General features: G+C 45.6%; 1 protein-coding gene and 2 long non-coding RNA genes across 3 annotated transcripts; all 3 read left to right on the top strand.

Annotated features, from left to right (window-relative positions):
• Positions 1–25,360: 25,360 nt before the first annotated feature.
• LOC122937937 lies at positions 25,361–26,071 on the top strand. Its single transcript, XR_006389954.1, has 4 exons — positions 25,361–25,400; positions 25,487–25,561; positions 25,690–25,773; positions 26,048–26,071. It is a non-coding gene; the product is annotated as an uncharacterized LOC122937937 (long non-coding RNA).
• Positions 26,072–26,413: 342 nt separating this feature from the next.
• LOC122937874 (izumo sperm-egg fusion protein 1-like) lies at positions 26,414–28,978 on the top strand. Its single transcript, XM_044293069.1, has 8 exons — positions 26,414–26,477; positions 26,565–26,648; positions 26,850–26,897; positions 27,218–27,292; positions 27,464–27,564; positions 27,859–28,000; positions 28,373–28,550; positions 28,845–28,978. The coding sequence occupies exons 1-8, from the start codon at positions 26,420–26,422 to the stop codon at positions 28,903–28,905; spliced, it is 747 nt and encodes a 248-aa protein (XP_044149004.1). The 5' UTR covers positions 26,414–26,419; the 3' UTR covers positions 28,906–28,978.
• A 19,259-nt stretch (positions 28,979–48,237) lies between these two features.
• On the top strand, positions 48,238–61,048 carry LOC122937839. The gene is made up of 2 exons (XR_006389933.1): positions 48,238–48,312; positions 60,689–61,048. It is a non-coding gene; the product is annotated as an uncharacterized LOC122937839 (long non-coding RNA).
• Positions 61,049–72,089: the final 11,041 nt, after the last annotated feature.

The following is a 72,089-nucleotide window of genomic DNA, read 5'->3' as shown; positions in this document are numbered from 1 at the left end:
TCTGGGGTCCACAGCACAGCTGTGTGACCCTAGACCCCCCAGGGTGCTGCCACTTGCCCCCCCCCCCACCTTTTTTGGGGTGCATTTCTTTTTTTCCTTTTATACGCTGACTGTGGCCGGCACTTGGTGTCCAGCCACTGTTAGCGCATTGCACCGCTGATCAACTTCGGACGGTCGATCAGCGGTTTAGAAATATTTTTTTCTCCACATTTTTTGCCCTTTTTTTTAGTTAGTTTATTTATTTTTTTCTGTTAGTTTTAGGGTGAGTTCGTGAACACCCAGTGCCCCCACACACACGCACACCAAATAAAGAGTTACACAAACGCACATATACACGCAGACACACACTCCCCTATGGCCCGCCGGACGTTCGCGGCCGAGGAGGCATACGCCCAGCTGGCCTCCGACTACGAGAGTCCCAGTGAGGACGAGGATGACCCCACATTCCTGTTGTCATCCGCATCCTCCTCATCATCTAGCGATGATGATGAGCCCCCAATGCGGCGGAGACGCCGCCAGGCGGAGCAAGGGGACCGCCATGTTAGGGACCCTGTGGCCCACACTAGTACGAACAGCTCTGGGGCTCTTACTGGTTTCCCGGCCCACCAGTTAAATGCACCGGAGCACCCTGCCGGTGAACTAGTCTGGTGTAGCCCAGAGCGATACGAGCCCGTGATTCCTGATTTTGTAGGTCAATCAGGAATCCAGATTTCCACAGTGGGCTACACTGAATATGACTTTTTTTGTCATTTTTTCAGTGACCCACTGGTAAATCTGATGGTGGAGCAGACGAATCTGTACGCCCAACAGTTCGTCGCTCAACACCTGGGCTCCTTTTTGGCCAGGCCCGGTGGCTGGACGCCGGTCAGTGCAGCCGAAATGAGGACATTTTGGGGCCTCGTGCTGCATATGGGTCTGGTCAAGAAACCCAGTGTCAGGCTGTACTGGAGTGGGGACGTCCTATACCAGGCCCCACTTTACAGTACAGCCATGACACGCTCCCGGTTTGAGGCCATCCGGAAATGTCTGCATTATTCCGATAATGCAGCATGTCCCCCCCCGAGGTGATCCTGCCCATGACTGTCTGTATAAGATACGGCCGGTCATCGATCACTTTGGGGCCAAATTCATGGAGGCCTATGTACCTGGAAGGGAGGTCGCGGTTGATGAGTCTCTCATTGCGTTCAAGGGGAGACTCATTTTCCGCCAGTATGTGCCCTCCAAGCGGGCGAGGTATGGCGTGAAGCTATACAAAATTTGTGAGAGTACCTCAGGGTACACTTACAAATTTCGTGTATACGAGGGGCGAGATTCCCGGATTCAACCCCCAGAATATCCCCCCACTCTGGGTGTTACCGGGAAACTTGTGTGGGACCTTATGTACCCACTGCTGGATAAGGGTTACCACCTTAACGTGGATAACTTTTATACCTGTATCCCCTTGTTCCAGTCCCTTGCCGCCAGATCCACGTCCGCTTGTGGGACCGTGCGGAAAAAATCAACGCGGCCTCCCTGCCCACCCCCTCCAGGTACCTATCCCCAGGGGTGAGACCCGTGCCCTTACCACTGGAAACCTGTTGCTGGTCAGGTATAAGGACAAGAGGGATGTCCTTATGCTGTCCACAATTCATGGTAACGGCATCACCCCTGTCCCTGTGCGAGGTACCGCGGCAACGGTCCTCAAGCCCGATTGTATCGTCGACTACAATCGGTATATGGGAGGAGTTGATCTCTCTGATCAAGTCCTCAGGCCATATAACGACATGCGCAAAACCCAGGCATGGTACAAAAAAGTTGCAGTCTACTTGGTACAGGTTGCCATGTACAAATCTTTTGTACTATCCCGAAGCGCTGGCAGCACAGGGACATTCCTCCAGTTCTATGAGGCAGTCCTCAAGGCCCTGATCTTTTCAGACCGGGAAAGAGCACGCCGGAGTACCTCGGGAACTGTAGGTGCCCGGATCGTCCCTGGCCAACACTTTCCAGGTGTGGTCCCCCATACTGGAAAGAAGGGAAGAACCCCAAAAAAGTGCAGAGTGTGTCACAAGAGGGGGATTCGGAAGGACACGACTACTCAGTGTGACACGTGCCCCGATCATCCGGGCCTCCGCATTGACGGTTGCTTCAGGGAATATCACACTTCCATGGAGTACTAAATTTATATCCCAATTTAGCAATGACATCGGATAAAAAAAACTGGTTCTCAGACTTGAGACACCCAAAAAAACTAAAATAATTTATTAAAAGTAGACATATTAGGTATCGCTGCGTTGGTAATAATCTCCTCTATAAAAATACCCCATGACCTAATCCCCCAGATTAACACTGTCCAGAAAAAAAAAAAAAAAAGGTTCAAAAAAAGTTTTTTTTGTCACCTTACATAATAAAAAGTTTAATAGCAAGCGATCAAAAAGTCATATAGCCCCCAAAATAGTGCCAATAAAACCGTCGTCTCATCCCGCAAAAAATGAGCCCCCACATGAGATAATTGGATAACATATTTTTTTTTAAATGACCCTTAGACTTTAGAGATACCCAAAAAAAATTGTATCAAAAAAGATAATTTTGTCTAAAACCTAAATAATTGTAAAAAAAGTAGACTTATTGGGTATTGCCGCATCCGTAAGAATCTCCTCTATAAAAATACCCCATGACCCCACCCCCCAGATTAACACGGTCAAAAATAAAAATAAAAAAATATGTGCAAAAAAAGATTTTTTTTTGGCACCTTACATAATAAAAAGTTTAATAGCAAGCGATCAAAAAGTCATATAGCCCCCAAAATAGTGCCAATAAAACCATCCGCTCATCCCGCAAAAAATGAGCCCCCCATGAGATAATTGGATAAAAACAAATTTAAAAAAATGACCCTTAGACTTTAGAGATGCCCAAAAAAAATTTGTATCAAAAAAGATAATATAGTCAAAAACCTAAATAATTGTGAACAAAAAGTAGACTTATTAGGTATTGCCGCGTCCGTAAGAATCTCCTCTATAAAAATATGCCATGACCTAACCCCCCAGATTAACTCGGTTAAAAAAAATAAATAAAACAAACGGTGCCAAAACCGCTATTTTTGGCACTTTTCCATTTCAATCCGTTTTTTCCGGTAACAAAACAAGGGTTAACAACCAAACAAAACTTAATATTTATGACCCTGATACTGCAGTTTACAGAAACACCACATTTGTGGTCGTATTCTGCTGTATCAGTAAAAGGGAGGCCGCAAAAGGAAAGGACCGACATGGTTTCTGGAAGGCCAATTTTGATGGCCTTTTTTATTGACACCGTGTCCCTTTTGAAGCCCCCCTGATGCACCCTAGAGTAAAAACTCCCTAAAAGTGACCCCATCTAAGAAACTACACCCCTCAAGGTATTCAAAACTGATTATACAAACTTTATTAACCCTTTAGATGTTCCTCAACAGTTAATGGCAAATTGAGATGAAATTTCAGAATTTCAATTTTTGGTAACTTTGACTCACAAAAATGTAATATAGAGCAACCAAAAATCATATTTACCCTAAAAATAGTCCCCCAAAAAATGCCACCTTATCCCGTAGTTTCCAAAATGGGGTCAGTTTTAGGGAGTTTCTACTCCAGGGGTGCATCAGAGGGGTTGAAACAGGACACGGTGTAAATAAACCGGTCCATAAAAATCAGCCCTCCAAAAACCAAACAGGCGCACCTTTCACTCTACGCCCCGCTGTGTGGCCGTAAAGTAGTTTACTGCCACATATTGGGTGTTTCTGTAAGAGTCAGGGCAATAAAGATACAGTATTGTTTGGCTGTTAACCCTTGCGTTGTTGGTGGAAAAAATTGGTTAAAATGAAAAATTAGACAAAAAAAATGAAATTCTCAAATTTCATCCCCATTTGCCAATAACTCTCGTGCAACACCTAAAGGCTTAATGACATATGTAAAATCAGTTTTGAATACCTTGAGGGGTGTAGTTTCTTAGGTGGGGTCACTTTTAGGGAGTTTCTACTCTAGGGGTGCATCAGGGGGCTTCAAATGGGACATGGTGTAAATAAACCAGTCCATAAAAATCAGCCCTCCAAAAACCAAACGGCGCACCTTTCACTCTACGCCCCATTTGCAAATAACTCTTGTGCAACACCTAAAGGGTTAACAACGTATGTAAAATTAGTTTTGAATACCTTGAGGGGTGTAGTTTCTTAGATGCGGTCATTTTTGGGTGGTTTCTATTATGTAAACCTCGCAAAGTGACTTCAGACCTGAACTGGTCCCTAAAAATTTAGTTTTTGTAAATTGCTGAAAAATTTCAAGATTTGCTTCTAAACTTCTAAACCTTATAACTTCCCCAAAAAATAAAATATCATTCCCAAAATAATTCAAACATAAAGTAGACATATGGGGAATGTAAAGTCATCACAATTTTTGGGGGTATTACTACTGTATGTATTACAAAAGTAAAGAAACTGAAACTTTGAAATTTGCAAATTGCAAAATTTGCTAAATTATTTTTTTGTCTTCATTTTACCAGTGTCATGAAGTACAATATGTGACGAAAAAACAATCTCAGAACGGCCTGGATAAGTCAAAGCGTTTTAAAGTTATCAGCACTTAAAGTGAGTCTGGTCAGATTTGCAAAAAATGGCCTGGTCCTAAGGTGTAAAAAGGCTGTGTCCTTAAGGGGTTAAACAATTGTCCACTCCAATGTTGCTTATTAGCTTAGAAGTCCTTGTGTAGGACATTTCATTCAATATAGCAAAGTTTTTGAGCTAGGTGGAGCGCTTAGCAGCGTGTGTGCAGTGTGTGAATGTGTCTTGACAGCTACTGACGTAGTGTCAGACAAGTGTGCTGTGTTGTGAACGTTTGTGTGTAGGAGCACAGTTAACTATTCAATTTATTCAGTTTTTGCAGGCAACTACAGGTAGTTTGCTTACATTAGTCTATCCACACATTGCCCCCTATGTTCAAACTCTTCAGATATAGTTGTGGTGAGTAGGAGATAGTGCACATCTCCCTCACCTTGGCAGCAACTAAGTCGTCAACATTTTGGGGTGGAAACAAAGTGTTTTCATTGTTTGTTATGGCTCACAGCCGTTTTATCATTATGTTGAATTAAAAGTGAAGTTTTAATACACTCTAGACCTGGGTCAAGATAGCGCCGGCCCTGACCCATGGCCTAGACCTATCATAAGGCAGACTAAACCTGGTGCCGCAGAAGGAGTGGGCGCCGCCGCGCCAAAAATTAACCTTCTTTGTTTTTTGTTACCTTAATTAAATTAAAAATTATCATAATCACCTATTGTTTTTCGAGCAGGGAGGCGTGACTGGCCTGTGGCGCCGTGGTGGACAGCAGCAGCAGCAAGGAACTGTCTGGAGCCAGGGCTGCTGTGTGAGCTGGCCTGTAAAAGCTGCCTCACCTGGCCGGCCGAGTACAGACTGAGCTGAGGAGTTGACTTGGGCCGACTGGAGTGGCGACAGCGACTGACTGCAGAGCTGAGGACCCTATAGTAGGTACTGGTAGGAGACTGATCAGCCTCTGCTGCTGCCTCTGCCTGCATTAATTAATGAATGATGATTGGGGGGGAGACTTTATCAGAGGGGGAGAAATGATGGAGGACAAAATGTCTGTGCCATGGAGCCTGGAGGGGAAGAAAAGAAGGGAGGGGGGGGTGACATGATGAGGGACAATGTTGGAGTCTGTGCCATGGGGGAGGGAGGGTGACATGATGAACGGACAATGATGAAGGGACAATGTTGGAGTGTGTGCCATGGGGTGGTGACATCATGTCACCCACTCCCCCCCCCCCCCCCGCCCTCCATGGCACAGACTCCAACATTGTCCCTCATCATGTCACTGACATGATGAGGGACAATGTTGGAGTCTGTGCCATGGAAGGGGTTGGTGACATTATGAGGGACAATGTTGGAGTCTGTGCCATGGGGGGGAGGGTGACATGATGAGGGGACAATGATGAAGGGACAATATTGGAGTCTGTGCCATGTGGGGGTGACCTGTCACCCCCCTCCATGGCAAAGACCCCAACATTGTCCCTCATCATGTCACCCCCCCTTCCATGGCACAGACTCCAACATTGTCCCTTCATCATGTCACCCCCCGCCCCCTTCCATGGCACAGACTCCAACATTGTCCCCCATCATGTCACTGACATGATGGGGGCCAATGTTGGAGTCTGTGCCATAGAGGGGAAGAAATGTGCCAATGTGACATAATAGGGGGTCATGATGTGACATGGAGGGGGGAGAAATGTGACATGGAGGGGGGAGAAATGTGACATGGAGGGATTGACATGAAAAGGGGTAATATGAAAAGGGGTGATATGAAAAGGGGGGGGGTGGACATAAAATTGTGGAATTTCACAATTTGTTTCTTATATCGCAATCATATATTGAAATCATAAAATTTACCTCCCTAATCGCAATTGCACTTTTTCCCCAAATCATGCAGCCCCAGTTTATATGGGGGCACTGTATATTTTTGGGCACTATATGGGGGCTGGGGGCACTGTATATATGGGGGCACAGAATATAATATATGGTGACACAGATCTGATAAATATGACTTTGCTTCAGTTCTGTTCAGGCTCGGCTGAGGACTGCAGACTAAGGAGCAACAGAGGAGAGAAGCGTGTGAGGGTCAGTGGCTGCATCGCGGTGTATGGTGAGTCACTGTAGTCAGGATGCTACATGGCAATGTAAGGTTATATGACATCCTATGATTATTTTTTACAGTTTATTCCTCTCTCCATGTGTCACAGTTATTCGTGTCTCTTCAAAAGATATTTTGATTCTATCTGTTCCTAGGAAAGCTGGATTACAACCTATATAGCTATCACTATGTGTTCATTCAGCTTTCCCAGACTCCTGAATGGCAGATCAGCAGCCATGCACCATGAGGGACAATCCCAATTGGTAGTTGGCGGAATGCGGGACAGTGAGGTCCCCTAAGTGCTATAGGCCATCCAAAGTACTTTTTAGATGAAGGACACAGCGTTTGGACAATGTGGCATTAATCTGTTTCAGATGTGAGTTGTTAAAAACAACATTAATAGCCGCTGCTCACCACGAGGTAAGTAGTCCCTTAGGTGGGGCTGCAGTGCATGTCGTCGCGCTGCCTACGCTCTCCTCCTAGCCTCTCATGCCTTATTGACACTCTGAGTGATGTGCTTTGCATGAAGTTCCCGACACTCAGAGTGTCAATCAAGATGGAGAATCTAGGAGAAGAGCGGAGGCAGTGTGACTAAATGCACTGCAGCCCCACCTAAGGGACTACTTACCTTGCGATGAGCATCAGCTATTAAAGTTGTTTTTAACAACTTACGACATCCAGAGAAGCTTATGGGCACAGCGCACAAATGATCTAAAAGGTACTGGAAAGGACCAATAGCACGTAGGGGACCTTATAGGTTCTCTTTAAAAACAGGCTGAGGAGATAGCAGTCACCAGTACCAAATTATGGGTCGCCAAGGTGACCTGGTGCCTGACATTTGTTGTGGCCTGCAGTGACGTGTGCCCATAGCAATAGACAGTACAGTACACACTACCATTCAGTACTGTATATTGCTATGGGCACCTGTAAGATGGTAGCATGTACTGTATATTGTTATGGCTTATAAGAGTAGTACCATCCTAGAGGTGGCCATAGCAATATATAGTATTCTACCCTCATATAGGTACCTGTAGCAATATACTACCATCCGATATGTACCTGTAGCAATATACTACCGTCGTAGATGTACCTGTAGCAATATACTACCGTCGTAGATGTGCAGTACGCAGCCCTGCAGGGTATTGCGATGGTGAGGTCACGGTTACTTAGGCAAACGAGGGTTGCTCTGGGTTACTCACAGTTTCTTGAAAGACCCTGGGCAGGCGTACAGCAGTGATGGAGAGGCTGGCACAGGGGACCTCTGGGGCACTCTCTGTGTATAGGGACCTGGCCTGATGGTAGATGAGGTGCCCTGGATGTTGCAGGTGTTTAATGTGCCGGTGGCAAGATCCCTTTAAGATTCGTGATGCCAGTGCCGGTAACGGTGGAACACAGTTTTATGATAGGAATAATTGAGGAACACGATGTTGTGGTGAACCAAAACTTCCTTTTACTGGAAAACAGTCAACTATTTACAGTCTGGGTTCAGTTCCACATGCAATCAGGTTGCCACAGGCAGGCTTTCACAAATGGCAGGCACAATGTTCTTGCAAGATACTCAGAGGGTTAAAACACTTACAGACCAGGCTGCACTTTTCCTCAGGATCCTGTCTGTCTTTATACCAAGGCCCGTATGCCCTATTGATGGCTTTATTCTTGGTTAGGGAAACTTCCTCAGGTATATATATATATCCTTGCTTTAGGTAAAATCCTTCTGCCCTTCAGCCCTCAGGTTGGCTGGAAACACTTTGGCTCTGCTCTGCTCTGCTTATGGGAATCAGGTTTCTCTCAGGAGGCAACTTCTTCTCCTGGTGGCAACTAGAAGCCTGGGCTGTCTAGCTGCATGTCAGGAGGTGGCTGTCACGGCTGAGGATGGGGAAAACCGTCAGCCGTGCGATGATGAAAGATGGTCGCTGCTTGACCAGGACGACAGGATTAGGGAGCAGGTCACCTCCTAAAGCATCCCTAACCTGACCCTAACTCCTAGCTGCATGGGCCGACCTTTAAGGTAGGAGGACCCATGCTCAGGAACCTCGGATCCCTAACTCACCCTCCGACCGGTCCCTGGACTAGGAGTCAGGGTAAGACAACCTGTTCCTTCTGGACACGGAGGAACAGGAGTCTCACTGGCCAAGCTGCAAGGAAGGGAGAACAAATACAACTTATGGCAATGGCAGGAGCTTGCCACAAACATAACACTCCTGCCACAGACACAAAGCCTGGAACCCATGTGGAAGTACTGCTATCCACAAACAAAAGAACACAGCACACAGGAACACAGGACCATAAGGTGCGATAAAGAAGCAAAAAACCAAACACATCTTCTAGACACCAAACGACATTATTTTTTGCTATGACCAGAAGGATTGCCCCCACTGGCAGTTGGTGAGTAACCAGGAGGATGTCTCCAGCAAGCATGGCTGAAGCACCCTCTCTGACTACTGCCTACAACTGAGGCTTTATAGAGCCAAGAGGCCACACCCAACAGTCAGACACACCCCGTGACTCACACACAGAAAGGGAGTTAACCCTTCCAATACCAACAGAAGGGAAAACACAACTCAAAGGGGAAGTGTCCAAACAACGAACACACTGTGGGTGGCAACCGTGTCCTGGGAGTCAGCCCGAAGGCCAGGACACTGACACCACATGTACACTATACAACCAAACGTTGCCACGGACAGCCACAGTGAAGGAAAGATGTCAGTGCACACCAAACATAAAACAGAGTGCACACAGACATACAGAAGTGCATACATACACGCATACAACGCCAAGGAAACCGCACACATACCTATTGTCCGCGGCAACCGCACTTGAGGCAAACAACTAAATGCCTCCATCTGCTGTTGACACTACAACCCAAACCGCGGGCAACTGTATGCGGCTCCCAAGGAGTCACGGCCATAAACATGGTCGTGACACTCCCACCCCTCAAAGCCCCCCCCACCAAAAAAAAGAAAACTAGTGAGGGACTCACACAAGGGGATGGAAGAAGGGAACGTCCACTCTCAGGAAATGGTTCCCAGAAAGTCGCTGCCAGCTGCATCCTCTCCCAGCACACACTCAGCCAGTCCAACGAGACCTGCAGCCCGACACAGCGACACGGGAAGAGAACCACTGAGAATGGACGAGGGGACTCTCCATTCACGTCCCCACTCCAGTCGATGCCAGCAGACACTCCTAACAAGCACGCAGCCGGACCACTAACGGAATGCTGCCAGCAAACGACCAGAGATGGGAACATGGAGAGGGACGAGGGATCACCAACACGGACACGGAAGGTAAGGTGGCGGGGAATAAGCCACCAACCGTGCCGTTAACGGTGATCCCCCCGGAACGCTCTCCCTCCGGAAAACGCGCATGCAGGCCCCAAGGGGATGGCACTGCATGCTGCACCCTCTTTCGAAGGTGTGCAAACCGCACACCAAACAAACACAAGTGCAAGATAAAATTCAGGGGACGCCAAGACAGGACACGGTGAAGGGATGGCGGGGAAACGCCACTCACCGAGCCGTCAGCGACGAAACCCCCACAACGCTCTCCCTCCGGAGAACGCGCATGCACCCCATCCGCGGATGGTGGCACATGCTTCACCCTCTTTCGAGGGATCACCAAACGAGGTATTGTATTTGCTATGACCAGAAGGATGACCCCCACTTGCAGTTGGTGAGTAACCGGGAGGATGTCTCCAACAAGCATGGCTGAAGCACCCCTCTGACTACTGCCTACAACTGAGGCTTTATAGAGCCAAGAGGCCACACCCAACAGTCAGACACACCCCGTGACTCACACACACGGAAAGGGAGTTAACCAGTGGCGTACCGGGGGGGGGGCGGGGGGGGCGGCCCGTCCCGGGTGCCACTCACAAGGGGGGTGCCATGACGGAGTCACCCCTCCATCCACTGCTGCGTAGTGGCTGTAGCGCCCTGCGACGGGGAGGAGCACTGCGGGATGTGGCAGTCACTCAGGCGGACGTTCTCCCGTCTGTTCTCCGGCTTCTGTGAGTCTTGTCCTCGCTGCGTACCGGCTTTCTTAATATAGCCAGCCAATAGCAGAGGCGGAATGCTCCGGGAAGCTGCGCTGATTGGTGGAGGTAGGAGAAGGGGCGGGGTCGCCTCCGGCAGCCGCTGACAGGGTGTTACAGGCTGGAGCTTGGGAATGGAGGGGGAGGAGGTGGCGGGGGCGGGGCCGAGAAGGGGATCGACCATTCACTACAGGAGAAGGGGGTCATTCACTACAAGAGTAGGTGGATAGTGACTACAGAAGGAGGGATCATTTACTACAGGAGGAGGGGGTCATTCACTACAGGAGGAGGGGGTCATTCACTACAGGAGGAGGGGGTCATTTACGGAAGGATCCATTACCAGCGGTCGGACGGAGCCTGAGGCATCATCAAAATGTGAGTAAATAATTGTGTAATTAAGGGGTGTGTGTGTGCGTAATTAAGTGGGGGTTTGTAATTAAGGGGGGGGGTGTAATTAAGGGATGTGTGTGTGTAATTAAGGGAGGGGTAAGGTGGGGAGGGAGGGGGTGTAATTAAGGGGGGGGGAGTGTGTAATTAAGGGGGGTGTAATTAAGGGAGGAGGTGTAATTAAGGGGAGAAGAGAGGGGGTGTAATTAAGGGGGTGTGCATGTAATTAAGGGGGGTGTAATTAAGGTGGGGAGGGAGGTGGTGTTATTAAGGGAGGGGTGTAATTAAGGTGGGGAGGGAGGGGGTGTAATTTGTAATAAATATTATTGAAAACTTTCTTGGGCGGGCGGGTGCCAAACAAAGGGTTCGCCCCGGGTGCCAAATGCTCTAGGTACGCCCCTGGAGTTAACCCTTCCAATACCAACAGAAGGGAAAACACAACTCAAAGGGGAAGTGTCCAAACAACGAACACACTGTGGCTGTTGCCACAGGCAACGACATGGGTGGCAACCGTGTCCTAGAAGTCAGCCCGAAGGCCAGGACACTGCCACCACATGTACACTATACAACCAAACGTTGCCACGGACAGCCACAGTGAAGTAAAGATGTCAGTGCACACCAAACATAAAACAGAGTGCACACAGACATACAAAAGTGCATACATACACGCATACAACTCCAAGGAAACCGCACACATACCTATTGTCCGCGGCAACCGCACTTGAGGCAAACAACATTATGCCTCCAGCTGCGGTTGACACTACAACCCAAACCGCGGGCAACTGTATGCGGCTCCCAAGGAGTCACGGCCATAAACATGGTCGTGACAGTGGCCCTCAGCTCCTCTCTGGCTAAAGTGCACACTCTATTCTGTCTCTACACAGACTCCTGACTCTACACCCCTTTCCCTGAACAGGACCTTACTATTTATATTAGGGGCTCCCTAGCTCCCTCTACTGTCTAGGAGGAGGAACTACACCCTAACAGGCCTGATACACAGATACATAGGGAAAATGCACATAAAACATAGCAATAGACATTAAAATGTAATGTAAAATACAATGCCACTGTTCCTTGAGAGTTGGAGAACAACGTGGCCCAATTGACCCTTGTGTAGTGCCCACATTTACCTAGTGGGACACTACATACCCCGTTGCTTTGATGTTGCCCGTCCTCGGCGCAACACAAGGGGCCCTGCCCAGATGAGACTGCAACCTGAAAGACAAAAAGAATGCAAAGCAGGCACACACATCTACATTTGCAATACACGTATCAGACAGTTCCACTGGCAAAGGAAACAAGTCCGGTGAAAAGGGGCGTCATTCTCTTCATACAGGATAGAACAGGGAACATGGGCGCTGACCTGGTGCAGCGTATCAGGGATAACCAGGATAGTCTATAATAAAATACAGTAGTCCCATAAAACAGCATCTCAGAGGCCCACATAAATTAGGGTCATCTCTGGGCACATTCCTTGAAGTTTAGTATTGCATACATAAAAGTCACAGCACATAAAGTCCACATCTCAGGGGCTATTTTCCCTGGCATATAAAATAGTGCTATAATATCCCTATTCAACCTGAAAAGGGGGTTAAAAAGGGTTAAAGTGCAAGAAAAACAAACAGGCACAACTACGCTTTAGAATACTTGACGCAGGCAGGGGGTCCTGTAAACTAGATGGCAGCAGAGCAAGTATCATACTCAGTGTTTTTTTAGCTACCACTAGGCCGTGGTTAACTGGCAGCAGCTCTTAGGGCCAAAACAAAGGACTCCTGTCCTGTCACAGTTCAATTCACTGTAAGGGTCCTCCAGCAATAACAAACATGGCCTAGCAGGTCTACTCACAGGTATGTGTCGAATCCGCTATGGTCATCATTGGTGGCACATCCTGATTCTGTTTGAAGCCTTGGCCTGACACGAGGATCCATGTATGGCTGGGCCCACAAAATGGTGTTTGCTGGTGATTGAATCATGAAATGGGCCTCTCACTGGTATATGCCCCATGGGTCTGGGGGTCAACACTGCAGGAGGCCTTAATGCTTCAGGAGGCTCCCTGAACCTGGGTGGTGCTGGCTGCAAACGACAGACCCGACTCCTTGAGTAACCGAGTCTCTCTAGTGCCGCAACGGCGGTCTCAGCAACAGAGGTCGTCCAGCTGGCAGGGACAGGAACCCTGATTACAGGCTCAGGAACCTCTGAGTTCTCTGGTGGATCCACTTTATCCGGTGGCGTAGGCGCCGCTCTGGATGCAACCATCCGGTGCAGGCTATGAAGGTGGATTTCCAATCTTGCAATTTGTTCCTCCAATCTCTTGGGCGCTGCGTCGCTGCAGGAATCCGTCACAGTTGCAGCAGGCTCAGGTAGGGAATCCAAACTTTCTGGCGCAATCGCCACGGACTCTGGCGCCGCGTCCGAACCCTTTCCTCTCCGTATGGTATCAAGCACTGCATGGAACTTTTCTAGGTTCTCCATATCTTTCAGAGTCTTTTCCCGACGGGGCAGCTCAGGTGAGGGGTAAGGGCTCACCCACTTCTCGAGTACCGTGGGTTGCCAAAAAACATTGGGGCCGGTTAAGGAACCCCTTTCTTTGTAAGTGTTATGCGCCGGTTCCATCTGGCGTTCCGGCTCTCGTTCCAGACTCGTAGGCTCATCGGGCTCCTCCCAATCTTCTAGTCCCGGCTTGGGACGGGCTGTGTTCAGGCAGGTAGCTGCGCTTGACAGACCTCCGGTTTACAAACAAGTCTCTGCCAGTGGAATAGTCCTTTATAAAGCCGAAGCCTCGGCTCTTGTCAAATGCGACCACTACCCCCATCCTCATTTCCAGGCGGGTTTGCGTATTAGCGTGGCGCTCGTAGACGGCTTTTTGGCCAGTTCTTCGAAGTAGATCTTTTTGCGCGTGGTCTTTTGTATGGCCGCATCTCGAATCTCAGCCATTAGCGCAGACCATTGCGCCGTGGGTCGAGCAACGTCCTTCCATGAGCCAAAGTATGGCTCAGGCTGCGATCCTTGTGGCAGGCAGGGTGGCCTCTCCAGTCCCGAAGTATAGGCCGGTGGAGCCTCTTCTTGCTCTGACAGGGTAGGTTTCATCATTTGGACAGCAGTGCGGCCATTAACTCAGAGCAGTCCTCACTCTTCAGCATGCTCGATCCTTCTCTGGAGAGCGACAGGGCGGTACACATTATTTCAGACAAGACCTCCCACTCTTCTGGGAGGCCGCCCCCCAGGTACTCCAACATGGGGGAGGTGGAGTCCATAAGGCTTGACATGCAAATTTGCAGACAAGGCGGTGGCGCGGACATACAGTCTTTCCCGCTCTTCTAGCAGAAGGCGCCAATTTTTCCCGCCAATAAGATGGCGCAGCAGTAAATTCAGTCCACTTAGGCGGCCATTTTTTAGTATAAGGCTATCAATTCACTGACAGCAAGCGTTGACTTAAATAAGCGGCAAACAGTCCACAAAATAAAAAAATTCACACCGCAAATCTTCACAGTTCCTTGGCCCAACAATTTTAAATAAATGGATGGGGTATTTATCACTTTATAGCAAATAATGGCACACAGTTCAGATTCCACAATGGCACAGGAATATTTGCATCCTGTTTGTGACGTCAAAATATGCAGTACGCAGCCCTGCAGTGTATTGCGATGGTTAGGTCACGGTTACGGCAAACGAGGGTTGCTCTGGGTTACTCACAGTTTCTTGAAAGACCCTGGGCAGGCGTACTGGCACAGGGGACCTCTGGGGCACTCTCTGTGTATAGGGACCTGGCCTGATGGTAGATGAGGTGCCCTGGATGTTGCAGGTGTTTAATTTGCCACTGGCATGATCCATTTAAGATTCGTGATGCCAGTGCCGGTAACGGTAGCACACAGATTTATGATAGGAATAATTGAGGAACACGATATTGTGGTGAACCAAAACTTCCTTTTACTGGAAAACAGTCAACTATTTACAGTCTGGGTTCAGTTCCACATGCAATCAGGTTGTCACAGGCAGGCTTTCACAAATGGCAGGCACAATGTTCTTGCAAGATACTCAGAGGGTTAAAACACTTACAGACCAGGCTGCACTTTTCCTCAGAATCCTGTCTGTCTTTATCCCAAGGCCCGTATGCCCTATTGATGGCTTTTTCCTTGGTTAGGGAAACTTCCACAGGTATATATATATATATATATATATATATATAAATATATATGCTTGCTTTAGGTAAAATCCTTCTGCCCTTCAGCCCTCAGGTTTGCTGAAAACACTTTGGCTCTGCTCTGCTCTGGTTATAGGAACTTCAGGTTTCTCTCAGGAGGCAACTTCTACTGGTGGCAACTAGAAGCCTGGGCTGTCTAGCTGCATGTCAGGAGGTGGCCCTCAGCTCCTCTCTGGCTAAAGTGCACACTTTATTCTGTCTCCACATAGACTCCTGACTCTACACCCCTTTCCCTGAACAGGACCTGACTATTTATATTAGGGGTTCCCTAGCTCCCTCTACTGTCTAGGAGGAGGAACTACACCCTAACAGGCCTGATACGCAGATACATAGGGAAAATACACATAAAACATAGCAATAGACATTAAAATGTAATGTAAAATACAATGCCACTGTTCCTCAGGAGTTGGAGAACAACGTGGCCCAATTGACCCTTGTGTAGTGCCCACATTTACCTAGTGGGACACTACAGATGTACCTGTAGCAATATACTACTGTCCCATAAAGTGGGGAGACCAAGTATTTCATATACTGCTCATGCAGGTTTTCCTATTTACAAAGCATGTATAGGTCTGTAATTTTTATCATAGGTACATCTAATGGTGTCTGATGTGGACAGTCACAGATTCACAGTATATGATATATGGTAACAGAATGTAACATATGGGAGAACAGTATACAATTCTAATATGGAAGCACAGTGTATAATTAATTCAATACAACACAATATAAAGCTGTGGCACTCCATATGTTGACAAATAATTTCTTTCTTCTTTGTTATGCAAAGGTTACATATAATGGGGGTCATTACGAACTACACAGGGGCAATACAAGACAACGGCCGTTTTGTGCTACAGCACGCTTCTTCTGGCCTCTTTTGCTTTATAATAAGTTTATTTGTGGGCCACATTATGTTTTCAATTTTTGGAGTATGGTGTCTATCATAAGGAATATCTGGGGTGGCAACGTTTTAGGGGCTATGGTATGTGTCGGTATTGCATTCAGAAGGTGCAGTATGTGGCATTATTATATTCAGAGGGTACAGTATGAAGCTGGTAGAAGTCATGCTGGTCTGGACCAGATGAAGAAAAAAAATAAAGACTACAGGGAAGATGTGACTGCTAAGTTACTGATATCATCTTGTATTATGCCTGACTATGCAGTGCTGTAGTCACACTTCTCTAATTATGATTAGTAATGTAAAACTCCAACTCCCAGCATACCCTTATCACAGCTTAATTCATACTGGGAACTGTAGGTTCACATGGTCAAAACTTATTTAGTGCTTTCCCCTTACTTGGCAATTGGTGTATTTGATTATCATAGTAGATATGATTTTCGCCAACACGCTATACAGCGGGGGTTAGTAAGGAGCCTGTTTATAAAAATTCCACAAATATTTTATTATTCATATAGCTGGAAAACTATGATCAAAATGCCGATTTATTCAAAGAAAATAAATTATCAGGAGCGAGTTTCAGAAAAAGGCGAGCAGAAATAGAAAAAGCTAGAAAGCAGATGTCTAGAGATTTAAAGAAGTACCTGACCTCTCACAAAACCAGAAAGGAAGATGCTCCTGCATCAGAACCAGTTTCAAATGTGGAAGATGATCCAGTTCACGTAGCTATGGATAAGGAATCTATAACATCACACCAACAGCCCGTCATAGCTCAAGAGGCTGCTAATGTGGATGGTGCAAGCACGGAGGAAAGACAAGAAGAATTAGGTGATGGTCAACCTTCTATGTCATCATATATACCATCCCCTCACCTTGAAAAGACTACTGATACAGAAGGATCAAGTGATGTAGAAATGATGCAAGAGGAACAGTGTTCTACTTTTGGAGACTCTTGATTTGTCTGATCCAGCTAATTGGCCCGCCGTTCTAACCACCTCACTAAGGGATGCTATTGTCAGGAAAGGTCCGGAAAAGCAAAAAGCTGATTTTGTTTTTCCAAAAGATGCATCTAACAGACGTTTCACTAAAGAAAATTATAAGAGACAATTGCCAAATGGAGAAGAAACCTACAGAAACTGTCTGGCTTATTCTGTTAAGCTGGACAAAGTGTTTTGTTTTTGTTGTAAGCTATTTGCAACTAAAATAACAACACATTTGACAAGCGCAGGCTATAGTGATTGGAGGAACTTGTTTCAAAATCTTCATATTCATGAAAGGTCCAATTCTCACCTTGTTGCTGTAAGAGACTGGAATGAATTATCTAGAAGATTTGGAACAGGAAAAACAATAGATGCTGCATCCCAGAGATTTTTGACAACAGAAACACAACACTGGCAAAATGTTGTCAAGAGGCTTGTAGCCATTGTAACGTATCTTGTTTGCCAGTGCTTGGCTTTTAGAGGTAACAAAGATACATTACATAGTGAAAATAATGGAAATTTTCTGCAACTTGTAGAAATGCTTGCACATTTGATACGGTTATGCAGGAACATCTGAAGCGTATCAAAAATAAGGACATTTTCCATCATTATTTGGGGAAGGACATTCAAAATGAACTAATTGGCCTTATAGGCAAAGAAATTACAAAACAGATTCTGCACGCACTGAAAGCGGCAAAATATTATTCTATTATACTTGATTGCACCCCAGACATTTCACTTATTGAACAAATGACTATAATTGTTCGATTTGTGTCCATCAAAGAAGGGGGTCTGCTACTGCTGAACCAGAGGGGTGAATAGAAGAAAGATTTCTTGGCTTTCTCCAAATCCAAAACTCTACTCGAGAAGGTCTGACGAGGCAATTTTGAGTGAATTAGAAAAACCTTGGTGATATGAGAGGACAAGGCTATGATAATGGTTCCAACATGAAGGGCAAACACCATGGTGTTCAGAAGAGGATCCTTGATTTAAACTCGCGTGCCTTTATGTTCCCTGCAGCGCTCACACTTTAAATCTTGTGGTGAATGATGCAGAGCCATGTCATGCAGGGATGGAGCAATCTTCTTTTCTGTTGTGCGGAAAATATGTTTTTTTTGTCAGGATCCACACTTCGTTGGTATGTCTTGAAGAAGTATATTGGGAGACGTGAAACCTTTGTCTGACACCAGATGGTCTTCCAGAATAGATGCTGTTCGACCATTTAGGTTTCAGGTTGGAGAAATATATGATGCCTTGTCTGATATTTTAAGGGCTAGCTCACAGACAGCAATGGCACAATCTGAGGCCGAATCCCTGGCAAAAGAACTAAACAACTTTACATTTTTGTGTTTCATTGTAATGTGGTACAAGATTCAAAATAGAATTAACTTTGTCAGCAAGCTGCTTCAAAGTAAAAGTATGTACCTTCCAGATGTAATTGATATGTTGGAATCTACAACAACTTTTTTGAAGAATTATCGTTCAGATAAAGGATTTGAAGATTTGCTGGAAGAGGCTAAAGAGCTAGCCACAGAAATGAAGATTGAGCCTGTGTTTCCCGCTTTAGTCCGGCAAATAAAGAAAAAAAGGATGTTTTCTTATGAAGCGCAAGATGATCCACTTAATGATCCAGCAAAATTGTTGAGTGCTTTTTTAGCATTTTGGATGTTTGCATTAATTCTCTTGATGAGCGATTTGAGCAAATTATGCATCACAGCAGGCACTTTCAGTTACTTTACGATATCCTAAAACTTAAAAACGTACCATATGAAACAGTTATGAAGTATTGTTTGGATTTGCAAAGAAACATATACCGTATGCACAGGAGGTGGGAGCGGTAGGTGCACTGCAGGGTTTTGCGAGGCTGGCATTCAGGTGATTGGAGTGGGGTCTGGGTGGGATGCTGGTGTTAGGGGGTGTTCTGGAAGGGGGGGCGCCAAAATGTAGTTTCGCTTGTGTTGGCAAAAATCCTTGCACAGGCCCTCTAGGTAATTCTTGGCATTAATATATATGTATATACAAAAACCTTTACCCAGGTTAGGTCCCCTCCCCCTTTTTTGTAAATCTCCACAAACTAGATCTTTTGAAAGGGGAATTTAGACCTTTAGCATTTAAGGAAGATATTTTTAAAGCCATATTTGAGGTGTGAAGTTATGCTTGCGTTCATTTAAGTAGGTTTGTAAAGTGGACCAGGATGGTGATATCTGGGTGGTTCCTAGACTTACATTTAGTAACTTATCTTTGATGAATGTAATAGACATATTGCCCTCACAACATATACAAACAGTAACGCATGAACCATAGGGTGATGGAGATTTTAAAATTCCCAAATAATCGCCAATCTCCTTCACATCTGCCATGTGTAGGGTCGGAGGAGTTGTGTAGGAGGGTGGCAAACAGTAGTCAAGAAGAATTAAAGAGCTAAAATAACAAGTCAATGTTGGGGTGGTTTTTAGGAAGATGTGACTAATCAGATTCAGCTAGCTCCGCCTAGCCAACCGCCATATATTAAGGTAATCTAGTTCAACTTCTTAGTAAGGGTTGAGGTCCGCCATAGTTGATAAGAGATAGAGATATGGAGGAAGATGAAGTAAGCACAAACGTGTGTGCTTATAGGTGGTGAGAGAGGAGGGAGTACCTCATAGAACTGTAAGAAGTTCTGTCTTTATCTCTTCACTACAGTCCATTCTCGCATCAGGGTTGGAGGTTTCTGCTTCTCTGATGATCTTTCTCCCTCTGGTGACAGATGAGGAAACAATTTCTTCAGCACTTCTGCAGCTTGTGAGGGAGATAATAGCACGTGGTTAGAGTTTTTTCTGCTGACAATAAGTTTGACAGGGAATCCCCATCGGTATGAGATGATGTTTTCTCTCAATATGGCGGTGTATTTTGCGAACTCTCTCCTTCTCGCCAATGTTGCAGGGGAGAGGGCAGCAAAGGGGGAATTTGTTTAAACCTCTCTGGTTTATCTTTCTTGCGGCCAGCTTCTCTCAACAGATTATTTTTAAAGTGAAAAAAGTGTAATCTCACTAGCACGTCTCTTGGTGTGCTTGCAGGCAGGGATCTGGGTTTAGGAACTCGATGTGCTCTGTCAATTAGGAGGTCTCTCTCAGTGGTATCAGGAAGAATCAATGTGAATAAATCTGTCAGGAACTCTTGAAGCAACTCATTTGTGACAGTTTCAGGGATGTTCCTGAGCCTAATATTGTTCCTTCTGGAACGATCTTCCAAGTCAGCCAGTTTTAATTTTATGGCTGCTACATCATCTTGTGTTTCATTGTAAGAGTCAACCAAGAGTTTGTGAGCTTCTTTAAAGTCCTCCATTTTTTCTTCTAAATGGGCAGTGCGGTCCCCAATAGCTGTTATGTCAGCTCTAATAGTGTTCAGGGCCGACTATATTTCTAGGTGTATAGAGCTTTTTTAATCTGCCATTAGTTGTTGCTTGGAAGTTAGGGTGATAATGTTACCCCTTTCTAGTTTAATGCTGCTGTCTGATATAGCTCCAGGGGAAGAGCTCTGAGGTGACCCCACCTTTAGGTGTGTTGGATTTACTTGCCGGCAAAGAATGTTCAGGGGATCTTGCAGTCATGTGCTGCCTTGTGGAGCGCTTCTGTTGTGATTCCAGCGCTTCTGCCGGCTCTTCATGTGAAGATCGGGCGCCATCTTGGATCCGCGCCGGGGAGAAGAAGGAGGTGAGTTTCGGCAGTGAACCCGGTGTTTTCTTGGAACGGGTTATTCTGGAGGCTCCTGGGGTGGCAGGTGAACTGTGGGGTTCTTTTAGGCTGGGTTAGGAGGCAGGAGGACGCTGTATGTAGCGGTGAGTTGCTGCGGCTGCCGGAGCTCTGCATCAGGCCACGCCCCCATCCAAAAGTTTTAACAATTAACATATTTCATATTGTCGTATCCATAGCGACCTGCACTATAAAAATAACACCTGATCTACCCCATCATACAAGACCATGGGCAGAAAAATAAACAAAAATATTGCTTTCAGAAAATGGCGACACAAAATGATTTTTTTTTCAAAATGCTTTGTGTAGGGGCTCATGCACATGGCCATTGTCGTTTTTCGCTGTCTGCAAATTGCAGATTCACATAACATGGATACCGAACATGTGCGTTATGTATTTTGCAGAACAGAACATCCTGCCCTTTATAGAACTGTCCTATCCTTGTCTGTAAAAAGGACAAGAATAGGACATGTTCTATTTCTTTTGCAGGTGCCACGGAATGGACAAGTAAATGTGCTGTCTCCAATGTGGATCGGATGTGGACAAAAACACGGTCATGTGCATGAGCCCTAAAACTGGTGAAACGTTAAAAAAAATTTGGTATATCTGTAATCGTATTAACTGGCATAATAACATGTCATTTTTCCCGCATAGTGTACGCTACAAAAACAAAACCCAAATGTAACGGCAGAGTTGCTGCCTTTTCTTTATTCTGTTTCCTGAAAAGCGGAAAAAAAAAGTGATAAACTCATATGTACCCCAATATAGAACTTATGAAAGAGGCAACTCATCCGACAAAAAATAAGCCGTCGCACAGCTCAGTTGAGAGAAAAATAAATGCATAGTTCTCAGAGAATAGCTGTACTGGTGCCTCAGTGGCTGTTCAAAGCAACATGGCACCCATAAATCAATACATCAAAATCTGCACTGCAAAAGCCAAAAGATGTTTTTTTCTTTTTGAACCCTGCAGCTTACCCAAACAGTTTAGGTCCATATTTATGGCATTTCCGTATCCAGTAGAATCTGCCTAACAATTTAAAGGACGTCATGTTTCTCATACAGCACAAGTTGGGCACAGCATATTGGGCACTGAAATGCCTTATCTGTGGAAAATGTGCAATTTTCATTTTGCACAGTCCCTTGCTCAATAATTTGTACAAAACACCCGTGGGGTAAAAATGCTCACTCCACCCTATGATAAATAACTTGATGGGTGTAGATTTCAAAATTGGGCCATTTACGGTATAGGGGTTTCCTTTTTAGTGGTATATCAGGGTATCTGCAAGTGTGATGTGGCCAAATGGCGCTCCTTCCCTTCTGAGCAGGGTTGCCAACCAGAATTTTTCTTTTTTCTGGACAACTTATCCCAAAATCATAGACAGCCAAAGTTTTTTACTGGCAAATTAGAAAACCATAATGAATAATAACTATTATAAGTAATTTAGGTCTATAGCTCAATATACTGATCATAACTCATTACCAGCATTTACTGTGAGCTGTACAATGATAACTAACACCAAAATAATCTAGTCAAGTACCACCAGCCTCAAAAAAATCATGGACAAATCTACTTTTTTTCACAGACACAGCAAAAAAGCCATCTATTTTTACAGACTGTCCAGAAGTTTCTGGATGGTTGGCAATCCTGCTTCTGAGCCCTGTCATGTTCCCATGCACCAAGTTAAGAGTTAGTGCCCACATTTATGGCATTTAGTTAGCCAGTAAAACCTTAACTTTCCAGTTTTAAAAGGCCCAAGAAGGGACAATATTGGGTGCATACACAGCGCGCAACAGCAATTTCTTTTACACTAAGTCATGTTTTTAAATCTGCTTAATGTTTATCTTTAGACTCAGATAGAATAATGTCCCCTTAGTGCACCCACACAGTAGAATGCCCCCTTAGTTACCCCACACAATAGAATTCCCCATTACTGCCCCCACATAGTATAAAATCCCCATAGTGCCCCCACATAGTAGATTCGCCCTTAGTGCACCCACACAGTAGAATGCCTTAGTGTCCCCTTACAGTTGTTTTGCTCCCTTACTACCACCACACAGTAGAATTCCTTTATCGACTCTACACAATAGATTGCCCCATTATTGCCCCCTTAGATTAGATTGCCCATTTTAGTGTCCTCATATAGTAGAATGCCAATGTAGTGCCCCCAGACAGTCAAATGCCTCTTTTAGTGCCCCGTAAAAGTAGAATGCCCCCTTAGTGTCCCCAAAAGTAGTTGTGCCTCCACACAGTAAAATGCCCTATTAGCACCCCACTCAGTAGTTATGCCCCCTTATGCTTTAATAAACAAGTGACCCTAGATCCCGCTTTAGATCAGACACTAGATCTGGGTGTCCTGACAGAATGAGCATAATCAGGCTACAGAAAAATGGCTACTGAAGCTTCACTAACCGTCACCACCTGGTGTTCCCTCTTGTGCTTAGTGCACCACTTAAATGTGATTGGATGCTTTTCTGATGTCAATAACAAGTGTCTTAACACATCTGTGGTCGCTGCCTCACGGAAGATGCTCACGGTAATGAACCGGATTGTGTAAAATTGCAGAAGGAGGTGGGCCAGGAGAGCCAAGACTAATGAGGATCACACTTAGAGATCCTGGCCCACCTCCTTCTGTACAAGAATCAATTCCAGGGCATAATGGCTAAATGTGACCCCCCCCCCCAACAACTTCCCTGCAGCCAACCTCCCACGGCTAATCAAGACCGCCACCATCTCAGTAGTTATGCCTTCTTAGTGCCCCCAAACAGTAATTATGCCCACTTACTCCATCCTCACAGTAGTGATCCCCCTTAATGTCCCCACACAGTAGTACTCTCCCTAATATAAGTGAAGGCCCCCAGTGTAAATAAAAAATAATCAGTAATACTCACCTAGTCCCGGTGAACAGACCACATCCTGATCTCTCCAGCTGGCACAGTGCATTGACATCATCACACCTGCTGGGATGAGTAGATGAGGAAAGGGCAGGAGATTATGGTCAGCCCAAGGGTGGACTGGGAACTTAAAGTGGCCCTGGAAAATAAAACTAAAAGTGGCCCCATGTTGTAGTTAGGCTGTTTATAAGAAAAAAAAGCCATGTGAATAGCCCCATAGACTGCAATGGCTCTGTAAGGAGAATGATCACTGTATCATATGTGCCTTTACATAGGACTGCAGGTCATGCTACTACATTATCTGCACTCTGTTCATGAAGCAACATGACATATCATATTTGTCAATCATGTAGCTTCATGAGCAGACTGTAGATAATATAGTATCATGACCTGCAGTCCTATTTAAAACCACAGTCATCATTCTCTGCACAGACAATGTAAATGTTACCTGCAGTCCTGTTACACCACAGATAACACTGGGACTACAGGGGCAAGGTGCCAGGGCCTGAGGGCCACAGAAAAGGAAGAGGAGGCCCAGAGCCGGCAACAGTGTGAATACTGTCTCAGGGCAGCTCCGGCTTCATAGTCTTGGAGCCATAAACCATTCATTGGGGCAGCCGCAGACTAGTACCTCCTGTCCTGTAGAGCAGTTTCTATCCATATATGTGCTTTTAGTGAGTGGAGAGGAGAAGAGGTAGAGGCGCAGCACCAGTATAGACTGGCTCACTGCAGCAGGCAGCTCCGGTGCTCTGCTTCCACCTTCCACCTAAAACCTCTTTGTTGTGATGTCATGCGAGACATGTTCAGAAGACTGTGCCCGCCCAGGTGCCTCCTACAGACTCGGCACCCGGGGCATATGCACCCACTTGCAACAGCCCTCCCCCCTTTCTCCAGCTCTGCCCCTGGGTACATCATTCTGGGAACCTTGTTTGATATGTATATTCTGTAAAGAATGTCATTATATGTATTATTTGTGATATTTAAAAAAAGTTTTTTTTGTGAACATACTTATTTACTCCTTCTAACAACTCATGTTCCAGAGAATCATTAGCATATGATTATGTCATAATTACATTTTCCACGAATGCAATGGCTTATTTGTTTTGGAGCCTAATTTGCATATTCATACGGTGGTTACATTTTCCACCAATCCAATCGTTTTTGTTCCAGAGCCTTATTTGCATATTCATGTGATGATGTCATAATCCCATTTTCCACCAATCCAATTGCTTGTTTCAGAGCCTCATTTGCATATTCTGATGATGTCATAAAGACAAATGTCTCTTAACCGGCACCGATGCTATAACCTGTGCAGTGCTGTTGTCTTCTCAGTGGGACATAGTTCTGCTCTCTTGCGTCCTTAGCGATTATTTGCTACAGGAAGCGATTTTACGAAAAATGACTGGTTCTATCCAGACCATGTGGCTTCTACTGGTCGTAACATCTGTCTTCATCGGACTGTCTCTCTGTTGCATACCATGCGACTCCAGAGGGAAAATGGCTATGGAAGAATTCAACACCTTTATCAAAAGCCAAGTCGATGACATTGACTCCATAGAAGCCTATGTGAACATCAAGCGGTTTGCCAAAGTCACCGAGAAAAAAGTCCTGGACTACCTTGAGGATGAAGTCGGCATACTGGGTAATTATATTATTACTATTATCTCTATTTCATATAATCTACAGATAGATAGATAGATAATGATTGTACCATTATTTTCCTTCCAGATAAATATGCTATATCCGAAATTGCGTCTGAATATAAAAAATCTGTGGACGTCATCCAGGATATAGGTTTTAAGGGTAAGTACAATATCTTATACGTAGGTGTAAATTCTACTTCTCTTATTAATAGGAATTAGTGTGTTGGGGGCTCAGACTGATAGATGAGGGGATCGGACTCTCATTCTTCTCCTCTTTATATATCTTAGAGGTCCAGCTTCTTCACATCATTGGACTCCATTTCCAGCGACTCAAAGAAAAGCTCAAGGTTATCGTCCAGGACTCAAAACAACGTAAGTGGAATCCTCTTCTGTCTACCATTGTACTTATCTTCTACGTGTCTGGTAGGTTGTCAGAGAGGATGTTTTCTGCTCGTTTACCTTTCCCTACAGCCTAGTGACAGGAGGGAGCGATTGGAATAAAATGTTCTATACTGGGTAATTGCTATGCGTGCAGTTTTCTTTTGTATTGTTGCAGTGTTATAGATAGAGCCCTGATATACAGGGGATTTCTGTTCTCTATTGTTTTCTATCAGTAATTCTGCATTTCTTTATTTCTCACTTTTAGGGAGGTGTCCAAATAAACAAGGTGAGTTCTTCTAGATATAACATGTGCTATAATATGACATATAAATGCATTACACACACAGGCCTCTTGTAGTAATAGTAATGTAGACCCAAACTAGAGATCCCCACAGCCACCAGTCAGATCACTGCTGTTATCTCCTACCCTGTACAGGACATATAAAAGCTGACATCTGATTGGCTGCCAGGGATGTTTGCACTAGGAGCTGCTGCGCTCTATAGAGGCCTGGAACGTTCTGGGGTGGCTCAGAGATTTCTGTCAATGGAAATCTAGAAAACAAAGTGACGAACACATAGGCACTGACATCATGTAATAATAAGGAGACCCAGAGATTAGAGGTTTCTGAGTCTGACAATGAGAACGGTCAGTAATGTCTTCTTTCTTCTCCATTCCTCAGGTGCAGACAGCTGTGGTAAGTACATTTTATACCAGATTCAGCTTCTTGTCATTATTATTATCTATAAGATTGGAAGGTTATAACACAAGTGCATTTCCCCAGGATTAATGGTGCAAACCTACACCAACTGTAAGACCTGCTCCGAGGAGAAGGTTGTCTGCGCCGGGGGCCCTCCAAAAAATCAAGGTACAGTATAAGATTTCTATTATAGGCCAGAGAAACTAGAATTACAGTATAATAATGCATGCCAATGGACCTTTCCCACTAGTCTGTGTAAACTATGTGTAAACTGTTGGTACTGTGCCTATTATACAGAGGTGAGCAGCACTACATAGGCACTTTACACAGCACTCGCTGACTATTATATGATGTCTCCTCTTTTCACAGACTACTTGGAGAGATGCAGCTGCCTATGCACCTCCAACAGATGTTTCGGTAAAGTAGAAGTTTCTATTCTTACATCTACATTCATATAGTACATTATTAAATATATAGGACCCCAAATCCTTACCGTACACTAAATATACCAGTCACTGGTATGCACCAGACTTTCCAAAGCAGGAGGATATTTAAATTAATATGATTCAGTCCACAAGCAGTCTAGAAGGGTGATTTGTGGCAGCCTGTACAGTATACTGTCCATGTGCAGGTGACAGAGGGGTGATAGATACCAGCACATGATTATCATATTTATTCTAATATTATAAGTGTCTTTAATGCTCGGCTCACATTTCATTTCTTTCTTCTTTTCTCAGATCTGAAAACTGGACGGTCCTGCTCTCCATGTAAAGATCACAAGTCTCACCTGGCAGAGACTGTAAACTGTGGAGGTGAGGAGATAGCGGATTATAACCAGTTGCTATCAGTCTCCTCTATGATGGCCGTATTTCCTATTAGGTCTTATAGAAGGAGACGTGTTATTGAGACAACCCCTAAATGCAGGACAGAATATCTACACAATTACTTCTATAATATCTTCTTTCATTTTCCTGTTTTTCTAGAGATAAATATAAAAATCCCAGAATATGAAGAACTAATTCTGGACTGTACTTTTGAATGGTACGCGAGGCTGGAGGAAACCTATAACAACGTGTTCACCCTGGTAAGTACAATGCAGATTTCCAAGAAAATAAGGGTAAAATTGGGAGATTGTTCAGTTTGAGTTTTACGACCATCATGTTAAGGCAGCGCTTCCCAAACGTATTCCTTTGCAGAAAGTCCTTTCACCCAATATCATCACCAGGCTGCTTAATATGGTCTAAAATCCGACTTTCTGTCATGTCAGCAAATTATCATCAGTAATTTTTAATGATATGGCTATGATAAATTACAAATATTGTATTATAAATAGTTGTGATATCTGAGGCTTTAATAATTCTCCATATTTTTTCTATAGCATCGTGAACACAATCCCAAAATCACCCGGGAGCCCTATCTAGTGATCAAGGGCGTACAGATGGGGGACTCCGGACGGTACACGTGTACCACCATCCTGGACTCTGAGGTGCCAGTGAGTAAGATCACCTATAACGTGGCAGGTAAGGACATATTATTACTGGCACTATGCTGAGTGGTAATATTAGTATACACAGGATTCATATCTACTTGTGGGTGATAATTAGTGAGAAAGGATCTAAGTCTTAACATCTGAATTGTCACCTATAATGTGGGGTATTTTACATTAGTATTTGTAAGGAAAAGACCTATAATGGAAAGATTTTAGCCATTTCTGCCATTTCTGTATTTTGAAGCCACTTTTGGCTTTGACAGTACTTCTGAGCCTCCATGATGCAGACGATTCTGATATTCTGACATATATTTCATGTTATTTCATGTATAAGATACACTACAATGTCATTATCGTTCTCTTCATGGAATTAACTATTAATGTAATTGTTTTCTTCATTTAGTTATCAGCGGATCGGAACAGGCGACAAAAAAATACCATCCTCGCCCTACACTTCCTGATGTGCTTGACATCACAGCGCCTGAGCCGCCACTTCTAGAGGAGCTACGGAACAACAATGCTTCCCTCATAGCAATATCTGTGGCCGGCTCCGTCACCATCATGCTGATCGCTGGCATATGGTAGGTAGCATTTATAAGATACTCTGTGGAACAGGCGTATTATTTTAGATAAATGTTACACATTACACAGTGTAAACTTAGTCCAGGCAGTCACTAGATGCTCCAGATTTATCACAATACTGAACGCTTCATGATAATTTTGGTGCATATTACAAGGCCAGACATGTTATAATGTCAGTGGACTGATAAGCAGCTAATGTAAGAAAAAACATTGGAGGATCTGTGCACACATTTCACTCAGAGCTGACATGTAAGTAGCGAATATCAAATAACTGATAGATTTTCTTTTTTCAGCATCTGCATGTTCTGGAGGAAAATGAAATCTAGAGAGCCTCTGGAAAAAGAGCCAGTGTGAAGGCGAACCGTCAAGCACCATCCTGTACTGCCACCTGCCAGGAAAAAAAAAAAAACTGAAAATTTTAACCTTTCCCCAAAAACAAAAAAAAAAAAAAAAAAAAAACAAAAACAAACTTCCCTTCCCCATTTCTCCCTTCCCTTTCTCTCCCTTATCCCCCTCCATAAAAAAATAAAATAAAAAATGTTTCCCAAAAAATTAATAATGATCTTCCCTTCCCCTTTTCTTCCCTCCCCTTTTCCCCTAAAAAAAATAAATAAAAAATAAAAATATAAAAAATCTTGACTGCAGCATTTCATTTCCCATTCCTTACCTGCCTATATATCAGATAAGAACTACAGAGACTATATCGGAGAAAGACCAGGAGGATGGAGTCTCTTCTTGCTGTTCTTGTCACCAGCGCCAGTTTCAAGATCTATAGTCATATAACTTATGGTTTGACTGAGCGGAAATATGTCTTTATTAGAAAAACTCTTTAAGGGCTCATAGACATGAACGTATTTTTTGTCCGTATCGGTTCATTTTTTTTTTGTGGCCCTAATGCAGAACCATTCATTTCAATGGGCCTTAAAAAACTAAAACTAAATGACTGTGTGCATTCAGTATTTAAATGTCCGCAAGTCCATTCCACAAGGACAGGCATTGTTACAATGGCGGACAAGGACATGCATTGTTACAATGAATTCTCAAAAAATGCGGATGTCACACAGGTGTCATTGTTTTTTTTTGCGTACTCCTCTGTGTTTTGCAGATCACAAAATACATACGATCGTGTGCATGAGCCCTAAATCTAGATGACTAACTTTAAGCTCCTGGGCTCCAATGTAAAATACTTAACAGGGCCTTGAACTATCATGTGTGGTTTACAGCACTGGTCTACTCATATGGGACATGTGGACCTTTTCAGATTAAAGGGCCTAGTGTGTGACCTTTGCTGGAGGAAAAAGGTGGAGCCCCCATCTTCTGTCTAACAATTCAGATTGGCTGACACCACCATGTATGAACCATGCACAGCTCCTGGACCCATTACATACCCTCTCTTCCAAATTCTTTGGCATGAGTTTTTATAAACAATGCTGTGTGACGGGCACTACTTACTTGGTGGTTACTTTGTGCCATGGGTTTGCTATCTCTCCTTTTTTTCACTCTTGCTCTGTCCTTCTGGAACTGCCATCTTCTCCTTCCCTCCTCTTACTTCTGGAGGACTAGAGATCCTCTTTGGCAGCTGCTTCATCCTCCAACTGCTTTCTAATTCAAATAGCAGCAAAGGGGCAGCAAAATCTAAAATTGTTTGAGCAGGAGGAGCCCGCTGCACGTGGCCTTCCATTCAGTACATTCTAGGGACCTGCTGGATATGATACCTGCATGGGAAAGGGAAGGAGAAGGGAGGATATCACTGAGCGCTGGGTTGCCTGGCATCCCCTGCAAGGCATAGAGTAAAACAGTGGTGGGCTGGATACAGCAGGGGCAGGCTAGAAAGTCCAGTAGCAGCAGTCGAGGCCTGTAATAAATAGTCTGGAGAGCACCCGACAGGATAGGGAAGGTGATGAGGGACTGTTGGTCCCCTCTTCCCTCTCCTTAATTTCCCTGGTTGGAGGAGTATAGGCCGGGTAGTGTTTGGTAGGGAGGATAGGAAGGGGTTAATGGAAGTGGGAGGTGGAGTGTTAGGAAAGTGGGAGAGACGGTGGGAGGAGGTTTAGGGGAGGTATATATAGGGGAGTGTAGGGGAGAGGACTTCCTCTTGACAGGGTAAGCGAGTTGGTGAGTACTTACCGCTGGCTTGACTCTAGAGATGTCCGCAGGTGACGATGCGCTGCACGCTTCTCTCCTGGCGCGTTTACAGGCGGAGGGGGAAGGATGGCTGCGATCCTTTTTGCGCAGCTTCGATCCTTCCCCTGCCTCCGTCCCTCATGTGTCTGCCCCGTTTCTTCCGCCTGGTATGCCGCTTGGTGAGTTCCCACCTCCTGAGGTGCCTCGAGGTCCGCGGCGCTCGGCCCGTAATCGCCGCCCCCCGGCTAGGCTGCGGCCTGTGTTTCCCTCCCCTATGGTTGCGGCGGCTTCTCCCTCCCCCTGTGTGCCGGCATTGGGGTCGGGACCGGAAGTAGGTCGCGTCTTGGCCCCTCCCCTTCCGGTTTCTCCCGCGGCGGGCTCTGGTGTCCCGGCGTGGCAGGCGAGTGGTGCCAGTTTCATGGGGGCTCGTCAATCTAGCGATGGGGCGCCGGATGACTGCCCCATCACTCCTCCACCTTTCCAAGTGGTCCCTCCATCCTATTTTTGCCCCCCTTTGGCAGCATTAGTTGGCCCACCTCCCTCTGTGGGGGTTGACATGTCGGGGGGGAGGGCCCCCCTTACTGGGGGTCCATCTTTAATGTGTGGGACTGCAGTTTTGGAGCCTGGTCCTCAACCCCCCCTTACATCAGTACCTCCCACTACTTTCCCAGCGGCACCGGCAGTGGATACGGGCAGGCACAGGGAGCGATCTTTGTCCCCCACTTCCTCCAGAGAAGGCAGGAGGCGGGGGGGGGCGCAGCCGCCGCAGACGTCGTTCCAGTCGGCATTCCAGGTCCTCCCGGTACAGCAGGTGGTCCAGATCCTCCAGGTGGCGTTCCCCATCCTCCTCAGAGGGGTCTTCGGGCGTATCGGAGGAGTCTGTCAGGACACCGCGTTCCGGGCGTGGACGACTGGCGGTTGGTGAAGTTTCCAGGGTCCCGAGCCTGGCTTCGGTGGCAGTACACAGGGAGGCTGTGCCTGTACCTGCGGGGGGTCCGGCGGCAGGTACCGGTTCCTGGTGAGTACCAATATGTGGGGGCGTGGGGAGCGGGTGGGTGTAATACGGGTTTAGAGTCTTTATTGAAGTCTTTGTTAGATAGGTTGCCCGTGGTTTCACCTGTTCCTCTTGCGGGTCCGATTGAGGGTGGGGCGTAGGTTCCGGGGGTGGCGCCTCCGCAGGTGGCGAAGGCCTCTGTGGTGTTAGCAGGTATCCATAAGGATTCATGTTTTTGTGGGGTCAGTCCTTTGGGGGCTCATTTGGAGGAGTCAGTTAGGGAGAAGATTTGGTCTCACCAATATGTGGACATATGGTCTTTGGTGTCGGTTGATCAGCATGGTGTGGATAAGGAGAGGCGCTTTGTGGACAAGCCTTATGATAAGCGGATGAAGGTTGCACGAACGATGAATAATTGGTTGCAGGCGTTTGCGGTGTTGGGGTGTGTTATGGGCCAGAAGCATCCGGAGCGGTGCGCGGAGTTGTTTATTTACATGGATACGGTGTATAGTGCGTATAAGGCGCATGGGGGTAGTGCTTGGTGGAAGTACGATGAGGAATTTCGTAGACGGTTGGCGCTTCAGCCGGAGCTGGGGTGGGGGGTGAAGGCCACGGATGTTTGGCTCCGTTTGATGACGGCGCCTCGCCCCCCTTCCTTTCCAGGGGCGGCCACTGGTGCTGGGGCCTCAAACGGTACCCCAATAGGAGGGCGGCGGACGTTTTGCGGAAGGGGTTTTCGGAGGGTTTTTTCATACCTTTTGTCCTTAATAGATCCCTGGTTCTTTCGGACAATCTTAAATCGGCGAGGGAGTTTCCGGAGGCCCTTAGGGAGAAGCTGCAGAAGGAGGTGGCAGCGGGCAGGATTAGGGGCCCCTTTGTTCACCCCCCTTTTTCAAATCTGAGGGTTTCCCCGTGGGGTGTTGTTCCCAAAAAAGAGCCGGGCAAATTTCGCCTGATACATCACTTGTCTCATCCGAAGGGCGCATCTGTGAATGATGCTATCCTTCAGGAGGAGGCATCTGTGTCGTATGTATCTTTTGATCGGGCGGTGTCGCTAGTGCGTGAGGCGGGAAGGGGGGCCCTCTTAGCTAAGTCGGACGTGGAATCTGCGTTCAGGCTTTTGCCTATCCATCCAGATTGTTTTCATTTGCTTGGGGGTTGTTTTGAGGGGTTTTTCTATTACGATACCTGTTTGCCCATGGGGTGCTCCATTTCGTGCCACTATTTCGAGTTGTTTAGTACATTCTTGGAGTGGGTGGTGCGTGTGGAGTCTGGTTGTTCGTCAGTTATTCATTATCTCGGTGATTTCTTGTTTGTCGCACCGGGGGGCGATGGAGCTTGTCAGTCTCTCTTGTCTTCCTTTTTGTCCTTGATGGAGCGTTTTGGGGTTCCCATATCGGCTGAAAAGACGGAAGGTCCGGTGACGCGGTTGTCTTTTTTTAATTCCGTGGCTATGGTTTTTCGTTTGCCTCAAGACAAGTTAGTCGGGCTTAAGGCTTTGATTGAGGGGTTTTTGGTGGTCCGGAAGGTGACTCTTAGGCAGTTGCAGTCGTTGCGGGGTTTGTTGTGTTTTGCGTGTCGGGTTATGCCGATGGGGCGGGTTTTTTCGCGTCGATTGTCGTTGGCATCGAGAGGGGTGGTTTCTCCTCGGCATCAGATACGTCTGACGGCGTCTCTCAAGGCTGATTTGAGGGTGTGGCGCGAGTTTTTGAGTTCTTACAATGGCCATACTTGTTATATTTCCCAAGAAATATCTAGTTGTGAGTTAGAGTTGTGGTCTGATGCGGCTGGTTCCTGTGGATTTGGTACGGTGTTGGGTAAGGAATGGTGCGCGTCCCCGTGGCCGGAGGAATGGAGGGCTAAGGGTTTGGTGAGTAACCTGACATTGTTGGAATTGTTCCCCATTGTGGTGGCGGTGGAGATTTGGGGTGATAGGTTGGAGAATCGGCATGTGTGCTTTTGGTCGGATAACCTGGGTACGGTTCAGTGTATTAACAGGTTGTCGTCCTCGTCGCTGCCGGTCTTAGCGTTACTTCGGCATTTGGTACTTCGGTGCTTGGAACGTAACATTTATTTCAGGGCCCGCCACGTTCCGGGGGTGGATAACAGGATTGCTGATGCTCTCTCTCGGTTTCGTTGGCAGGTTTTTCGGGATCTTCATCCGGAGGCGGAGATGGATGGATTGGCTTGCCCGGATTTCCTGTGGCGGCTGGTTCTCAACAATTGATGACGCTGGTCAGCTCTTCGGTGACTCCAGCCACTTGGCGGGCGCATGGTAAGGCCTGGGCTGAGTGGTTGGTGGTGAGAGGTGATAGGGACGTGGCATCCAAGGATGACGCGCGTTTGGAGGTTACAGTGGAGTGGTTGTTTGGGTTGCGCGGCCGAGGGGTGTCTGCTCCGGTGGCACGGCGTAAGTTGGCAGGGGTGGCTTTTTATTTTAAGTTATGCGGGTGGCCGGATGTTACGAAGACGTTTTTGATCCGTCAGGCTATGAAGGGGTGGCAGAAGGAATATGTGGGGCGCGATAGTAGGCGGCCGATGTCATTCAGTTTGCTGGGTAGGTTGGTGGCTGTGTGTCGGGTTGTGTGTTCTTCAGAATTCGAGCGGGCGTTAGTTGCGGCTTGTTTTGGGGTTGCCTTTTTTGCGGCTTTGCGAGTGGGGGAACTGGTGGCGCCTTCGGCCTCTCGTACTGGGGGTTTGTTGGTGTCAGATGTGATTCTTAATAATAATGCGTTGCGTATTCGTGTTCGTTGTTCCAAGACTGATCAGCTTGGCAAGGGGGTGTGGTTGCCCATTCTTCCGGTGGTGAGTGGGGCGTGCCCGGTGCGGTTGGTGGCGGAGTATAGGTCACTGAGGGTTAGTGGGGGGAATTTTTTCGCGCATGCGGATGGGTCCCCCTTGACTAAATTCCAGTTCGCATCGGTGTTGCGTAAATGTTTGGCGGAGTTGGGTTTCGATCCGGGCGAGTTCGGTACCCATTCCTTTAGGATAGGCGCGGCAACGGAAGCAGCTAGGGCGTGTTTGCCGGAGTCGGAGGTCATGCGTATTGGGCGTTGGCGGTCTGCCTGTTTTGCGCGGTATGTGCGACCAGAGTTATTGGTGGATTAATAACACACATAAATAAAAAAATAAAATAAAATGGCGAGTTTGAGTAAGTTGCTTGTGGTGTTTTACTAATTCTTTTTTCTTTTCAGGAATCGCCCGTCCGGTGGTCTGGTGGGGCATTCATACATCTTCTGGGCGGCGCAGAGGGCCGAATGCAGGCCGGGAGGTCGCAGCCTGGGATTCAGGGAAGTGGAGGTTCATTGGAGGGGGCTTCGGGGGTTGAAATGGTCTCAGGTGTTGCCGGAGGTGGTGGAGATTGGGCGTGGATCGGTGGGCCGGTGATTCTGGTCCTGCATGCAGGTGGGAATGACCTGTGTTCCCAGAGGATGTTGGAGTTAATGGCCTTGATGAGGTCTGACCTGGAGCGTTTCCCTGCCTTTTTCCCGGAACTGGTGGTGGTATGGTCAGAGGTGGTGCCGAGAGTGGTTTGGCGTGGCGCCAGGGATGGGGAGGCTATGGAACGGTGTAGGACATGGATGTCAAACTCATGGCCCTCCAGATGTTGCAAAACTACAACTCCCATCATTCCCTGATAGCTGTAGTATGCCCAGGCATGATGGGAGTTGTAGTTTGGCAACAGCTGGAGGGCCACGAGTTTGACATCCCTGGTGTAGGAGAACGTTAAATTCCCGGATGTCTCGCTTTGTGCGCTCCAAGGGGGTGGTGGTTCGTCATTGGCAGTTAGAGGGCGATAATAGATCTTTGATGAGGCCGGACGGGGTGCACCTCACGGAGATTGGGCTGGATATATTTTGGTCCGGTTTACAGGATGGCATCGAACAAGCTTTTAGTTTGCTGGGTGGTGGTTGGAGCCCCGTTTGAGATACGGTCCTCCTCCATGGCGGCATTTGGAAAGCAAGTCGTGGTGAAGAGTGACTGGCGTACGTACGCCCTGGGGATCCAGGGTGGTACACCGCATAGGAGGAATGGTCTGTGGAGGAGGTGGTGTTTTGTTACCATTTTTGTTAAAGAAAAATTTTTGCTGTGGCCGATCATCACCCAGTAAAGGATTGGTTAAAGAGCTTAGGTGTCGGAGTTTTTATTTGAATGAGTTAAAAGGGGGGGGGGGGGTCCGGTGGTCCCTGCTCCTCCCTCTCTCCCTCATTCATTTCCCTGCCCTATCCCTAGGTTAGTACCAGCAGTCTGTAATGGCAGAGATGGCCATACTGTATACATTTCTTCTAGTACCAGTCATATCATATTTACTGACAATTCCCATGTATATACAGCTATAGCACCTGTTATATCACCATACTTACCCATCCATTTATGGCCTGGGTCAGCCCGATTTGCCAGGACTTCAGGGACAGTCCAGTCAAATTTTAGGACAGTGGCAACTATGTATCATGCATCGCTACAGTTATAGTCATAGTATCAGTCATATCCCATATTTACAGGTTAATGGCTGTGTACACTTTTTGTATTATTGTATTGTGCTTATTTTGAGCTAAAAATTATTTTTTTAAATTGGTCTTTAATAAAAATGTTGAGCCTTTTTACCTGCATAGCTTTGAGTTCTACTACCTGAAAGAAATGATCTTTAATTACTCTCTGCTCTGTCAGGCAGGGAGCTGACAGGCTCCTTATCTTTGACCTTATAAACACTCATTAAAGCTTAGTTCTTATCTTACTGATAAGAATGTGTCTTTAATAGGAGTGAATGATCTTTTGGTAATTTAGAGATAAGGGTTATTAGATGATCTGCACAAAATGAAAATTAAAGTACCATTAACACTGCTAGAAAACAGTGAACTCTTTGTGACAGAACTGCTCAATATTTTAAATAGTGATAGACGAACATTGGGTGGGACGTTTCACGAAACACGCGTTCACGATCAAATGTTCGCGCCGGGCCCCATTCACTTTAATGGCAGGCGAACCTGAAAAACCTTCAGGTCATATTTGTGCCATAGGCATGCGCAGGGGGTGTGCCTGGGCACACCCTAATCAGGCCTCAAAATTGAGGTTCTGTCGCCTCTATGCTGATTCCTGTTTTAACTGTTACACTGGCCGCCGCCTCCACCCTGTAAATTACAATACCTGGCTGCGGGCTGCCGGCGGGCGGCAGCTAGTAATTCACATAGGGGGGCGGACCCGGCGGAGGCAGAGCCGTGTTCTGTTAAGGCCCAGGCTTGGAGTGGTCCCGTCTGGGCGGCAGAGTTGAAGTTACGCTGCTTGTCCCGCATGCCTGCTAGTGAGGTGAGGACAGCGGCGTGATAGTGTTGGAAGGGTACTTGGTGTGACAGGCGCAGCACTATGAAGTGCCTTTTGCGCTGTGGCATTAGAATAATTTTTGGTATCTCTGACTTTTAGTCTAACCAGACTGTCTATTACTCTATAATTCCTCTAGCGCCGTTCTATGGAATTAGTAGGTTTAAAGAGCACACCAAATGCTTGAAATAACTTCTTTATTAACTTCAACTTTTCTTCATATAACACTGCCGCCTCCGTAGCAGATAATCCATGTACATAACACGTGTTGAAAAGATATCACAAAATGGCGATATGATTAAGATGGTGGTTCAACTGTTCAATCTTGTCATTCAACATAAAATGGTGGATATATTTCTCTCTTCAGTATCTGTACTCTCACTTTAAGTTATTTAATCACTTTATGATCTCTCTGAGAGGTATTTCTGAGGTCTAACTAATAGTTCTGCTTGCTCAACTCGGTTTGCAGTATGAAATTTGTATTTGCAATTGACTTGTATGGTTGCAATTAGAATTTGCAATTGTATGGTTGCAATTGGTGGAACTGTAAGTAAACACATATATAACTGGTTCAGTGTACAGTTCTAATCACAATATTAACAGTAGGAACATTATATAATTGCTTAAAATCGCTATTTTGGCCTCTTGTTCCCATAAAACTGGACTCTGACTGGAACTGTGTGTCTGTTCTGATCCTCTCTCTGGTTAGTAAATTAATCCAGCAGCTCCTGCTAGGGGAATTCCCAGACAGGCTGGCTGTGAGGCTGGCTGTGATCGGTGAAAACTCTTGCTGTATGAGAAGCTGGCTGTGATTGGTCTAGACTTCTGACCAGCAACAACAGATTAACACTATGCTTTCTGTTGTTTCTGCTGTGTCACTGAGCTTACCTTTCATTACAAAATGAATCTTAAAGGCATATAATCTTTTTCTGCTTCTGTGAACACAAAATTGTCACGCCTTGCCCTGTGAATGTGCGGAGATCTGTCAGACTGGCTGCACATGTCTGACTTCTTTGTTTGTTTTGATTTGGGTTTGAGCTGGATCCACCTTACCTCAGGTGTACTGGGTTTTATTGTTAGTGAGGCTATTTATCCCTCCTTCCCCCAGTGGCCTGTGCGGGTTATAGTTCTTTCCTGGGAGCTCTTGATTTGTGGTGGATCGTCTGCTCCAGCTCTGCTCAAGATAAGTCCTCTCCTTCATTTCCCTTTGTGTGTTTTTCTAGGCCTCTAGGGAGACACTTGCTTCTTCCTGATTTGAAGAAGCAGGTTGCCTCTTCCCTTTTCCCTGCTTAGGGTTTGCCCAGGGTGTTTAGGTTTTAGGCACAAGGGCATGTGCATATCCACCCTAAGGGTATGCACATGGACACAGCAGTTTATGGAAAGATTTTAGGGATCGCTAGGAGGTGACCCTTTTCTCCCTAGCTTTTGGGCCTAGTCATTTGTTCTGTTTGTTTTCCCGTGTTTGGTTATTTCCCCGCTTACCTACCTACCGTGACAAAAATATATGATATCTAAATAATGATGTCACAGTAAATAACTCTGCTTTTGTCTTTAACACATAAACATATGAACTGTATTAAAGTTTAGCAGTATACACATGTAAGGCTATACTAGCAACCTAGGACAGGTCTTAGCTGGCCAGCTACACTTGGTGCCCAGTTGCTTCGGTCCGGGACCCATAACGCATTATAAAAAAGAAGTATGTACCCTGTCCCACAGTGCTACCCCTCCTTAGTTGTCCCCTGTATAATGTCCCCTGATAGCCCTCCTCAGTTATATTACCCCTGTATAATGTACAGGGGTAATATTACTGTATGTGTGTGTATATAATATATATACATATACACGGGCGCGCGCGGCGTGTGTGTTTGTGCTTTAGGGTGCACACCCTAATGCAATAGGCTACACACACCTATGAGAAGTGCACAAATAGTCCCACAACATGGACAGTGACATACCAGAGGGGGGTCAATGTCAAAAATACTAATAGAAAATATGTATTTTAATCAGGGGCCATTTTTATGCATCTTAAAGGAAAACTCAAAAATGTGCCTTGCTGTTGCCTAGAAATTTTTTATTTTAGGCCATGGGAGTACAGGCCCCAAAAATTAGCCCTTCATCTGACAGAAAAGAGCAAGTGATTATGTGGCTGGAGGTACATTAGGCGGTCACTGAATAACAATTTTACTGTAGGCCAGTGAAGTACAGGCCCCAAACATTAGGCATTCACCTGACAGAAAAGAACAAGTGATTATGTGGCTAGAGGTACAGTATATTAGACGGTCAGTGGATAACAATTTTAGTGTAGGCCAATACAGGCCCCAAAAATTAGGCAGCATTCACCTGACTGAAAAGAACTTGTGATGATGTGGCTGGAGGTACATTAGGCGGTCACTGGCTAAAACTTTTACTGTAGGCCAGTACAGGCCCCAAAAATTAGGCATTCACCTGACAGAAAAGAACTTGTGATGATGTAGCTGGAGGTACAATAGGCGGTCACCAGCTAAAAATTTTACTGTAGGCCAGAACGGGCCCAAAAAATTAGGCATTCACCTGACAGAAAAGAACTAGTGATTATGTGCCTGGAGGTCACTGGATCAAAATTTTACTGTAGGCCACTGGAGTAGAGGCCCCCAAATTTAGGCATTCACCTGACAAAAGGCCTTTTATGCTGCTGTATATACATACGACACGGACCATTTTTTGTTCTGGATGGTGGCAGATATGTGTGGGCTGGCATGAGGAAATTCAATTACACGTGGTCATCACAGGGGTTGAATTCCTCCGAGATCCATGCCTCCGAGATCCATGCATTTGTGACTACCCATGCCTTGGGTAGTCACAAATCAGACGTCTGATGGGCAGGTGGTGTCGCCGCTGAATGTCAGCAAGGCGAACCATGGCCGTGTAAAATCTTGTAAAATGACCAGAGATTTTCCTGGCCTGCCATAAGATGTCCTGGACCCCGGGATATTTGGCAAAGAATCGCTGCACGACTAAGTTCAGGACATGTGCCATGAATGGCACTTGTGTTATTTTGCCCTATTTCAGCGTGCTCAGCAGATTGGCACCGTTGTTGCCCACCGCTTTACCAACTGTCAAATTGAGCGGGGTAAGCCACTGATCGGCCTGTGACCGCAGAGCTGAAAGGAGTGCATGACTGGTGTGGCTCTTGGCTTCCAGGCACAACAGCCGCAGCACAGTATGGCAATGTCTCATCTGGCATGTTGAATAGGTTCTGGGGAGCTTGGCGGGGTGCTGCGGAAGAGGCGGTACTAGTGGAAAAGGAGGAGTCAGCTGAGGAGGAGACGAGGGATGGAGTAGGAGGAGGAGAAGAAGAGGCAGGCCTGCCTGCAATTCGTGGCGATAACACCAAATCCACATGGGTGCCACTGGTTGCATGTTTGACAGCCGTCAGAAGGTTCCCCCAGTGGGCAGTAAAAGTTATGTACCTTCCGTGCCCGTGTTTGCTAGACCACGTGTCTGTAGTCAGATGTATCTTGGCACTGACACTGTGTGCCAGAGATACATTCACTTGATGCTGAACATGGCCATATAGCTCTAGGATGCCCTTCTGGGAGAAATATTTTCTTCTGGAGATGTTCCATTGCGGTGTGCCAATGGGAACAAATGTTCCAAAGGCCTCTGAGTCCACAAATGTATATGGCAGTAGTTGGCGGGCTAGCCGTTACGACAAGCCAGCGGTTAGCTATTAGGCAAGAGGGTTATCCGGCGTCATCAACTTTTTACGTTCGAACACTTGGGCCACAGAAGCCTGCCTTTTGCCAGATGAACGCGACGACAGCATAGTGGAAGGTGGAGTGGAGGAAAAATAAGAGGAGAGAGGAGAAGGAGAAGAAGCAGGACGTGAAAGCGGCCTAACAGAGATTACTCCAGGAGGTACTGGCCTGGTGGTTTCCCTGCTGCGGAGTCAGATCCCCCTATAAGACCTCTTGCACACAAACGTTGTGTGCACGTGGCCGTATTGTGGCCTGCATACGGCGGGTCTGCAATCACGAAGATTTGGAATAGAAGCACGGATTGGAACCCCATGGAAGCACTACAGAGTGCTTCCGTGCTGTTTCTGTCCGTGCCTCCGCAGTGCAAAAAAATAAAACTTGTTCGGATGGATCACAAACCCATTCAAGTTGAATGGGTCTCTATCTGTCCCGGCCGCCGCACGGACGTGGCCCGTGCATTAGGGACTGCATATTGCGGTCCCCAATGCATGGAATGGATGCCCAACGTTCGTGTGCAAGAGGCCTTAGAAGAAGCTTTGAGCACCGCAGTCTCCTCCTAGGCCAGTGACATCACTGTACATTGCTTACATGACCTAGTTGCAGCTCAGCCCCATTCAATTCAATGGAGGTCAGCTGCAACACCAAGCACTGCCACTATATAATGTACAGCGCTCTCCTTGGAAAGCTGCTGGGAGCCTGCAGAGCTCCTGTGAGCACAGCGGTTCCCTGAAACAGCTGATCAGCGAGGCTACCCGGACATGGACCCCTGCTGATGTGATAATGATGACCTATGCTGAGGGTAAGACATCAATGTCTTTTCCAGGATAACCCATTTAAAACTGTGCCAGAACAGCCATTTTTTGGTCACATTGTGCTTCACAAAAAGCGTGAGTGATCAGAAAGTACTATATACGCCAAAACTGTACCAATTAAAACAACTCATACAGCAAAAAATGAGGCAATAAAATAAAACAAATATGGTTTTCAATAAATGGTGCAGCAAAATGTAATTTTTCTCAAAAATGCTTTAATTGTGTAAAAATATATTTATTATTTTATTAAACATAATTTTTATTGAAATACCATATTCAATTACACAGATCAATACAGTGGAAGAGTTGACATGGTATTAGTTTACATATCTTATTTTGGAACAAAACATTAAATGAAATACAACTAGGAGTAATTCCTAACAGAAAACATGAGGGTTATTACACATCAATCAAGTATGAAGAGTACAATCTATAGCATGGTAGATGTCCCAGGAGCCTAGTGAGGACAAGGTCCTTAACCCCTTAAGGACTCAGCCCTATTTCACCTTAAGGACTTGGCCATTTTTTGAAAATCTGACCAGTGTCACTTTAAGTGCTGATAACTTTAAAACACTTTGACTTATCCAGGCCATTCTGAGATTGTTTTTTCGTCACATATTGTACTTCATGACACTGGTAAAATGAAGTAAAAAAAAAAAATTTTTTTGCATATTAAAATACCTAATTTACCCAAAATTTGGAAAAATTAGCAAATTTCAAAGTTTCAGTTTCTCTACTTCTGTAATACATCGTAATACTCCCAAAAATTGTGATGACTTAACATTCCCCATATGTCTACTTCATGTTTGAATTATTTTGGGAATGATATTTTGCAAGGCTTAGAAGTTTAGAAGCAAATCTTGAAATCTTTCAGAAATTTACAAAAACCCAATTTTTAGTGACCACTACAGGTCTGAAGTCACTTTGCGAGGCTTACATAATAGAAACCGCCCAAAAATGACCCCATTCTCTAAACTACACCCCTCAAGGTATTTAAAACTGATTTTACAAACTTTGTTAACCCTTTAGGTGCTGCACAAGATTTAATGGAAAATAGATATACAATTTCAAAATATCACTTTTTTGGCAGATTTTCCATTTTAATATTTTTTTTCCAGTTACAAAGCAAGGGTTAACAGCCAAACAGGTTTGTTTAGGTGTTGCACAAGAGTTATTGGCAAATGGGGATGAAATTTGAGAATTTCATTTTTTTGCCTAATTTTCCATTTGAACCCATTTTTTCCACTAACAAAGCAAGGGTTAACAGCCAAACAAGACTGTAAATTTATTGCCCTGACTCTACCGTTTACAGAAACACCCCATATGTGGCCGCAAACTACTGTACGGCCACACAGCGGGGCGTAGAGTGAAAGGTGCACTGTATGGTTTTTGGAAGCCAGATATTGCTGGACTGTTTTTTTGACACCATGTCCCATTTGAAGCCCCCTGATGCACCCCTAGAGTAGAAACTCCATAAAAGTGACCCCATCTAAGAAACTACACCCCTCAAGGTATTCAAAACTGATTTTACAAACTTTGTTAACCCTTTAGGTGTTGCACAAGATTTAATGGAAAATAGATATACAATTTCAAAATATCACTTTTTTGGCAGATTTTCCATTTTAATATTTTTTTTCCAGTTACAAAGCAAGGGTTAACAGCCAAACGAAACTCATTATTTATGGCCCTGATTCTGTAGTTTACAGAAACACCCCATATGTGGTCATAAACTGCTGTACGGGCACACGGCAGGGCGCAGAAGGAAAGGAATGACATACGGTTTTTGGAAGGCAGATTTTGCTTTTTTTTTTTTTTTGACGCCATGTCCCATTTTATAGCCCCCCTGTTGCATCCCTAGAGTAGAAACTCCAAAAAAGTGACCCCATTTTAGAAAGTACGGAATAGGGTGGCAGTATTGTTGGTACATATGATTTTTGGTTGCTCTATATTACACTTTTTGTGCGGCAATGTAACAAGAAATAGCTTTTTTGGCACTTTTTTTGTTTTGTTATTTACAACATTCATCTGACAGGTTAGATCATGTGGTAATTTTATAGAGCAGGTTGTTACGGACGCGGCGATACCTAATATGTATACAATTTTTTTATTTATTTAAGTTTTATACAATAACTTCATTTTTAAATTTTGATTGGCATATGACGGCTTGATTGGCATATGACTTTTTGATCGCTTGCTATTACACTTTTTGTGACATAAGATGACAAAAAATGGCTTTTTTTACACTGTTTTTATTTTTATTTTTTTACGGTGGTCACCTGAGGGGTTAGATCATGTGATATTTTTATAGAGCCGGTCAATACGGACGCAGCGATACCTAATTTGCATACTTTATTTTTATTTATGTAAATTTTACACAATGATTTCATTTTTGAAACCAAAAAAATCATGTTTTAGTGTTTCCATAGTCTAAGAGCCATAGTTTTTTCAGTTTTTGGGCAATTATCTTGAGTAGGGTCTAATTTTTTGCGGGATGAGATGATGGTTTGATTAGTACTATTTTGGCGTACATGCAACTTTTTTGATCACTTTTTTTACCTTTTTTGGGAAGTAAGGTGGGCAAAAGTTCAATTTTCTCCTAGTTTTTAATTTTTTATTTTTATGGCGTTCACCGTGCGGGGAAAGTAACATGACCATTTTATAGAGGTCAGGTCGTTACGGACGCGGCGATACCTAATATGTGTAGTGTATTTTATTTTTTTAATTTTTATTCAGTGATAAATGCTTTTTTTTATCTTAACTTTTTTCTAATTTTTTTTACATTTTTTTGGTTTTTGAAGATCCATTGGGTCTGATGTCTGTATAATACAGTACAGTACGCTATATATTGTACTGTACTGTATTTTACTTACACTTTGTCTGAACAGATCTATGCCTTTAGCATAGATCTGTTCAGCACCATGGACAGCAGGACGCCTGAGAAGACGTCCTGTTGCCATGGGAACCTTCCCCGTCTGCCACAACTTCGTGTTGGTGGCCTTCATACACCCCTTCAGTGCCACCGTTAACCCTCGTCGTACCTTAGGGATAGAATTAGACAGGTGGGGTGGGCTGCTGATACGTGTGAGTGTATTTTATAGTTAGTTTGTGGGTGGAATTTGGGAATTGTGTAGTGTAGTTTAGTGCTGTATTTATAGTACTGTATTGTTAGTGTATTTTGTGCGTAGTGTATTGTTGGTATTAATAAATACTGTGTTTTATGTACAACTATCTGTGTAATGTGTGGTTATTAGCGATAGTTAGTTTAGTAAGGCGCATGCAGCTAGCGTATTGATTAGCGTAAGCCAAAGTATAGTGAAAGTAGTGTTATATAAAGGTATAAATAGGTGGAGTCATCAATAGACGGTTCCTCCTATTTATGAATAGTAATTATCGATATTCGCATAATATTGGTGATTATTATGCCCCCTTTACATTGGCGAGCCAGGCCCACTGCTTAGATTTTGAAATCTGTGTTTGGTTTTGAGGCTAGAGGTCGGTTATACTCTGAATTATCAGGCAAGAGAGACACGGTCAGTGGTCTGAGCGTCTAGGACCTGATAATTGGGACAGGTAACGCGACTCTTCCTTACAGCACCAAACGCAGATCAAAATCTTTAGCAGAGAATCTATAATCTATTCTGTGAATTCATATTTTGCAATTTGCTTTACACGGTCAATGCATCGCTCAAGTGATTGAGAGGGAGAAGAGGACACGTCACTGAAGGAGATCCATCTTCGTTGGAGCAGCGTACAAGTCCGGCTGGTCGGGAAGAAGCGATCCGGGAGAAAATGGACTTCTTCCAAGCAGCTGCTAGGACGAAGATGGACGCTCATCAAACAGTGAGTATGGACTTCCCCACACTGCAACACTTGAGCAGACACTGCACATTCAACCCCATCCTCCCCACCACGCACAAGTCAGCAGAAATGCTGTGGTCCGATTTGTTAGCACAGGCTTGTAGCTATGACAATCTATGTGTTAACAAACGGCTGGTGTTGAACAAGACCACCAAACGGCTTCGGATGCTAGCCAAACTGGTTCATACATTTGAGGCTAGCATCTGTAAGCCAAAGGAAGTGTCGCTGGTGTCTCAGTCAACGGAGACAAATCCTCCGGCCGTACACTGCCAGTGCTGTGCCAGTAATTCGGACATCTCGTATCTTCACAGCATATGCTGTGCAGCACCTGAAACTACGGATACTGGAAGCCTGCGCTAGCATTTCTCCTGCGGCGTTGCTATCAGTGTGTGAAGAGTGGGAGAAGAGGGTTGCATTGACAATCCAACACAATGGGCAGCACATTGAACACATTTTATAAGTGGTCAGAAACGTGTAAATAGCTCATGAAAGAATAAAGTTACGTTAAAACCAAGCAAACCATTGTTTTGCTTGTGAAATTTGGCGGTTTACAGAAACACCCCACATGTGGTCGTAAACTGATGTAAGGGCACACGGCAGGGCGCAGAAGAAAAGGAGCGCCACATGGTTTTTGGAAAGCAGATTTTGCTGGACTGGTTTTTAGATGCCATGTCCCATTTGAAGCCCCCCTGATGCACCCTTACAGTAGAAACTCACAAAAAGTGACCCCATTTTGGAAACTAGAGGATAAGGTGCCAGTTTTATTGGTACTATTTTGGGGTACATATGATTTTTAATTGCTCTATATTACTTTTTTTTTAGGCAAGTTAACAAAAAATGGCTGTTTTGGCATAGTTTTTATTTTTTACAACATTTATCTGACAGGGTAGATCATGTGCTGTTTTTATAGAGCAGGTTGTTCCGGACATAATGACATCAAATATGTCTACTTTGTTTGTTTGTTTGCTTCAGTTTTACATAATAAAGCATTTTAGAAAAAAAATTATGTTTTTGTGTCTTCATTTTCTGAACGTCTTATTTTTTTATTTTTCTGCCAATTGTCTTGTACAGGGGCTTGTTTTATGCAGGAAGAGTTGACGTTTTTTATTGGTACCATTTTTACGTAGATATGATTTTTTGATCATTCATTATTACACTTTAAAGGGAGTCTGTCACCACAATTTGCCCTTATAGACCACTTACATAGCACTGTAGCATAACTATAGATCAGTCAAATGGTACCTTTGTCTTTTTGTTTGGATGTTCACCAGGGGCAAAAACTGAGTTTTATTCATATGTAAATGAGGGCTCGCAAGTGCCCAGGGGCAGCATTCGGGCTGTAAGTGCCCAGGCCGCTCTTCCTTCTTCTCACATAACCCCTCCTCAGCCTGTTGCTTGGCCCGCCCTGTAAGCCTCTTACGTCATCCAGTGTACTGGCCGATATCCCGCCGGCGCATGCGCACTGTGATGACCATTGTGGGCAGCAGCATCATTCCATGCAGTGCGCATGCGCCGGCGGGATATCGGCCAGTACACTGGATGACATAAGAGGCTTAAAGGCTTTTTTTGGCATTGTTTTTTTTTTTTTTTACAGTGTTCAGCTGAGGGGTTAGGTCATGTGATATTATTATAGAGCAGGTTGTTTTTTCAACACCGTTTTTATTTTTTATGGTGTTTATCGGACGTGGTGGATCATGTGATATATTTATAGAGCCGGTCGTTACGGACGCGTTGATACCCAATATGTGTAGTTTATTTTTTATTTATTTTTTTTTATCTCTTATAAATGAATGGATATAAGAAAACACTTTTTACCAAGTCCTTCATGGATCTTGAAGATCTATTGGGGCTGCTGTACTATACTTTGCAATGCTCTTGCAAAGAAAAGTATAGTACTATCAGGTTTCCTGATAGATGGCAACACTGGACGCCTTGGCAAAGCGTACGGTTGCCATGGCAGCCATCGCGCCGCAGCTCGGCAGCCCAATGGTTGAGAGAGGGAGCCCCCTCTTTCTATTAACCCCATGGATGCCGCTGCCGCGGCATCTAAGACGTTATAGCAGAGTGTCAGCATACAGCTGACACTCTCTGTTGATGGCTGCAGCTTTCCTGAGCCGCCACCATCACATTCAGAAGGACCGCAAGGGGGGGGGGGGGGCAGGGAGCTCAGATGGGACCAGTGCTAATTCCAGGGGCCAGCACGTTTAGAGCACGGCATTCAAAGTTAAAAGCAGGGGGCTCAGGTCGGCAGCTGGCTCTGATCGTGCAGAGGACACGGAAGGGGCTGGTGGGAGACAATACAGGGGACAGATGTAGTGTCCCGCTAGGTAAAGGTGGGCACTACACAAGGGTTAATATGTCGATTGCATTAATGTAATGTTTACTGTTCATTTCCCTGTATTATCTGGGTGTCTGGCCTGTCAGGGTGTAGTTTAGCCTCCCAGACGTTAGAGGGAGCTAGAGGGCACTAGGAATATATAGGTAGGCCCAGAGAGTTAGTTCATGCCAGGTGGCTAGAAGTGAACATAGCCAGCCTGAAGCTCCTGAGTATAAGTTTAGCTCAGTAGAGTCACCCCAGAAGAAGAATTTACCGCCTGGGAGCAACCTGCAGCCACCTTCAAACCCAGCACAGGAACAGAACAACCAGCTCAGATTGTCATGTCTCCATACAGCTTCTCATAAATGTGTGCTAATTAATTCATATAGGGTTTGTCCTGTATTAAAACATGGTCAATTAGCGCCACCTTCTGACCATTTCCATATTGTTGTCTGTGTATGTTCAGCCTCTTTTGTTACTCCTCCCCTTTGTGACCTCACTTATCTGCAAGAAGGGGTGTAGTTTCTAGAAGTTGCCATCTTTCTTCACATGCTCTGCTGTACAAGATTATCTAAACTTCTACTATAGGCTGCATAGCCGGTAAGGCATTATTTCTTGCTGTTCTTTCATACCTATGTGATTATTACTAGCTATAGACATGCATTATGTGTATTTCTGTGTAGGCAGCTAGTTAGCAGTTCAGATGTAAAGTAAGGGCCTAGTCAGCTACCCTTGCAGACATGTTATATGCTGTTCTATGATATGTATCAGACATGTTGTATGCTATTCTATGATATGTATATTTGCAGTTCATGTACTTATTGCATTCTTTATGTTACTGGTTCACAGTTTCACACCAACTTACTTCGGCTCATTAAAGCTACAGATCATTACCTGGTCTCAATTTACTGAGTAGTAGGAGGGTGTTTATCTGCCTGCCAAGTCCATACACACCCCAGGGGTACACATGGTAACGAGGACAGGACATAGATAAGTAAGCTGAGAGGCAGAGGTACTTTAATCCTTGGTAAATAAATCTTCAGTATTGACCCTTGCTTTATATTAAAGCCAGCATTTAGGCATCCAGGCCTTGGGATCCAGCCAGCTAGAATAGCTGAGGGGATAGTGCAGCATAGTTCTGCGAAGCATTAACTGTTTACCCTCCAAGTATCTTGCAAGATTTATACCTGCCATATTGTGACGTAAACCTGCTGTGCATTTGTGACATAAGGGACTGCATCATCATCAATTTTATTTCAAGACATGGCGGCTCATATTGCATAATCTCTCTTTACTGACAGCCACAGCAGCAAAGAAAAAATGAAACCAAATTAACATATTGCCATAGCAACCGTCGCCTCCCACCTTAGTCCCCTATATAATGTTCACTAGTCCATAGCACTTCCTCTTTCTTTGCTGCTGCCACAAAGATATATACCTGTTGTTTTAGCAGCATATCATCTATTGTATTTTTCTGTGGGTTTATATATATATAGATTTTGGTTATGAATATGACAGTGAACGGCTTGTGGAGACATGCGGGACGACGTTAGACGGCCTGGGATTGTTACATGGTGCACACTATGTCCAATATTGTTTTATAGCATATAAATATATTGATGGTGTATGCGTTTTCACTGGCCACACACCCTGGGGTCAGTGACTTGACATGCACGAGATTATATTGTGTGTAGGTTGATGGGAGGGGTGTCCCATTATAGCCACACATCATGAAGGGTGATGGTGATGGCCAAGGGGGATGATATAATCGCTTAGGCTAATGGCAGAGCTTGATTTTCTTCCCCCTTGGCCATTTCCAAATAGCCTTTGGTGCGTTTTTACTTTGGATTTGTGCACATGTATGCGCTCTGGCCGCATTGGGTTCGTCCGCCTGTCCAAACATATTTACATCCCCATGGTTACTCCATATGCCCCGCCTGTGGTGTGACGTGCGCTGAGTCACATTGTCTGGCCTCCCTCCCCTCGCTGCTGCGGCTCCTACGTGCGTTCCGGTGGATGACGCTGCGGTTCATTGGAGCGTAGTGTGGGTGCGCGTCGTCGTCGGGGCATGGCCAGAGGCGTCTGGCCCGGCGCATACGCACCGCCGACGAGGGGACGCCAATCTTGGCGGCGTGGGGATGTCCATATGCGGTGAGCTCTGTCCGGTTTTTAATAAGGTACAGCTGTAAGGACAGCAGATGATTTTAACCCTTTATGCACCTAGCACTGTATATCTTGTTCACTGGTTATAAAGGGCATGAATCCTCTATATACTATATATGCACTTAAACAGTTGTGCACACTGTCTTTTCTCTGATGTTAATATGAACACATTTGTGTGCTCTAATATGAGTATAATTGTAATGTTTATTATACACGAATGTCATGTGACGATGTAGTCTTTGGTCATGTGACTAGATTGAAAACATGTGTAATCACTGATTGTAATTCACTTGTATTGGAGTGTGGGTATATATACCCTGTTATTTGCACTGTTATGTAGCTTGATAAAGGCCTCATTGAGCAGGCCGAAACGTCACTTGGATTAAAGTTTGGGGTCTTCACCCGTACACTAAAAGCTGGAATCTTCTGTTGACCTTATTGCTGGGTCTAGGTTTTTTCTTCCCGTTACTCTAGGGTATTTAGGTTTATTTTATTTTTTCCCTGTTTCAGGTGTCCTTATTTTATTCACCTTCTACCTGTTGGGGAGGGGGAGGGAGGTATTTTATTGCCCTGCTTAGGCTTCTGGAGTCCGACGGTTTAGTTTTCTCCCCATTCCCTGAGGACTCTCCCCTTCCTCCCTTCCCTCTTCTTACTTACTTCGTCGGGGGGAGGGAGAGTCTGAACGCTCGATCCACGGAGCGGCTCCGCTCTCCTCTCCCCTTCTCCCGCCGCTTGCTACTGCGCCTGTAGTCTCGCGGGATTACGGCCGGCAGCGCGATTTCGGCGGCCATTTTGTTGTGGTCTTTTCCTATTAGATTTTCTCTTACCTGCGTTGTTTCCCTCTGGTTTTTTCCTTCCGGTTTGTGGCCACACCTCCTAGCCTGCGTCTCCATTCGGCTCCCTCTCTCCCTGCACTGGCTCACTGCTGGGTGACTACCCACTGTGAGGTTGCTCTTTTCCTCCCTCAGGTTAACCCTGTTTTTAGGTTACTCCCCCTAGGATTTACCAACCAGTGCTCTTTCTTGCCACCCATCTACTGTTTAATAGGAGCCTGATTGTGGATCGGCTTATACTTGCTGCAGTGATGTCTCAACCATCTGGCCATACCCCATCACAGAGCTTAGAAGCAGGCAGAGATTCTGTCTCTTCCCCGACACCTGCACATGGTGGCTCCATTTTTTCCGCTGATGCGTTTTCAACGCTCCGTTTCTGAGGCCATTATGGCCGCTATGGGCTCCGTTACCTCCTCCCTCACCAAATCCATCTCAGATGCACGCCCTTCTGTCCTCACTGACACGGCGCAGCCTGAGTTACCTATACCTCACACCTCCAGAACACCTTTTGATTGGTGAGTCCAATGCCACCCCAGAAAGCACGATCTCGCGCAAAAGAGCCTCATCCCGCCGAGGAATTGGAAGTGCGCTAGAGCACTGTCACAACCAGACAGCTGAGAAGCTCTGACAGAGGCCTTTCAGATCCCCCCCCTTGACTTTCTTTGTTGTGGTATTCAGTTACTCATCTCGTTAGCCTCTCTCAGCTGTCATGTGTTGGACTAATTGCTTCCCTTTAAATTCCTCCCCAGAATGCTTTTCTGGGCGGCTTATACTTCTTCCTGGAGTGTGTGTGCATGCTGGTCTTGTTCTCCTCTCTGCTACAAAGCTAAGTGTTGAACATTTATCTGCTATTTTCTGTTTGCTGGATCCCAGGTGACCCTGACTCCCTCCGTATCTTGTGTAGGGAGCCGGTGGTCGTGTCCCCTCACTATTGTAGGGTGCTCAGGGGTTATATAGTCAAGGTACGTGGATATGCAAACCTCCACCATTCGGATCTTTGCATAGGCTGAGCAGCCAGGGAAAGTGCCAGGTCTTCTGCAGGGGTCTCCCTTTTGTTCCTTAGCTTTTGGATCCAGCGAGTCATTTATGCATGTTGCTTTGCCTTGTTTCCTGTACACCGTCCTTGACATTATAAGCCGCCGAAACCGTCTCAAGCATGGATCCGGTTTCACTTTTGGCTGAACGCCTTCAGGGTCTGTCATTGGAGGTAGCTGATCTCCGCAGGACTTTTTCTCAGCTTCAAGTGACCGGTTCAGCTGGCGTTCATGGACTTTGTTCTGAGCCTAAGATCTCGCTCCCGGATACGTTCTCCGGGGGTAGTGAGAATTTTGTGCGTTTTAGAGAGGCTTGCAAACTCCATTTTCGCCTTCTTCCCCATTCCTCTGGTGATGAGGAACGGAGGGTGGGGATCATTATATCGCTGCTCAGAGGTAACGCTCAGTCCTGGGCCTTTTCGCTGCCGGAGGGGGCACGGCCTCTCCGTTCAGTGGATGAATTCTTTGTAGCCCTGGGTCAGATATATGATGATCCGGATCGTATTGCTCTGGCTGAGTCTAGACTACGTCTATTATGCCAGGGTAAACAATCTGCAGAAATATACTGCTCAGAATTTCGGAGATGGGCAGCTGATACTGGTTGGAATGATGCTGCACTCCGAAGTCAATTTTGCCATGGTCTTTCAGAGGGATTGAAAGATGCATTTGCCTTTCATGAGAGGCCTATTTCTTTGGACTCTGCTATGTCTCAGGCCGTTCGTATTGACAGGCGTCTTAGAGAGAGAGGAGAGATGTCCCCTTCCTGTCATACTCAGTTCCAGGACAGTGCAGCGGTCCCATTCTGTGCGCAGGGGTCTCAGTCGCTGTCAGCCCCTTCTGAGCAGGAGCCCATGCAGCTGGGGTTGATTGCTTCTGACAATAGAAGATTCAGCTCGCATGGGAGGGTTTGTTTTTGTTGTGGAGGTATAAATCATTTGGCAAATATTTGTCCCTCTAGGAGATTCAGGCAGTTTTCTGGGAGTAATAAAGAAACAAACAGGAAAAAATCTTTTAAAAATGTTCCGTCTGTTACTATTGGCAGGGTTGAGGCGGAAATTGAAGGTTTTCCGTTTGCTTGTAGTTCCTGTTTTGTCCTGCCGGCTAGGGTGGCGCTAGAGAGCAAGGACATTTTTTGTGAGATTTTTGTGGATAGTGGAGCAGCGGTCAATCTCATTGATAATCAATTTGCGATAACTCATGGTTTCCAGGTGCGCACTTTGGGAAAGGATATTCCTGTTTTTGCTATCGATTCCACTCCACTTTCTCAGAAATCATTAAAGGGCATAGTTCACAATATCCGTTTAATTGTGAGTGATGCTCATGTTGAGGATGTGTCATGTTTCGTCCTTAGCGGTTTGCCTACCCCTCTGGTGTTGGGGCGGCCCTGGCTCACTAAGCATAACCCCACCATTGATTGGCAAGCGCGGCAAATAAATGGTTGGAGTGACTTTTGCAGAGGGAATTGCCTCATGACATCTGTTTCTGAGGTTGCTACTAAGACTGTACCATCTTTTCTCTCTGAATTTTCGGATGTCTTCTCTGAGAGTGGAGTTCAGGATTTGCCCCCGCACAGGGAGTACGATTGCCCTATTAATCTCATCCCAGACGCCAAGCTGCCTAAATCTCGTTTATACAATCTTTCCCAACCTGAGAGGATCGCTATGCGTGCTTATATCTCTGACAGTCTGAGAAAAGGACACATACGACCCTCGAAGTCACCTGTTGCCGCTGGTTTTTTCTTTGTTAAGAAAAAAGATGGTTCTTTAAGACCTTGTCTGGATTTCAGGGAGCTGAACAGTATCACAATTCGTGACCCTTATCCGCTTCCTCTGATCCCGGACCTGTTTAACCAGGTTGTTGGGGCTAAAGTCTTTTCCAAATTAGATCTAAGAGGGGCATACAACCTGGTCAGGGTCAGAGAAGGGGACGAATGGAAGACGGCCTTCAATACCCCTGAGGGCCATTTTGAAAATTTGGTTATGCCTTTTGGTTTGATGAATGCCCCAGCCGTTTTTCAGCATTTCGTGAACAGCATTTTTTATCATTTGATGGGAAAATTTGTATTGGTGTATTTGGATGACATTTTGATTTTTTTCTCCCGATTTCAAAACTCATAAGGAACATTTACGTCAGGTCTTGCTCATCCTGCGGGAGAATAAATTATATGCGAAACTGGAAAAAATGTGTGTTTGCGGTTCCAGAAATTCAATTTCTGGGGTTTCTTCTCTCCGCTTCTGGTTTTCGCATGGACCCCGAGAAGGTCTGCGCTGTGCTTGAGTGGGAGCTTCCTGAGAATCAGAAGGCGCTGATGCGTTTTTTGGGCTTTGCCAATTGTTACAGGAAGTTCATTTTGAATTATTCTTCTATTGTTAAACCACTCACTGATATGACCAGAAAGGGGGTAGATTTTTCTTCTTGGTCAATAGAGGCGCGTAAGGCTTTTTCTGATATCAAGGAGAGTTTTGCTTCCGCTCCCATCTTGGTGCAACCTGATGTTTCTTTACCCTTCATAGTTGAGGTTGATGCTTCTGAGGTGGGTGTGGGGGCGGTCTTGTCTCAGGGTTCCTCTCCTGCCAATTGGCGACCGTGTGCCTTTTTCTCAAGAAAACTCTCCTCCGCAGAGAGAAATTACGATGTGGGAGATAGGGAATTGTTGGCCATCAAGTTGGCTTTTGAGGAATGGCGCCATTGGCTAGAGGGAGCCAGACACCCTATTACCGTATTTACTGACCATAAAAATCTGGCCTACTTGGAGTCAGCCAAGCGTCTGAACCCGAGACAGGCCAGATGGTCTTTGTTCTTTTCTAGGTTTAATTTTGTTGTCACGTTCCGCCCTGGAGTTAAGAATGTGAAGGCAGATGCCCTGTCACGTTGTTTTCCGGGAGGCGGGAATTTTGAAGACCCGGGTCCCATTTTGGCTGAAGGTGTGGTGGTCTCGGCTCTTTTTCCTGAATTGGAGGCAGAGGTGCAGGCAGCCCAGTCAGAGGCTCCTGATCTTTGTCCTCCTGGGAGGTTGTTTGTGCCTCTCGCTTTAAGACACAAGATTTTTAAAGAACACCACGATACGGTCCTTGCTGGGCACCCGGGGGTAAGAGCCACACTGGATCTCATCGCTCGGAGATTCTGGTGGCCTGCGCTTCGTAAGTCGGTTGAGGGTTTTGTGGCAGCCTGCGAGACTTGCGCTCGTGCCAAAGTCCCTCATTCACGGCCATCAGGTCCTCTCCTTCCCTTACCCATTCCTTCCCGTCCTTGGACACATCTGTCCATGGACTTCATAACGGACCTGCCTCGTTCCTCGGGGAAGACTGTGATTCTGGTGGTGGTGGACCGTTTTAGCAAAATGGTGCATTTCATCCCTTTTCCTGGTTTGCCCAATGCTAAGACGCTGGCGCAGGCATTTATTGATCACATGTCAAATTGCACGGTATTCCTTCAGACATAGTCTCTGATAGGGGCACGCAGTTTGTTTCCAGATTCTGGAAGGCTTTCTGTTCTCGCTTGGGGGTTCGGTTGTCATTCTCTTCTGCTTTCCACCCGCAGTCGAATGGCCAGACAGAGCGCGTCAATCAGAATCTGGAGACATATCTGCGCTGTTTTGTGGCGGAGAATCAAGAGGATTGGTGTTCTTTTTTGTCCCTTGTTGAGTTTGCTTTAAATAACCGTCGTCAGGAGTCCTCTGATAAGTCACCATTTTTTGGTGCATATGGGTTTCATCCGCAGTTTGGGACATTCTCGGGCGAGGGGTCTTCTGGTTTACCTGATGAGGACAGATTCTCCTCGTCTTTGTCATCTATTTGGCAAAAGATTCAGGATAATCTAAAGAGCATGAGTGAGAGATATAAGCGTGTGGCAGATAAGAGACGTGTGCTTGGTCCGGACCTGAATGTTGGTGATCTGGTGTGGTTGTCCACCAAGAATATCAAATTGAAGGTTCCCTCCTGGAAGTTGGGTCCTAGGTTTATTGGGCCTTACAAAATCCTGTCTGTCATCAATCCTGTTGCATACCGTCTTGATCTTCCTCAGACTTGGAAGATCCATAATGTTTTTCATAAGTCCTTATTGAAACCTTATGTTCAACCCATTGTACCCTCGCCTTTGCCTCCTCCTCTGATTATGGTTGATGGGAATCTTGAATTTCAGGTCTCTAGGATTGTGGATTCTCGTCTTGTCCGCGGTTCTCTTCAGTACCTTGTTCATTGGGAGGGGTATGGTCCTGAGGAGAGGATGTGGGTCCCAGTGACGGACATTAAGGCCTCTCGTCTCATCAGGGCTTTCCATAGGTCCCATCCTGAGAAGGTGGGTTCTGAGTGTCCGGAGTCCACTCATAGAGGGAGGGGTACTGTCACAACCAGACAGCTGAGAAGCTCTGACAGAGGCCTTTCAGATCCTCCCCCTTGACTTTCTTTGTTGTGGTATTCAGTTACTCATCTCGTTAGCCTCTCTCAGCTGTCATGTGTTGGACTAATTGCTTCCCTTTAAATTCCTCCCCAGAATGCTTTTCTGGGCGGCTTATACTTCTTCCTGGAGTGTGTGTGCATGCTGGTCTTGTTCTCCTCTCTGCTACAAAGCTAAGTGTTGAACATTTATCTGCTATTTTCTGTTTGCTGGATCCCAGGTGACCCTGACTCCCTCCGTATCTTGTGTAGGGAGCCGGTGGTCGTGTCCCCTCACTATTGTAGGGTGCTCAGGGGTTATATAGTCAAGGTACGTGGATATGCAAACCTCCACCATTCGGATCTTTACATAGGCTGAGCAGCCAGGGAAAGTGCCAGGTCTTCTGCAGGGGTCTCCCTTTTGTTCCTTAGCTTTTGGATCCAGCGAGTCATTTATGCATGTTGCTTTGCCTTGTTTCCTGTACACCGTCCGTGACAAGCACATACTGAATTAGAGATCGACTCTGAGGTTGACTCTGAGGAGGAGGCTGGATTGGAGGATGTTGATTTCCCCGAAGGGGATCTGTCTGACTCTGCATATGCGGATCCTATTCCAACGCCCATCCCAGCGCCTCCTGGCGCTTCGTCTACGGACGCGTTGCAGGGACTGGCTAGTGTATTAACCGACCCGCTCGGTGAACCCCTCTTCGATCCCGACAGTCTCCATCACCCCAGATCTGCTGAATGGCTCCCCCTTGACCACGTGGCTCAGTACCTTGAAGCGCGTGTTCATTGCCCTCTATCTAAGGAGGCTCGCAACAAACTGAAGGCCGAGTGCCTAAGTTCTATTGTTGCAAACAAGACCCCATCTGTGGACCCAAAAATGGTCCAGTTCTTAGCAAAATCTGGGTGGAACCCTAGAAGGGGTCTAGAATCAGCACTAAAAGCGTGCCAGGACAAGCTCCTGGATGTCTTTGGCCCGTTGACCAAGATTTTCGAGATGGCGGAAATCGCCAGAGAGGCTAATACGCCTGTAGATCCGGAGGAGCTCCGGGGTTGGGTCCAGCGGGCCATATGTATAGCGGGCAATGTGAATAGCTCCCTGTCCATTGAACGGCGCAAAGCTATTCTGTTCAAAATAGAGCCCGAATTGGTGAATCTAGCCCTCACTGAGGCCGGGAGAGAGGCACAGGGTCTCCTGTTTGGAGAATCCTTTATTAAGGACATGGGCAGGTTCGTGGGTGCCTTTACTGCCCTGGACAAGGCACAGTCGTCCACGAAGAGAGTATTCCAGGGCCGTTTTTCCTCGAGGGCCGGCGGTTACAGGGGCCGTTCAGCCGGCCGCTCTGCATTTCACGCCCGTAGTTCGGGCAGAGGCTCCTACAGTCAGAGACCCTTTGCTCACCGATCCTCGTTCCAGGACTCCAGGCAACCGCAGGGTATCTTCCCGTCCCGAGGCGCGCCTAGCCGCAGGCCTTTCAGAGGAGGTTCCGGATTCCGTCGTCCCCTTGGTAAGTGTTCCTCGTTTCCCTTTTTCTCCAGTTTGTGTAGGGGCAGACTCCAAAATTGTTCTCATGTTTGGGAGTCAATCACGTCGGACGGTTGGGTCCTGTCCACAGTACGGGGCTTCCAGATAGAACTGGTCCAGTACCCACATCATATTCCTTTTCCCCCTCCTATCCCATCCTCCGGGGCCGCATCTCGGGCCATAGACAAGGAACTAACAGAACTGCTTCACAAGGGCGCCATCGAGCTGGTCTCGTGTCCCTTGGAGGGCATTCTCAGCAGTATCTTCCTCGTGCGGAAGAAAGGAGGGCAGATGCGCCCGGTCATAAATCTCAAACCTCTAAACAGATTTGTACGCTACAGGCACTTCAAGATGGAGGGTATTCACCTCCTCAGGGACCTCCTCCTCCAGGGAGATTGGATGGTGAAATTGGATCTGAAAGATGCCTATCTCACCGTACCGGTCGCTGTTCCTTACAGGGACCTTCTCCGTTTCCTTTGGAAGGACCAAACGTGGCGTTTCTCTTGTCTTCCCTTCGGCCTGTCGTCGGCCCCTTGGTGCTTCACCAAGCTCATGCGCCCGGTGGTGGCGTGGCTCCGCAGCCGCGGGATCAGGTTGATCATCTATCTAGACGACCTACTCTTACTGGCTCAGGATCCTTCTGTCCTTCTCTCACAGTTACAGGTTACGATGGATCTTCTGTCCCGGTTGGGCTTCCTCATCAACTACGAGAAGTCTTCGTTAACCCCCTCCAGAGTGATGGAGTTCCTCGGTTTCTCGGTGGATTCAGTCTCAGAGACCCTCAGTCTTCCCCAGTCGAAACTTCGGTCCATCCGCAAGGAGATACGCAAGACGTTGGTTACCCCTCGGATCACGCTGCGCCACCTGGCACGGATCATAGGACTCCTCTCCTCCTCGATTCAAACAGTTTTTCCGGCCCCTCTCCATTACCGAGCCCTTCAGCGCCTAAAGCATGCACACCTTCAGACCAGTGCCTCATACGCGGACATGATCTCGCTGGATGCGGAGACTCGGGACGAGTTGCGTTGGTGGATCTCGAATGTCCAAGCTTGGAATGGGAAGGCGATTTGCGGTCCACGCCCGGACTTCACAATCGACTCGGACGTCAGTCTGCTCGGGTGGGAGGCCCACTGCGAGGGGGTCTCCACCGGGTGACGTTGGTCGCAGGAAGAAGCCTCACTCCATATCAACGCCCTGGAGCTGTTGGCCAGATCCTTTGCCATCCACAGTTTTGCCAAGAACGTCGCCAGTGCCTGCATTCGCCTTCGTATGGACAACGTGTCTGCTGTCCGATATGTAAATTCCATTGGAGGTACCCATTCGTGCATGTTGTCTCATTTGGCCAAGGAGTTCTGGTCTTTCTGTCTCAACCAGGAGGTTACGGTGGTGGCGGAGTATCTGCCTGGTCTGCAGAATGTCCAGGCGGACTGGAACTCTTGGTACCTCAAGGATGGCAGCGATTGGAAATTAGATGGACTGGTGTTCTCAGACATCTCATCCCTCTGGGGCCCATTCTCTATCGACCTGTTTGCCTCTCGATTGAACGCTCAGTTAACACGCTTTTTCAGTTGGCAACCGGATCCAGACGCAGAGGCAGTAGACGCATTCCTGCAGGATTGGCGCGGACCTCTCCTCTACGCATTCCCACCGTTTGCGATGCTTCCCCGGGTCCTGAATCAGCAAGCGGAATTGGTCTTGATTGTGCCGTTTTGGACTTCCCAGTCATGGTTTCCCCATCTGCTGGACCTGCTCATCCTGCCGCCGCTTCTTCTGCCGGACTTCCCAGAACTTCTCCTAGACTCAAGAGGCGCGCGACACCCACTGCTGTTGGAGGGATCTCTCCGTCTGCTGGCCTGCAGGGTATCGGGCGCCTCACGCAGCTCGAAGACTCTTGGAACAGTCGTGGGGTCCGGGCACCAGGAGGGCCTATAGAGCGGCCTGGGGATCATGGTCTGGTTGGTGCGTGGCACGACGTGTGGATCCCCTTTCAGCCCCTGTATCGGACGTCTTAGAGTTTTTGACGGCCTTATTTGAGGAAGGTAAGGCGTATCGTACAATTAATCTCTTCCGTTCGGCGATTTCTTCCTTTCACCAGGGATTCGAGGGACGTCCTGCGGGTCAACACCCTCTGGTATGCCGTCTCCTCAAGGGGTTTCGTATGTCGCGACCTCCTCGGCCGCGTTTTTCTTCCACCCGGGACGTCTCTTTGGTCATGGATCTTTTCACAACTTGGCCATCTAACTCTCAACTTTCCCTACACCAGCTTTCGGCTAAACTGGTTACCCTCTTTTGCCTTATATCTTGCAAAAGACTTTCTGACGTCAGGGCTTTGGATTTTGATGCCAGGTCTATTTCTCCGGACGGAGTCACTTTCAATATCTCCCGCCGGACCAAGACTCATATTCGATCTGTCTCTTATCTCAGTTTTCCTGCTGTTCCAAACCTTTGCCCGGTCGCTTGTCTCCAGGAATATGAGGCTAGGACCTCCATGCATAGATCTGCTGGGAACCCTCAGCTGTTTCTCTCGTATCGACGACCGTTTGCCCCGGTTTCCACTCCTACTCTGGTGCGTTGGGTTAAGTGGAGTATGTCTTTAGTGGGTGTAGACACCTCTGTGTTCACGGCCCACGCTACTAGGAGTGCTGCCTCCACCTCTATGTTGGTGTCTGGAGCTCGTTTGGAGGACATCATGAAGATTGCCGACTGGTCGCGGGCTTCAACTTTTAAAGAATTCTACTTTCGCCCTTCTCTACATGCCTTCTCTTCGGTTATTTTACAGCTTTAAACTTGCAATATGAGCCTCCGTGTCTTGAAATAAAATGGTTGAATTTTACTAGTTTATGACGTAAAGTCATGATTTTATGAAAGACACGGAGGCGAGTATTGCCCGCCCTAGGTATTTTCCCTCCCTTGGGTTATTGCTTGTTGGGATGTATAGTTTTATTTGTGATGATCTGTATTATTGTGGATTCTTGATGGTTTTTCGTGTTTGCACATGTCATACGGATGGAACATTTTCTTTCATGCGTTTTGTTCTCTTCACAGGATGACTTCTCTGATGTGTGGTTCTCGTTGGATCCTGTGGAGTAGCTTCTTCCTGTTTCAGTTCAGCGGTTGCGAGTTCAGGGGAGTTCCCCATCTTTGCCAGACGTTCCGGAAGACGGCTCTCCTGTTATCCATTTCTGGGTGTTTCAAGTTCGGATGGTTCCAGTTTTGCGGTTCAGTTTGGAGTATCTGATGTCCGGTCCGATAGGAGTGGCATTCGCCAAGAAAGAGGAAGTACTATGGACTAGTGGACATTATATAGGGGACTAAGGTGGGAGGGGACGGTTGCTATGGCAATATGTTAATTTGGTTTCATTTTTTCTTTGCTGCTGTGGCTGTCAGTAAAGAGAGATTATGCAATACTCGCCTCCATGTCTTTCATAAAATCATGACTTTACGTCATAAACTAGTAAAATCCAACAATTGTATGTACAAAGTTGGACTGTTTCTCCAAGTAAAGCAACGTTTGGTTTACCATACCATCTGTGTACTCTATTACTACTCCTACAAATCGGTGTGCCACCGTTACAGGCACTGGCGTCACGATCCTTAAAGGGACTTTGCCTCAGGCACTCAAAATACCTGCAACATCCAGGGCACCTCATCCACCATCAGGCCTGGTCCCTATTTACAGAGTGTGCCCCAGAGGAACTTGTGTCTACCTCTCCTTCACTGCCGCATGCCTGCCCAGGGTTCTCCTCTAAAAGGTGAGTAACCCTCGATTGCTCATAACCGTGACCTCACTATCACAATACCCTGCAGGTCTGGCGTGCTGCACAGATGGGGGCTCAGATCGGGGCAGGGGGCACAGATTGGGGGCCAAGATCAGCTAATGCCTGATTTCAGGCTCTGATCAGCAGAGTGCAGATCAGAGCCTGAAACCGGCATTTTTACACTGCTGCGTTCCAATTGGTTAGTCTGCATAGACTAACCAATCGGAGCGATAGTCGGCAAGGGACCACTCTGATTGGTCCCTTGCCGGCATTACTGGACTCTGCACTGTCCCTGACATCGCCAGTGCAGGGGCAGAAGCTTTAAACCAAGTGCTTTGCAGCGCACGGAGCATGTGTAATTAGCACGTATATAGCCGTAGGGCAGTTGGGAAGGGGATATAAATAAGTGGTTGCCGAGAACCAACATCACAATCATTGCAGACTGGACCTAAAAAAAAGAGTCCCGGCCACCTGAGAAGAGTCATGGTTATTCATGAATTCCTGCTCTCCTGCCCACCTGCTGATGGCTGACAGTCTTCTACCGAGTTTTCTCCCTTTCTCTCTAGGAGAGAACTGCCAATCATCAGCAGATGTGCGGGAGAGCAGGAGATTATGTCTAACCAGGACTCTTCTCAGGTAGATTTGACTCTTTTTGAGGCCTGGGCTGCGATGATTAGGATGCTGGTACTATTAGCTCTTGAGTGACACACCGCTGAGATCAGCATTTCTGTCACTATTTTATGCTGCCCTCAGTTTTAAATATTTTTGGTTATGCTGTGACATTCATCCTCTGCCATACAAACAGCTGCATACAATCATACTGCACTGAAGGTGCACACACATCAGATGTAGGTCAGCCAAGTTAACGTATAACGGGTGAGGAAGTCCCAACTCTTCACTGATGGCGGATGTTGGATGAAAGAATGACTGGGCTTGTTGGAATTCATTGTCTTCCAACATGCACAATAGGCTACCTCCCATATTGTTATTGCTATTAGTGGAGGGAATCACTGTTCAGTTATTACAATCCAATCACATCTGCTGTAGTGATGCATTATGTCTACTATTGCAAATTGTAACATCAAACAACACAATTAAGCGATTTTTGTATCATAATTTTTTGTTCCGTGTGTAACATATAAATTGCTTTCCATCCTGCATAGACAGCAAAAAAAGTACACGTTAATGGATACGTATATTTTTCAATAGAATCCTCTGATGACGGATGTCACTGTGTGGCATCTGTTGGAGGCATCAGTTTTAACAGATATGTTAAATGTGGGGAAAAAAGGCAATGTGAACACAGCCTAATGCCTTAAGGCCTCATGCACACGACCATTGTTGTTTTCCATTCCACAAAATGCGGTTCCGTGATCTGTTTCCGTTTTTGTTTCCGTGTGTCTTCCTTTATTTTTGAAGGATCACCAGACATGAAGGAAAGTAAAAAAAAGTCAAAGTCAAGTTTGCCATGCAAATGATAGGAAAAAAATGGACGCGGATGACAATCTTGTGTGCCTCCGCGTTTTTTCACGGTCCCATTGACTTAAATGGGTCCACGAACCGTTTTCCATGAAAAAAAATTGAACAGGTTATATTTTTTGGACGGACTGGAACCACGGATCACGGACGCAGATGGGTCCGCAGAAAATCACGAAAAACTGAATAACGAACACGGAATGAAACAACGGTCGTGTGCATGAGGCCTTATTCACACGTCAGTGTTCGGTCAGTTATTTCCATCAGTGATTGTGAGCCAAAACCAGGAGTGGCTCTAAACACAGAACAGGTGCAGATCTTTCCCTCATACCTTATGTCTGTGGAGGCTCCAATCCTGGTTTCGTCTCACAATCACTGATCTAAATCACTGACCAAAACACTGATGTGTAAATGAGGCATAAGTCCTCATGCACACGTTCATTGTGTGTTTTGCGGTCCACAAAACACGGATGGCGTCCGTGTGCATTCCGCAATTTGCAGAACGGCGCGGACAGCCATTAATATAACTGCCTATTCTTGTTTGCAAAACGGACAAGAATAGGACAGGTTATATTTTTTTGCGGACCACGGAACAGAGCAATGAATGGGGTGCTGCCTGCATCTTTTGCGCCCCTATTGAAGTGAATGGGTCCGCATCCAAGCCGTAAAAACTGCGGCCCGGATATGGACCAAAACAGTTGTCGTGTGCATGAGGCCTAAGACTGAGCTTTCAGTACATCTCCTGGCTACAGTGTGCACAGTATCCTTAGGATAATTCATCTGATTATTAAGTGGGGGCCTAATAGGTATTACTGTATGTCAGATTTACGGAAACTGACAATACACTGTAATGCAGATGTATTGCAGTGTATTACATGGGTGATCAGAGGCATCCCCTACAGCGAATTAAAAAGTAAAAAAAAGCTCCAAAAATCACAAGTGCCTTATTATGTAAATAAAATTTAAAAAATATACATAACTAGTATCACCACATCCATAACAGTTCATAAAATGATCACATTATTTATCCAGTCTGGCAGACATTGTAAAATCAATAGACACTTAAAAAATAGCAATACTCCTTATTTTTGTTCATTTCACCTCATGAAAAATGCAATAAAAACTGATTAAAAAGTTATATGTACTCTAAAATGTCACCAATGAAAACTGCAAGTTGAGTCATGAATGTGACAACACAGGAAAAAATTTATTTTTTCAGTTTTTATTGTGCAAAAAAGAGTATTTAAATATAGTATTGGCTTAATCATCCTGACCCACAGAATAAAGTTATCATGTCACTGGAACCATTCATTTCAATTGGTCCGCAAAAAAACGGAAGTTCGTGTGCATTCCGTATGTCCATATTTCCGTTCCGCAAAAATATATAGCATGTCCTATTATTGTCCGCATTACAGACAAGGATAGTGCTGTTCTATTAGGGGTCAGCTGTTCCGTTCCACAAAATACGGAATGCACATAGATGTCATGCATATTATTTGCGGATCCGTTTTTTGCGGACCGCAAAATAGATATGTTCGTGTGCATGAGGCCTTACACTGCACGGTGAATGCCCTAAAAACAACATAATTGCTGCATTTATTTATTTTTTTGCTGTCACCCCCAATGTATAAAAGTTATACATTTTATATGTCCCCCAAAATGGTGCAGTTAAAAAATACAGCTATTCCCACAGAAAAGCATGCCTTTTTACAATGATATTGACGGAAAAATAAAAAAGTTAAGGCTTTTGAAATGCAGTGATGAAAAAAAAAAAAAAATGCTGCTTCCTGAAGTTTTAAATAGGCTGTGTGCTTAAGGAGTTTGTGTAGTAAAAGATTGCTATTCATATAAAAGACAATAGTAAGAACGTTTACAATATAAACAACCTCAGTTTCACACTGCAGTAAAACCTCTTCTGTATATATACTCTTCACTCTGGAATATCTCAAGCAAATCATAAAACAGGACTTTTTATCCTTATTTCAAAACAATAGTAAAGTGTACTTCCTGCTTATAAAAAATCAGGCAAGGCTTGTATGATACAGTAGACATTCAATATACCGTAATCTTCTGAATGATAGAATATTCCAAATCCAATGCTCATACATATAAACACAAATATGGCTGACGAACAACCACTGGGGCTAACTAAGATGATCTGTGGATCTACTGATTTACAAATGTACTTCTTGTCAATGAAGTTTTACTATACTGTTTCTGTTTTCAGACCCTGTATTCCATACTGCACAGTGTATAAGGGTTCATTCACACCGCTATACTACAGCTCTGTTGAACCTCTGAGTTGTACAGAACTGGAATGCAGCAAATCTCATGGCGCAGAGATATATGAAGATTTGAATAGGAAGATTTATCCATAGAGGTTCCGGGCGTGCTGCCCTGTAGGCTTTGTGTACAAGGCACTGCCACTTTCATCCACAGTTAGGGCATGTTCACACTGCATAATTTTGCAGCAGAAAAATATGGAGCTGGCATTTAAAACAAGCTCTTTTTTTGTCAGGTGAACATGTCCTTATTCTGTGTCTTTTACATAACAAAGTGTAAAATGAATCTTCCTTGTCAAACCCCAAGGCTTGTTAAAAAGTCAGATTTTGAAACGTAGTGATCTACTTCCACAAGGTGGCGCTAGCGAGATGGTTCTCTTTTTTGGGAGATACCTCTTTGCCTATGCTTTTCCCATGAAGCATTGTCAAGAAGTCTCTAGACCATGGAGTCCTTCCAGTAAGTCTCCATACAGGACTGGTCTATTTAATGATGTACATTTTCGTCAGTTTTCTGACTCGAAGCCAATAATCCACGGCAGCTCTGAGCTGTCATAGATTTCTGTTTAGGTACATGGACTGCCATAGGAGGGGGGCTGTTGAGCGGGGGGACAGATCTTTGTTGCACAAGAGCTCTGATGAATACATTTGTAAAAAATTGATCTCCTCACATAGCGAGGAGCCTCCTGTCTATCATCACACAGCTAAAGCTGCTTTCACACTAGCATTAGCAGGGTCTGGCAGGCTGTTCCCCTGTTGGATCCGTTCTAACACTAGCCTACGAGTGCCGCCGGAAGTCCGCTTCGGCCCCATTCACATTCACTGATGTTTTTTATCCGACCACCTCTCAGCATGTTTGCCCTGCTGTTGCTGCATCTCCGACCTAACATAGTAACATAGTAAAATAGTACATAAGGCCGAAAAAAGACATTCGTCCATCCAGTTCGGGCCTGTCATCCTGCAAGTTGATCCAGAGGAAGGCAAAAAAAAACAACCTGTGAGGTAGAAGCCAATTTTCCTCACTTTAGGGGAATAAAAAATTCCTTCCCGACTTCAATCAGGCAATCAGAATAACTCCCTGGATCAACGGCCCCTCTCAAGTAGCTATAGCCTGTAATATTATTACACTCCAGAAATACATCCAGGCCCCTCTTGAATTCCTTTACCTGTACCCATTAATATGAATGGGGCCGGCGCAGACATCTGGCGGCACTCGTGGGCTACCGCTAGCATGGATCACAGTGTACAGGGGGTCACGGATCTCTATATGCAGTGGTGGGGGTGACATATCACTATATACAGAATGCAGGACGGAGAGGGCACACATTTATAGATAATGAGACCAGTGACTTCTGCTGATATCACTGACCTCAGCCATACTGACAGCACAGAAGGGGTTAAAGCTCCTGAACTGTTGGTCTCTCAGTACAGGAGAAACAGAGGGGCAGAGCCTGCAGTCAGATCAGCCATCACAGCTTCCCCTCAGTCTCCCTTCCTCCTGCAAAAGTTTCTTTATTTTAGCTTTTAACAAGTGTCCCTGCTAAGTGCCTGCCAGCCCTGCACAGCCAGGAGTGCCAGTCACAGAAGGAAAGCAGCTCTGATACAAGCAGGGTGCTTTAGGACCCAGACAGCAGCACACTCCTTCAGGCATGGACGAGGTAGCTCCTCCATGGCAGGTGCAGGGATGGACAGACAGGCAGCTGTGAGAGCAGGACGGGAGGGGGCGTGGCGAGAGCAGGACAGGAGGGGGCGTGGTGAGAGCAGGACGGGAGGGGGCGTGGTGAGAGCAGGACGGTAGGGGGCATGGTGAGAGCGGGACAGGAAGGGGCGTGGTGAGAACAGGACAGGAAGGGGCGTGATGAGAGCAGGACAGGAAGGGGCGTGGTGAGAGCAGGACAGCAGGGGGCGTGGTGAGAGCAGGACAGGAGGAAGCGTGGTGAGAGCAGGACAGGAGGGAGCGTGGTGAGAGCAGGACAGGAGGGGGCGTGGTGAGAGCAGGACAGGAGGGGGCGTAGTGAGAGCAGGACAGGAGGGAGCAAGGTGAGAGCAGGACAGGAGGGGGCGTGGCTACCAATTGCAGGAAAACCAGGCAGATCTGCTTAAGAAGATTTATTAGTAAGTGTAATATCTCCCTACTTTCTTTATAGTTTTAAGGCATCATGCACATGACTGTTGTTCTGTTCTGCATCCGAGCCACAGTTTTTGTGGCTTGAGTGTGGACCCATTTACTTCAATGGGGCCGCAAAAGATGTGGACAGCACTCAGTGTGCTTTCCGCATCCGTTGCTCTATTACTTAGCCCCGCCAAAAAATATAACATATCCGATTCCTGTTTGTTTCTACAATGCGCCGTCTGTTCCGCAAATTGTGGAAGGCACACGGGCGGCTTCCTCGTTTTTTTGTTTTTTTTATAATTACTAAATGCTATCTTTTTGTTTTTAATGATTTTGGCCACTTCTGCCGAGTACCACAGTGGTCTCTTCCTTTTTTTGCTTTTACTGACAAGCCTAATGCAATTTTCTGTTGCCTTCAATAGTGCCAATTTTAAGCAGTCCCATTTCTCCTGGACTCCATTGAACTGTTCAAATCTGATAGGGTCTTGTATACTACTAATCTAATTTTAGAAAAGTAAGTTTTTCTAAAATCTAAAACTTTTGTTTTTGTGTGGTGTGAATCAGTCACTGAACTTATAGTAAACTACACTGACTAGTGATCACTAGATCCCAAGCTTTCCCCTACAGTAATGTCAGATGCCAAATTCCCATTTGTGAATACTAAATCTTTAATGGCCTCCTTCCGGGTTGGCTCCTCAACTACTTGCTGTAGAGATAATCCCAGTAGGGAATTTAGAATATCTGTACTCCTGGCAGAACTAGCTATTTTGGTTTTCCAGTTTATATCAGGAAGATTAAAGTCTCCCATAATGATAACTTCCCCCTTCAATGTTATTTTAGCTATTTCCTCAACTAGTAGATCATCTAATTCTTTGACTTGGCTAGGTGGTCTATATATCACACCTACATGAGTTACCTTATGATTATCAAGCTGCAAGGTAACCCAAACTGACTCTAAATTGGTCTCGCTAACTTGTATTAAATTAGATTTTATGCTATCTTTCACATACAGGGCCACCCCTCCCCCTTTTTGCCTTCTCTGTCTTTCCTATATAGAGAGAACCCTGGTATTGTTATATCCCAGTCATTACTCCCATTGAACCACGTCTCAGTAACAGCCACTAAATCTATATTCTCAGATGCCATTATAGCCTCAAGTTCATTGATCTTATTCCCTAAACTGCGAGCATTTGTAGACAAGACTCTGAGCTTGTCATTTCTTAACCTATGTGCTACTGGCATCTTCTGGCATTGTTCCGGAGAGCAGTCGGACTGCTGGATTATCACTCTTTTGCCCCCCTTTCCTAGTTTAAATGCTCCTTAGCAAATAATTGGAACTGTTCACTGAGGACATTCGTTCCCTTGAGAGAAAGATGCAAACCATCTATCTTGTACAGTTCTTCTCCATTCCAAGAATGGCTAACATCAGACACAAAGCCAAACCCTTGGTTCAGACACCATTCACCAAGCCATACATTGAATTCCTTAATGCGCATCTTCCTGTCATCCTGAAGGTTATGCACAGGCAAAACTGCAGAGAATGAAACAGTGGATGCAACCTTCCGTATATCATTTCCAAGTGTGTGAAAAGCTTCCTTCATCTTTGAAACCTCATTGCAAGCCAGATCATTTGTCCCAAGATGGACAATAACATCCACTTCCCTTTCCTGCTTTGCTTGCCTAACAATATTAAAGATACGTCGTCTATCCCTGCTAGCACCAGGGAGACATCTCACAACACTATTTTCCTCAAACTTCACACCTCTTATGATGGAATCACCCACCAACAGTTGCTTACTATCAGTCCTCACCTTATCCTTTTTGTCTTTGGCTGCAGTCTTGCATACTTTAGGCATGGGAGATGATTGTTTCTCACCCACTGTGCTTGAACCATTCTCCATGTTGCTCTTGCACTCTGAAAGTGCTGCAAATGAATTATGGGGAGCCACAGACTGTGGGACATGTCTTCTATAAACAACTCTCAGTCTACCAGAACCTGCAGTAACCCATCTTCCATATCTAGGGGGCCTCTGTCGTAGTGGCATTGCAACGTTCTCAGCCTTAGTTAACGGTTAATTTACAAATCTCAGATTTCAAAAATGCAATTTACTTCTGCATTACAGAGAGATGTCCACAGATCAGACAGCATCCAAACCTCCGAAGAGTGGAACCTGAAATAAAAGCACAACAATTCCTGCACAGAACCAGGTCTGCCATTTTAAAGAGGGAAAATATTTTAAACAAATCTTACTTTTTTAGATTGTATCCACCTCCAGATTACCTCCTGAATATCTCCAATGCACTTATAAAAAGCAGCACTTGGAAAATGCAGCAAGCTATAATTAGGCAAGCTAATACTATGTGGCTTTATATACACACACTCCCACAAAAGCTCCTCCCCCAACAACACATTTAATACCTTAATCACCTATGCATATTATCAGACAATAGTGATAACCTGTCTAACAAATTCCTTACCAGAAACACAGCTGAAGTTCTGCTACAGTGGAAAAGCTCAGAGTTAGTCTAAGTTAGTCTCCTGAATATCTCCCATGCACTTATAAAAAGCAGCACTTGGAAAATGCAGCAAGCCATACTGAGTACATTCCGTTTTTTTTTTTTGTTTTTTTTGAGGAACCATTGAAATTAATGGTTCCGTATACGGACTGTATAAGGAACGCAAAAAAACGCTCCCATATATGGAACGAAAAAAACGTTTGCGTAAATGAGCCCTTACACTGTCCAGGAGGAGAGGCGAGAACTTGGACAGCCAACACTTTACTGATTCCAGGAGGTAAGCAATTTTTCTTAGGAAATATGGTATCCTATTTAAAGTGTACTGAGGTCAGAATATATCTGAGTTGTCACAAAGTTGAATTATTCATTCCCTTGAGAAAATAATCTATTTAAAATTGTAGGAGTTTGGCATAATATACAGTCCTAAGTTCATCGAAGTTCATTTACAACATTGCCACAAGGGGGCCGCAGAGGATCATGTCTAATGGGGATACTTTCTTTACTGGTGTCTTGTAGACCCTTGTGAACACAGGCAAAAAAGGTGTATAATTAGACATTTAACTACTTCACCGTCACTCTTTTTTGTATTTACATACATTGTGTAACAAGGGGCTAGAACGTGAGACCCAGGGGCATATCCAGAAGCTTTTTGGCCCCAATTCAGAATCTGTAACGGGGACCCCATTGACCATGTGTCATTTATAATATTCCTAAGTGACAGAGGAGCTTTTGTACTGTTTCAAGCACCAGGGCCTTGGTGCAACTGCTGCTAAAGCACCCACTATAGCTACGCCCCAGTCCGGAGCACACCATATTCCAGATGAAAAATACACATAGATTACTATTAGTATTTTCCTATGTTGTCTCAGTGTGCTGTATGTGTATAGGAACCATGTACATATAGCATAAAATGGCACCATCCTGGTATTATGCCATCAGAACAAATCAATGACTACAAATGAAGAAAATTCCAGCTTTCAGTACATTTATTGACTTTTATAGTACAGGACATAAGATGGTGTAAAGCCTCATTCACACGTCAGTGTTCCACGTACATGTGCCGTACATGTTCTCCACGGACAGCGCACGTCTCCATTTATTTTAACGCGTGTATTCAGACATCCGTGTTGTAGCACAGTCCGTGGATACATTTTTTAATTTATTTTTTAGCACGGATGCATGCTCTATTGATCTCTACCCATCACGCCTATTACAGTCTATGGGTCCATGAAAACCACAGATGCAACACAGATGCCATCCGTGTTTCACGGATCATTAGGAAGAGATGCTTTGGAAATTATTTTTCAGCTGTTCAGTGTGAGTGAAACACGGGTAACACGCAGACAGCAAAAACTGGACACCAACACAGATCCATCACGGATATCTTCACAAAGGCATCACTGACCACCTTCTTACGAATTTAAGCACGTACATGGAAATGTGAATGATGCTTAACACCCCATGAATCCACCCTGCAGCAGTGTACTTGACCTCTTTGGCAAGTTAATACAATGATACACATAAGACGTAGCTTTCCAAACTAAGAAATGTGACCTTATCTTAAAGTAAAACGAAACCTTGACAGTGGCATACTGTGGGCGGCGGGTCGCCCCGGGTGCCAGCTCCTAGGGAGGTGCCAGAAGCAGTGTCCTATCACTCACCGCTCAGTGAGTTGTTATTCTCCTTTGTAGGGAATAACAATATAGTGGCAATTCTTTTGCTATAATCTGGGTTTTCTGATATATGGTGCTATTTTACATGCCATTAATTATTGCTTCTTATTGCTGTTTAAATTTTTGTACACTAGGTATTGGGGCCTCACCTCATTTTCTTATGGGGCCTCATGAATTATAGTTCCTCCCCTGATATTAACCCTTATCTGATCCTCTTTAATTAGGATTGCTCCTATAAATTAAGCAGAGTCCCAGGTAAGGAGCCCTGGCTGGTTATGTAAATGATACAGATCGTGGCACATTCCAAAGCAGTGGCACCAATGTGGAGGAACAGGTTTTTATTTGCGGTATAACATCAGCAAAGAAGAGCGTGCCTCCCATGCAGGCCTTGTGGTGGACCATCAAAATTCAAGTGGAAAAGATATATCAAAATATCACTTTATTCTCAGATATAATAAATACGGGAAAAGACAGGATGGAAAACAGTATAAAGAGAGCCGTAGGGCAATATACACAATGCGGGATCATGTGTGTGCACACAAATAAGCATGGACAACCTAAAGGTAAAAATGATTATGGTGCATGAATAATCGGTCCTGTATAAAGGATATAAAGAGAAAATGTAATTAT

This window comes from Bufo gargarizans, chromosome 1 (assembly GCF_014858855.1).
Source record: "Bufo gargarizans isolate SCDJY-AF-19 chromosome 1, ASM1485885v1, whole genome shotgun sequence".
NCBI lineage: Eukaryota > Metazoa > Chordata > Amphibia > Anura > Bufonidae > Bufo > Bufo gargarizans.
Note: the sequence above shows the minus strand (reverse complement) of the source record. Positions and strands in the feature narration are given on the sequence as shown.

Coding starts and splice junctions, on each gene's coding strand:
- LOC122937874 (XM_044293069.1), top strand. CDS start 26,420: ATGAGAACGGTCAGTAATGTCTTCTTTCTTCTCCATTCCTCAGGTGCA. Junction 26,649..26,849: donor GGGCCCTCCAAAAAATCAAG/GTACAGTATAAG, acceptor CTCTTTTCACAG/ACTACTTGGAGAGATGCAGC. Junction 28,001..28,372: donor GATCACCTATAACGTGGCAG/GTAAGGACATAT, acceptor TTCTTCATTTAG/TTATCAGCGGATCGGAACAG.